We start from the raw sequence: 72089 nt of genomic DNA on the forward strand, positions 1-72089 counted from the left end.
CCTTCCATGTTTTAATAATGCCAAAGAATAACAAACTGCATATCTTCTTTCTGTCTTCTTTTTTACTGTATGAGAAATGTAACCTAAATGACTGTGCACTAATTGGAACCCAATTTCTCGCCTCATTTAAGGTTTATACTCCCACACACAACCATATGGAAAAGTAGACATAAAGGCAGAAGGTGAACATGTTTTAACCTTTTCCTAGGACTCACCAACCTTGGCCATTTAGGCATCACAAAAACTGTAGAGAAGAGTGGGCAAACAAGGATGCTGCCCTGGTCTGACCTCACTAGTAATGGGATGACTTTGATATTCCCAGAGCGTATGACACGAGGCACTCGGATTAAAAGCCTTTTATTCACCATGACCTTTCCCTTGCCGTCTTTCCTCCAAGAAATCCTCGGTGGTTCTACTGCCATCGCACTGACAGGCCATCCCCAACGAAACAAAAGGCCACGTTGTAGTGACATAAAGTCAATATGGTAGACTTGTTGATGTTTGAACACATCAGAGTGGAAACTCTCTCTTACTACTGTTTGTGTATCTAACTAATGAAGGGAGGCAGTGCATTGTAAATGCAAATTAAAATCACCATTTATTTTATGTGATTTGCATTTCATTTAATATTGAGATGTACTTAATATCATATGAAAATACTCCATCATGTTATCACTGACAAGACTCAAAGTGACACAAACCTAATTGGGGTCCAGTTACAATTTTGACACTCAAGATTGTTGATTATCACCTCTACTCCGTTTACGGGATCGCTCATCCTCAATATGTCATGTCAATGAATGCACACAGAAGTGATGGTTGTTTTAAAATCATATATTTATTGTTGCCGCAACTTCCATGATGTTCTCATGGTCGACCCATGTTAAAGATGTTTTAGAGGGATGGATGTTTATTTCTGAGAAAAATAAAAACAAAAACAAAAACAGTTTGTGCTAAAGAACTGCTGGAAAGAGCTGCTTCCTTCCTGAATTTATACATACAATGATTTAATCTAGTGCAATACTGTGGCTCAAGGCAAGACTGTGGCTCAAAGCACTTTTAGATTTCTTACAGTGATGAAGCTTCCAAGAACAGAGGTTAAACTAAAACAGGTTTGGGAAAGAAAAAAAATATCTGCATGTTTTGTTTCAAACTACATGGTGTAATACATCATTATCTCTGGATTTGTCCACAGTACATATATACAGTTAAGCCCAAAATTACTAATAACCCTGGCAGATATAAGTCAAACGTAATTATTTAATTTTAAAAACATGTTTCCACTCACTGGAAGAAAAATTAACATTTTTGTGTGGCCCAGCCAGTGCTCCTACTATATCTGACAGAGAATCTGTGGAGGGAGATTAATTGATGAAATACTAGTGGAAACATGCAAAAAGCTTGTTGGAAATTATAAGAAGGGATTGATTGATGTAGTGCATATAAAGAGTTTTCCAATAGTTATTAGTTAAATAGTTAAATAATTCTCAGCTTACCATTTCTTTTTTTTTAAATAAAATGCAGTCTTGACGAAGATTAACTCAGGAAGACTCACCCCTTCCTCTACTTCGTTCAATGAGTCCACCGTGCGTCCCCGCTCCAGCATCAAGTCTGCATTTCCTCTACGGCCAATCACCGTCCAAGGCTCCGCTTTAAGATCTTCACGCACAACTTCCTCGCTCTTCAAGCTGAGCTGCGACCCTCCCCATCTCCGCCATCTGGCTTCCTAGCTCCCCCTGATTTCCCTACCTTCTCAGGCCTCCACTCCACCACCAGTTGTATCCTAGGGGGAAGACATAATAATAATAATAATAATTGATACTTTATTGATCCCCGAGGATAATTCTATTCATAACTTGTTCATTCAAGCTCACATCATTCTCAGCGTTCGTGTCTTCCTCCGGGGTCCGAGAGCCAAAAAAATAAATATTTGTGGATAAACTTCTCTAATTGCCACCTATGTGTCTTTTCATTGTGAGTCTCACAGGATTGAAATATAGGTAAAACAAATTCAGCTTTTTTCCTCAAAACATCCTCAAAATTTATTTTTCAGCATTAAATTAGCTCTTTAATGCATTTTGTTTCCTATCAGAAACAAACTTCTTGTTTGAAAGAAAATCTAAACAACTCCTAACTGCTTTACCACAGTTTGGTGCACACTAAGGAAATTTTTAGGAAAGGAAAGAAAATATTGTGTATTTGTCCAAATTTACACAAATAATGTAGACAAAAAATAGTGAACTAGTACAAACTGAAAAATAATTTTATGATGTATGTATGGAAAAAAATACAAAATTTGATTCACTTTATCTTTTTATTTCCCAGGTAAAATAAATTTTTTCATTTAAGATCTGTCTCTGCACAAAACGTTAAAAATGTTTTTTTGGTGAAATCTACATTTAAAAAATCTGTATTCCTATAGTTAACACCCTTTACATACAGGTCCTTCTCAAAAAATTAGCATATTGTGATAAAGTTCATTATTTTCCATAATGTAATGATGGAAATTTAACATTCATATATTTTAGATTCACTGCACACTAACTGAAATATTTAAGGTCTTTTATTGTCTTAATACAGATGATTTTGGCATACAGCTCATGAAAACCCAAAATTCCTATCTCACAAAATTAGCATATTTCATCCAACCAATAAAAGAAAAGTGTTTTTAATACAAAAAACGTCAACCTTCAAATAATCATGTACAGTTATGCACTCAATACTTGGTCGGGAATCCTTTTGCAGAAATGACTGCTTCAATGCGGCGTGGCATGGAGGTAATCAACCTGTGGCACTGCTGAGGTCTTATGGAGGCCCAGGATGCTTCGATAGCGGCCTTTAGCTCATCCAGAGTGTTGGGTCTTGAGTCTCTCAACGTTCTCTTCACAATATCCCACAGATTCTCTATGGGGTTCAGGTCAGGAGAGTTGGCAGGCCAATTGAGCACAGTGATACCATGGTCAGTAAACCATTTACCAGTGGTTTTGGCACTGTGAGCAGGTGCTGAAAAATGAAATCTTCATCTCCATAAAGCTTTTCAGCAGATGGAAGCATGAAGTGCTCCAAAATCTCCTGATAGCTAGCTGCATTGACCCTGCCCTTGATGAAACACAGTGGACCAACACCAGCAGCTGACACGGCACCCCAGACCATCACTGACTGTGGGTACTTGACACTGGACTTCTGGCATTTTGGCATTTCCTTCTCCCCAGTCTTCCTCCAGACTCTCGTACCTTGATTTCCGAATGACATGCAGAATTTGCTTTCATCCGAAAAAAGTACTTTGGACCACTGAGCAACAGTCCAGTGCTGCTTCTCTGTAGCCCAGGTCTGGGGAATGCGGCACCTGTAGCCCATTTCCTGCACACGCCTGTGCACGGTGGCTCTGGATGTTTCTACTCCAGACTCAGTCCACTGCTTCCGCAGGTCCCCCAAGGTCTGGAATAGGCCCTTCTCCACAATCTTCCTCAGGGTCCGGTCACCTCTTCTTGTTGTGCAGCGTTTTCTGCCACACTTTTTCCTTCCCACAGACTTCCCACTGAGGTGCCTTGATACAGCACTCTGGGAACAGCCTATTTGTTCAGAAATTTCTTTCTGTGTCTTACCCTCTTGGTTGAGGGTGTCAATAGTGGCCTTCTGGACAGCAGTCAGGTCGGCAGTCTTACCCATGATTGGGGTTTTGAGTGATGAACCAAGCTGGGAGTTTTAAAGGCCTCAGGAATCTTTTGCAGGTGTTTAGAGTTAACTCGTTGATTCAGATGATTAGGTTCATAGCTCGTTTAGAGACCCTTTTAATAATATGCTAATTTTGTGAGATAGGAATTTTGGGTTTTCATGAGCTGTATGCCACAATCATCTGTATTAAGACAATAAAAGACCTGAAATATTTCAGTTAGTGTGCAATGAATCTAAAATATATGAATGTTAAATTTTCATCATGACATTATGGAAAATAATGAACTTTATCACAATATGCTAATTTTTTGAGAAGGACCTGTACACTCACCATTGGCATGAATGTCACATTAAATTTGGGCTTTAAGTGTTTGTTTTTTTAGGGTTTAATGATTATACAATATGTGGTTGAACAAAAGCACTCAATGATTTTTCTTGATAACTTTAATAATAAATTTAGATCATCCTTATGTAATTTTGCTCATAATGGAGTTAACCCACCACAATATTACTCTTTCATAAAATCAGGATTCTATTTAACCACATTACCTGACAAAATCTTTCATCATGTAACTTAAACACATTTCTGTTGTCCTTTTAGTCATATTACCAGCAGGATGGTCAGAGTTCAAAGCTGCAGCTTCTTTGCGAGTCTTTGCTCAATCCTTATCTCCACTGGGCAGAAAAAAAACCGATCATTTTAAAAGTTGGAGCTTGAGCCTTCAGTTAATATCCTTATTTCTGAAGCAAAGCCATAGTTGAGTTTAAAATGGGTGGAGAGGCATAGGTGTAAATTGCATGCAGAATTTGCTTTCATCCAAAAAAAGTACTTTGGACCACTGAGCAACAGTCCAGTGCTGCTTCTCTGTAGCCCAGGTCAGGCGCTTCTGCCGCTGTTTCTGGTTCAAAAGTGGCTTGACCTGGGGAATGCGGCACCTGTAGCCCATTTCCTGCACACGCCTGTGCACGGTGGCTCTGGATGTTTCTACTCCAGACTCAGTCCACTGCTTCCGCAGGTGCCCCAAGGTCTGGAATCGGCCCTTCTCCACAATCTTAACAATCTGAACCAGGCTGGGAGTTTTAAAGGCCTCAGGAATCTTTTGCAGGTGTTTAGAGTTAACTCGTTGATTCAGATGATTAGGTTCATAGCTCATTTAGAGACCCTTTTAATGATATGCTAATTTTGTGAGATAGGAATTTGGGGTTTTCATGAGCTGTATACCAAAATCATCTGTATTATGACAATAAAAGACCTGAAATATTTCAGTTAGTGTGCAATGAATCTGTTGGACCACTTGTTTGCTGAGTATTGGATTATCTGCACGTTGTTGGACGTCACTGTGCCCCTCCAATGGCATCGGCCATTTTGTGCCCAGGACAGCCCGCTCCTACATATCCCATCGAGCATTGCGACTGATATGACTGGGCGTCCCCAGTCTGACGTCACAGGATGCTATATAGGAGGCGCTCTCATGTGTTCTGAATAATATGTGCATGTAACCTTGCTTGTTGAAACTTTGATGTGTTATGTAATATCGGGATCCGCCGCGGTCCTAGAGCTGTTTGTGTTTACTATCTGAACGTGGGTGCGTTGCAAAACTGGACTGTTAAAACGACCTCATGGTAAAATTCTCCATTTTACCTTTGTCTTCAATCTCACTGTGCTAGCTTGCCGCCAAAAGTTATCAATCCTTTGTGTTCAGGAGTAAAGGGGGAAGTTTTATGATCAGAAGATCATAAAAGACACTCTAAGCTGCACTCCAACCCCCCCACCAGTCATCACCACACCCCCCTTTCATATCCTCTCCCTTCATCTGTTTTGCCATAAACTGCTGGTTGACTCAATACATACCCACTACCGTTTGTTGATTTTGCTTATTTAGATGTGTTACCCCTGTGTTTGTAGAATTTTGCATGTTGAGTAGGTGAAAATTAATAAATATTCACATAGATAAAGAGAGAGCGTTTGGTGTTTCATTGTGTGCAAAAAGTAATGTGTCAGTCAAAATAAGGTTCAAGTTCCACACGTTTCGGCAGAAACGGTCGATTAAACAGTGACATCTCCGGCAATAGTTATTAACTATTACGGAGTATTCAACGGTTGTAATTGTCAGAGGCGTTGAGCCACAATTACAACACCAGAAACATCTCTGGTCTCGATTTGTAAATGAGGATTTATGGTTAAGAAATTGATTTTGTCAGATTATGATTTGTAATTATAATTATTAATCAAGATTATTCAATCAATAATCATACTCCCAACAAATCTAAAATATATGAATGTTAAATTTTCATCATGACATTATGGAAAATAATGAACTTTATCACAATATGCTAATATTTTGAGAAGGACCTGTATATATATATATATATATTGATTTATTGTTTGTGTGGATTAGAGAAAATCCACAGTAAATTTAAAACTGTGCGCCCCAATGTAGTTAAAAATAACTTAATAGTGAATATTGAACAAAGAAAAGGTAAAATTAGAAATGTGCATTATACTGGCTTTAAACTTTATTCCTAATAGAATTCTCTCTCCCAAGCTACAAAAACATATGGTGAAGAGCTTTAGCAGGATCTAAATGCTGAATGTTATTTTGCATGAACAAACACACAAATCACTTTTACAGACACACTGAGAGACATATTTTTTCTGCCTGCAGCACACACAAACACACTTCATATCTACATGGTGCATGGATAAAATATAGAGCATAATCATAATAATTTAATTTGAGTGGACATTAACATGTATGTTGTTCTGCTAAATTCATTATGGTTGTGCTTTTGGCTGGCGGCTCTGTTTGTCATTGTCCAATTGGTCCACGCCTCCCGCAAGTAACTTTATCACTCTGTCCAGCTTTCCATCCACCGTGTCCAAGTCCTCTCTTCCTCCAACGACAAAAAAATTTACCCTTTGCACAAGCCACCCTCATTCATTCTAATTAAGCCAACTGAAACTAAATAACAGAAGCTTTGTTTACAAGGGGATAGCTGTGCTCAGCATTCTGTGCACGGAGCCACTTGCCGTTGCAGGCAGTCAGGGTTTTATCTAAAGCTACACTTACTGTTTTCACCAATTTACATTTGTGTTTTCCTTTCCACTTATTTCCATATTTGCCACTGTGGGGCTACATTGCCTTCACAGAGGAAATTTATCAATCATATTTAAGCCACTGGCTGTTTCAGCAGCCGAAAAACATTTGCATACACTCAGTTTTCCACATCCTAATGATTTAACAGCTGTGTTATACATTATTATAAAAAGTCTAGAAATAAGAAAATTAGATTGCTTTTAAAATTTTTTAAATTGCATGTTTGTGCAAAAATTGTCTTAAGCCTTATACAGAGGGTGGCACTGCTAGCAATGCTGCCTCAGTCTTTCCTGTTTGAATCTCTGATGGGCTTGGAGACAAAAGATGGACCATTTAGAACTTAGTAGTTTTTTCCTGGAAAGGGATAATATTTCACATTTAGGCTTGATAAAACTACCCCCTGGAACTATATTCTTGAATAACTTTTATTTTAATTTGTAAATCAGATCAATAAGTGGTATACTGAGAAATACTAGCTGCTAAGTGCAAGGTTTAGGCAGTTAAAGATTTGATAGTGTATGTGGTATTTTCCTTTGACTGATCATGCTATTCTTTAAATTAAATGTTCACAAAACATTTTCTGGGCCTCCCTGCTGGAATGTCAAACTTTATTGTACATTTTGAAATTAGGTTGAGCACCTTAAGCTGGTTAGAGCCTTTCCTGCTTCTTAAGCAGAAGCAGTAACAGAAGCTGCATTTGCTCAGGAATTGTTCCTCTATATTGGACCGTGGTTTCCTCCAAGGCAAGTAATATTCCACATACAGTGAATCCAACGAACTTCTTATTAACCCTAATCATAGGAAAAAGTTAGAACCATCTTCACTCTCTTTTTTGCCTTTGTGTCGGCTCTTTTCAAAGTGGTCATGTGTGGGTGTGTAAACATTAAACAAGACAAGAAACTGGATTCCAATTAGTGACGGGCATTGCTCACACAAAAGTTGCATGTGTATTTTGTTTATGTTTGCAACCACTGAATTATGGAGGTATGGTGCTATGCAGATGTTGTTAATCAACTTCTTACTTTTATAGCTAACTTCTTACAATATTGTGCTTTACTTTACAGTAAAACTTTAAATTCATTTACTAGTATTTATGTTTTTGTGGTGTTTACTTGTTTCCATTTAGTTTTTCAGGATGACAGTTATGTACTGCTCATGCCGCAGTGATATGTCTCTAAAGACGTTAACACAATTTAGATATGAAGTTGCACATGTATGTTACAACTCAGGACTTGGCCAAAGAGGCATTTTATGTTGGCTTGGATGACACATAAAGCAAACAAATGTACCACAGGTTCTGCAGTCAAATAAATCTTACCTTGTTTGAGGTAGTATTAAAAAAATAAGATGAGCTGGTCTAGTCACTTGTCATCCTGCACCAGGACTTAAGTATTAACCTGTAGGCTCTTGTTCACCTTTTCAATCTTCATCGAACAACCATTCAGATCCATTTTTCTTTATTACAAAAACAAACGGCTTCATCAAGCTACTTGTTTTAATATGTCTGTTTCTACCATGGATTTTAGCTTTTTATTTTGTCTTCTGAAGGTCTGCGAAGCCAGGGATGCACCTTGAACATGCTCAACAAAGTTGAGCAAGTTAATATCTTGGACTTCGGTGGATTTATGTGGATTTGAAAACTGCCCCAAGCTCATCTCCATCTCTCAAAGCCTTCACTGGAGATTCATGCAAATATTTTCTTCAAGTTTTACGAATATTAATTTATTTTCCCCAATATTTGATTATTGTTAACGTGCTACCACAAAAGAATCTTTGCAACTTGGCAAGGCCATACCATTTAATGAAAAACTTTCTCAGCTGCTGTTTTGAAGATGTTTATGAGACAACTCACCATAGAGTAAATTTCATGTCACAGCTGCCTTAATGAATAAATCATTGCTTTGAAGTTCAAAACATATTGTTACTTTTAACATAATTTGCACCATTTCCCTAAATATCTCCCATAGGTTTGAACAAATTTACAAATGATCAACTTTATTGTACCCCTCCTTGAACTGCCACCTTAATGTGGTGGAGGGGTTTGAGTGCTCAAATGATCCTAGAGGCTATGTTGTCTGGGCCTAAATGCCCCTGGTAGGGTCTCCCATGGCAAACAGGCTCTAGGTGATGGGTCAGACAAAGAGCGGTTCAAGAATCCCTCATGACGACGATTTGTCATGAGGACAAAAATATCAATGCGCGTGACGTCGCCCGGTACGACGGAGCCAGGGTCCCACCCTGGAGCCAGGCCTGGGGTCGGGACTCGCTGGAGAATGCCTGGTGGCTGGGTCGCTCCTCGCGGGGCCAGGCCAAGCCCGAACGAGAGACGTGAGGCCATCTCCCAGTGGGCCCACCATCTGCACGGGGAACCGTGAGGGACCGGTGCAAAGAGGATTGGGTGGCGGATGAAGGTGGAGACCTCAGCAGCCCGATCCCCGGATGCTTAGGCTGGCTCTAGGGACGTGGAATGTTACCTCACTGGGGGGGAAGGAGCCTGAGCTTGTGCTGGAGGTCGAGAGATATCGACTAGAAATAGTCGGGCTCACCTCCACGCACAACGTGGGCTCTGGAACCCATCTCCTTGAGAGGGGTTGGACTCTCTTCTACTCTGGAGTGGCCCACGGGGAGAGGCGGCGGGCTGGTGTGGGTTTGCTTGTTGTTCAACTCCCAACTCTGGGAGAGCTTTGACCAGATCCCGGGGGATGTTGGAGACATAGAGTCCGAGTGGACCATGTTCTCCGCATCTATTGTCGATGCTGCTGCCCGTAGCTGCGACCGTAAGGTCTGCGGTGCCTGTCGCGGCGGCAATCCCAGAACCCGTGGTGGACACTGGCAGTAAGGGATGCTGTTAAGCTGAAGAAGGAGTCCTATCGGCTGTGGTTGGCTTGTGGGACTCCTGAGGCGGCTGACGGGTACCGTGAGGCCAAGCGTGCTGCGGCCCGGGCTGTGACAGAGGCAAAAACTCGGGCCTGGGAGGACTTCGGTGAGGCCATGGAGAAGGACTACCAGTTGGCCTCGAAGCGATTCTGGCAAACCGTCCGGCGCCTCAGGAGGGGGAAGCAGTGCTTCGCCAACACTGTTTATAGTGGGGGCGGGAGACTGCTGACCTCGACTGAGGACATTATCGGGCGGTGGAAGGAGTACTTCGAGGATCTCCTCAATCCTGCCATCACGAATTCCGTGGTGGAAACAGAGGCTGGGGACTCGGGGCTGGACTCTTTCATCACCCAGGCTGAAGTCACCGAGGTGGTTAAAAAGCTCCGCGGTGGCAAGGCTTCGGGGCTGGATGAGATCCGCCCTGAGTACCTCAAGTCTCTGGATGTTGTTGGGCTGTCATGGTTGACACGCCTCTTCAACATTGCGTGGCGGACGGGGACAGTGCCTCTGGACTGGCAGACTGGGGTGGTGGTCCCCCTTCATAAGAAGGAGGGTGTGTTCCAACTACAGGGGGATCACACTCCTCAGCCTCCCTGGTAAGGCCTACGCCAGGGTATTGGAGAGGAGAGTCCGGCCGATTGTCGAACTTCGGCTTCAGGAGGAGTAGTGTGGTTTTCGTCCCGGCCGTGGAACACTGGACAAGCTCTATACCCTCTACAGGGTGCTTGAGGGTTCATGGGAGTTTGCCCAACCGGTTCACATGTGTTTTGTGGACCTGGAGAAGGCATTCGACTGTGTCCCTCGTTATGCCCTGTGGGGGGGTGCTCCAGGAGTATGGAAACGGGGGCCCTTTATTAGGGGCTATCCGGTCCCTGTACGAGCGGAGCAGGAGTTTGGTCCGCATTGCCGGCACTAAGTCGGACCTGTTCCCGGTGCATGTTGGACTCCGGCAGGGCTGCCCTTTTTCACCGGTCCTGTTCATAACTTTTATGGACAGGATTTCTAGACGCAACCAATGGCCGGAGGGGGTCTGGTTTGGGGACCGGAGGATTTCATCTCTTCTTTTTGCAGATGACGTGGTGCTGATGGCCCCCTCTAGCCAAGACCTACAGCATGTGCTGGGGCGGGTCGTAGCCAAGTGTGAAGTGTCTGGGATGAAGATCAGCTCCTCCAAGTCTGAGGCCATGGTTCTCGACCGGAAAAGGGTGGCTTGTCCTCTTCAGGTTGGAGGGGAGTCCCTGCCTCAAGTGGAGGAGTTTAAGTATCTCGGGGTCTTGTTCACGAGTGGGGGAAAAATGGAGCGGGAGATTGACAGACGGATCGGTGCGGCTGCCGCAGTAATGGGAGCACTGTGCCGGTCCGTTGTGGTGAAGAGAGAGCTGAGCCGAAAAGCAAAGCTCTCAATTTACCGGTCGGTCTACGTTCCTACCCTCACCTATGGCCATGAACTTTGGGTCATGACCGAAAGAACGAGATCCCGGATACAAGCGGCTGAAATGAGCTTCCTCCGTAGGGTGGCCGGGCACTCCCTTAGAGATAGGGCGTTTCCACATCGAGAGGAGCCAGTTCAGGTGGCTGGGCGTCTCTGCTGAGTCTGCTGCCCCCGCGACCCGGTCCCGGATAAGCGGAAGACGACGACGACGATGACAACAACTTTATTGTAATAATTAGCCATTCCACCAACCTGCTAGATGGCAAATGGTGGATGATGATACAATTATATTTGATAGGTAAATCGCCAAGTGAGTGAGATATGAAAAAGTAATGTCAGATTCAGGGGTTACCCAGCACTCTATGTAAAGGTGCACAAAGTCACTGCTTCGGGAAAAGGCATTGGATGAGCTACTAGAATGTACACAAATCTCAAACTGTGCACTCTTCACCCTGATGTATTTAAACAAGACCGCCAAGGTTGCTGGATTGTACAATTGACATTCTGTGCAGAACACATACCAGTGCAGCACATCTTCCTGAAAGCCAGGTAATTAGACGTCATTGCCAAATTCATCATTGCTGTAATCACTCTTATGGCAAATTGTGGTATTATGAATTAAGTGCATAAAAACATTATTTACTGACAGCTTTTGGACACCAACGACTAGGTGTTTTTATTACCAGCTTGAATATCACAATTTGCATAGGCTACAGTGGCTCTCAAAAGTGCATAATCCCCTTTCAGAATGTCGATTTTCCAAAATAATGGCTTAGATCAATCATGTAAAACCTTATCGACACAAAGGTTGACATATATCCCTTACAACTAGAATCAGAAAGCAAAAATTCTTAGAGGAATAATAATAAACCACTCTAACCTTGTTTTTGTTTTTTTAATACATGCACACACAACTGGTACTTGTTGAAAGACCTTTTGAATCGTGTGCAGTATTGAGTTTTCTTCGGTACACAACTGCTATCAATTACAGTGAATCTGATTATAGTTGAAATCATGTTCAGCTATCTTAAAGAATTTTCCTTATATTTGGTCGTTGGCTTCTTTGAGTTTTAGTCAAATTTTGGAAAGAGGTTGCAACAGATCAAAATGATTATTATGCAAAAACAGTCAGACAAAGGGTACAAAAGTAATTCCACAGCATAATGTATACACCCCATGACACAATAAAGGCAGTCTTCAATATGTACATGGGAATAGAGGGACATTGGAACAACTCGATATATTTTTCCAAAATTGAAGAAAAGATGTGACTGAAGCAATTCAAGAATGCTGGCAAGAGTTAATAGGAGCTGCAGGATTTTGGAACAAAAACTGGTTGTTTTCTACATGGGACAACAATGCCCTTGTCTTTTCCATATTTTTGGAGCAGGAAGGACATTAGAGTTAGACAGAAGCATGTTTTTAAAAAAAATCATCAAGACCTGGCTAAAAGTTCCCAAAGCTTTGAGGAAGAATTTATTGTTTTCTGACTGAACCAAACTGGAGATTTTAAAAACCAGCCAAAAAATATGGTGTTGAAACATCATGTTCGAGTGTTGTTTTTATTCAGATGGAACTAGATTTTTTTCAAGGTTAAATTTGTAAATAACTGTCAGTTAACCAAAATCTTCAGTTTGCTAGAAAGCTGAGGGATTTTCTTTTTCAGCACAACAGTGATTTCCGGCATAAAATACAAAATACCTTGCATTATTTTTGTAAAACTTTATCTCTATGGTACCTTTACAGATAGAAAAAAAGTGTTTCACAATAATTTGATATAGAAGTCTAAAGCCAATGCATAAAAAACAAGAGAAATTATCAAAAGTAGCTTTAAAATATGTTTTTAACTGGCTTTTAAAAGAGAGGAGCCAATGGGAGCCACTGAACAGCTTATGGGGCACCACCAGCAGGCCTTGATCACAGGACCTCAGGGATCTAAAAGGGACACGTGGATGGAGAGGTGCTCTGGTGCCCATCCATGAATAGCTCTCCATTCAGTAAAATAATCTTAAATTGCACAATGAAACCACTGTAGTTGCATTAAGATTGGAGTCATGTATTTATGGAAAGGTCTACCTAGAGTCCAGAACTAAATTGGATGGCAACTGGTTTAACCTGAAGAGGGATTTGGACAAGACCATTTCCTCACACTTTCATAGATTTGTAGAACTTTTGCATTATAGAGCGGCCAAAAATTGTAAAATCAAGTTGCGGGATGCTGATATTTTTTTTGTTTCTTTGTTGTTATTTTTTTACGTGTGTACTTCTAACAGTTATTTTTTTTTTCAGTTGAATATCTACAGGATAAATAAACTATGTGAAAAATCTTTTGAAATAATTTATCATGGTTTATTGATCTACATCACAAATACTTGCCATTTTAACAGGGGCAGGTTTACTTTTGCCCCTCCTTGAACCGCCACCTTAACGTGGTGGAGGGGTTTGAGTGCTCGCATGATCCTAGAGGCTACAGTGCCTTGCGAAAGTATTCGTCACCCTTGAACTTTTCAACCTCTTGCCACATTTCAGGCTTCAAACATAAAGATATAAAATTCTAATTTTTTGTGAAGAATCAACAAGTGGGACAGTCATGAAGTGGAATGAAATTTATTGGATGTGTAAAACGTTTTTAACAAATAAAAAACTGAAAAGTGGGGCGTGCAATATTATTCGGCCCCCTTGCATTGATACTTTGTAGCGCCACCCTTTGCTGCAATTACAGCTGCAAGTCGATTGGAGTATGTCTCTATCAGTTTTGCACATCGAGAGACTGAAATTCTTGCCCATTCTAACTTGCAAAACAGCTTGAGCTCAGTGAGGTTGGATGGAGAGCGTTCGTGAACAGCAGTCTTCAGCTCTTTCCACGGATTCTCAATTGGATTCAGGTCTGGACTTTGACTTGGCCATTCCAACACCTGGATACGTTTATTTGTGAACCATTCCATTGTAGATTTGGCTTTATGTTTTGGATCCTTGTCTTGTTGGAAGATAAATCTCCATCCCAGTCTCAGGTCTCTTGCAGACTCCAGCAGGTTTTCTTCCAGAATGGTCCTGTATTTGGCCCCATCCATCTTCCCATCAATTTTGACCATCTTCAGTGTCCCTGCTGACGAAAGGCAGGCCCAAACCATGATGCTGCCATCACCATGTTTGACAGTGGGGATGGTGTGTTCAGGGTGATGAGCTGTGTTGCTTTTACGCCAAACATATCGTTTTGCATTGTGGCCAAACAGTTTGATTTTAGTTTCATCTGACCAGAGCACCTTCTTCCACATGTTTGGTGTGTCTCCCAGGTGGCTTGTGGCAAACTTTAAACGAGACGTTTTATGGATATCTTTGAGAAATGGCTTTCTTCTTGTCACTCTTCCAAAAAGGCCAGATTTGTGCAGTGTATGACTGATTGGTTGTCCTATGGACAGACTCTCCCACCTCAACTGTAGATCTCTGCATTTCATCCAGAGTGATCATGGGCCTCTTGACTGCATCTCTGTTCAGTCTTCTCCTTGTTGGAGATGAAAGTTTAGAGGGACGGCCGGGTCTTGGTAGATTTGCAGAGGTCTGATACTCCTTCCATGTCAATATGATTTCTTGCACAGTGCTCCTTGGGATGTTTAAAGCTTGGGGAATCTTTTTGTATCCAAATCCGGCTTTAAACTTCTCCACAACAGTATCTCGGACCTGCCTGGTGTTTTCCTTGGTCTTCATGATGCTCTCTGCGCTTTGAACAGAACCCTGAGACTATCACAGAGCAGGTGCATTTATACGGAGACTTGATTACACACAGGTGGATTCTATTTATCATCATCAGTCATTTGGGACAACATTGGATCCTTCAGAGATCCTCACTGAACTTTTGGAGTGAGTTTGCTGCACTGAAAGTAAATGGGCCGAGTAATATTGCACGCCCCACTTTTCAGTTTTTTATTTGTTAAAAAAGTTTGACAAATCCAATAAATTTCATTCCACTTTACGATTGTGTCCCACTTGTTGTTGATTCTTCACAAAAAATTAGAATTTTATATCTTTATGTTTGAAGCCTGAAATGTGGCAAAAGGTTGAAAAGTTCAAGGAGGCTTGTTAGGGTTTTTATATCTTTTGTTTTGTTTATCACTCATGTAAGTGCTTTTCCTTCCTTACATGTTACAGGAAGGGAGATGGTCACAAGAATGAGTTATGCTTTTATGATGCTTTTATTATTTTATTAGCAGCATCTGGGGGCTATTCACCAGGTCCCCGCTTCCCACTTCCTCTGTTTGTTTATAATCAAGACACATGAACCCTAACCTTTCTGACCCCACACACACACAAACACACACACACACCCTGAATGTTTGTTGAACTGTGTGTGAACCAGCATGTATAAATAAAGAGAGAAGGGTGCCAACACTTTGTAGTCTGCACTGCAGAGCTACCCTTGCAAGTAAAATGACTGTATCGTTCTTACCTCTGAATTAACTAAATAATACCTAACATTAATTTGGTCCTTCGAGCCGGATATTATAAGAACTAAACTGATTTTATCTTTCTTTGCAGTGACTGGCGGATCTCCGGGAACAGCCTGACGTTCTTACCGTATCGTTCATACCTCTGAATTGACCTAATAATACCTAACAAGGCCGAATACTTTCGCAAGGCACTGTATGTTGTCTGGGGCTTAAATGCCCCTGGTAGGGTCTCCCATGACAAACAGGCTCTAGGTGACGGGTCAGACAAAGAGCGGTTCAAGAACCCCTCATGACGATGATTAAATCGAGGCACGTGATGTCGCCTGGTACCGCGGAGCCAGGGTCCCACCCTGGAGCCAGGCCTGGGGTCAGGACTCATCGGAGAGCACTTGGTAGCTGGGTTGCTCCTCGCGGGACCCGGCCGGGCCAAGCCCGAATGAGAGACGTGAGGCCATCCCCCAGTGGGCCCACCACTTGCAGGGGGAACCATGAGGGACCGGTGCAGACGAAGGTGGAGACTTCGGCGGCCCGATCCCCAGATGCTTAGGCTGGCTCTAGGGACGTGGAATGTCACCTCGCTGGGGGGGAAGGAGCCTGAGCTTGTGCGGGAGGTCGAGAGATATCAATTAGAAATAGTCTGGCTCTCCTCCACGCAGAGCATGGGCTCTGGAACCCATCTCCTCGAGAGGGGCTGGACTCTCTTCTACTCTGGAGTGGCCCACGGGGGGAGGCGGCAAGCTGGGGTCGGTTTGCTTGTTTCCTCCCAGCTCAGCCGTCTCGTGTTGGGGTTTATCCCGGTGGATGAGAGGGTCGCATGCCTGCGCCTTCGGGTTGGGGACAGGTCTCTGACTGTCGTTTCAGCCTACGGGCCAAGCTTTAGTGCGGAGTACTAGGCCTTCTTGGGGTCCCTGTCAGGGATGCTGGATAGTGCCCCTCCCGGGGACTCCATTATTATGCTGGGGGACTTCCAAGCGCATAGTGAGGGTCTGCTAGGAATGTCTGGCGGAGCCCTTTGCAAGGGATGTAGTCAACTCCCACCTCTGGGAGAGCTTTGACCAGATTCCTTGGGATGTTGGAGACATAGAGTTTGAGTGGGCCATGTTTTCTGCATCTATTGTCGATGCTGCTGCCCGTAGCTGCGGCCATAAGGTCTGCGGTGCCTGTTGCGGCGGCAATCCCAGAACCCAGTGGTGGACACCGGCAGTAAGGGATGCTGTCAAGCTGAAGAAGGAGTCCTATCGGTTGTGGTTGTCTTGTGGGAACCCTGAGGCGGCTGACGGGTACCATAAGGCCAAGCATTCCCGGTGCATGTTGGACTCCAGCAGGGCTGCCCTTTGTCACCGGTCATGTTCATAACTTTTATGGACAGGATTTCTAGGCGCAGCCAAGTGCTGGAGGGGGTCTGGTTTGGAGACCAGAGGATTTTGTCTCTTCTTTTTGCAGATGACGTGGTCCTGCTGGCCCCCTCTAGCCAAGACCTACAGCATGCGCTGTGGCGGTTCGCCGCCAAGTGTGAAGCGGCTTGGATGAAGATCAGCTCCTCCAAGTCCGAGGCCATGGTTCTCGACCGGAAAAGGGTGGCTTGTCCTCTTCAGGTTGGAGGGGAGTTCCTGCCTCAAGTAGAGGAGTTTAAATATCTGGGGGTCTTGTTCACAAGTGAAGGAAGAATGAACCGGGAGATCAACAGACGGATCGGTGTGGCTCCCGCAGTAACGGGAGCGCTGTGCCAGTCCGTTGTGGTGAGGAGAGAGTTGAGCCGAAAAGCGAAGCTCTCGATTTACCGGTCGCTCTACGTTCTTACCCTCACCTATGGCCATGAAGTTTGGGTCATGACCGAAAGAACGAGATCCCGGATACAAGCGGCTGAAATGAGCTTCCTCCGTAGGATGGCCGGGCACTCCCTTAGAGATAGGGTGAGGAGCTTGGCCATCTGGGAGGGGCTCGGAGTAGAGCCGCTGCTCCTCCACATCGAGAGGAGCCAGTTGAGGTGGCTCAGGCATCTATACCGGATGCCTCCTGGACGCCTTCCACGGGAGGTGTTCCAGGCACGTCCCACCAGGACAAGGCCCAGGGGACAGCCCAGGACACGCTGGAGGGACTATGGCCCGGGAACGCCTTGTGCTCCCCCCGGAGGAGCTGGAGGAGGTGTCTGGGGAGAGGGGTGTCTGGGTGTCTCTGCTGAGTTTTCTGCCCCCGCGACCCGGTCCCGGATAAGCAGAAGACGACGTGTATGAATATGACTACGAGTATGAGGTTCACTTTTGAGGGGTATAAACCAAAAAAATTAGTTTTAATATTTTGAGAGCTGCTGTAAGGAGTTAAACATAGGACTTGAAAAATTCAACCAATTACCTGCTTTACTTACCTGCAGCGCAGAGAAGCAGGTGGGGGAGCAGTAGCTATGGTGACGTCAGAGGTACCCAGGGAAACAGCTCAATCTGGTCGTGTTAATGAGAGAATTCTTCTAGCGCTCCTCTTTGGTCTATGCCATTTTTCACTGGGGGCATGCCAAACACACATAAACTACACAATTAGAGACATAATTCAAAAATCAAAGTCGTGGTCAATAAATAGGCAAAGATCATTCACAGAAGGTTTAGGCAGAATTATGACGTGGACACAGGTTTGATCAGGGACACATGCAAAGTTGGGCAAATTCTGAGAGTTCTGGGGAAGGAGTTGGACAGCCACTGGGTTCACCATCTTGGAGATCGGGAAAAGAACCAATGAAGCAAGGGGCCAAGCAGCTCTAAACACGAAGAGGAAGGTCCCTGGTTGACAACCACACCCTCTGCCCTTCCTGGTAGTACAGCATTGTGGGAAGATGGGACCACTAAAGGCTGGAACCCATACACCTTGTAGATCAGGAACAAGCTGGTGGCTCTTAAGGGGAGAGAGCTGAGAGTGTATTACACTGACGGAAGGTTTTGCAACCACTTAGAAAGATTCAGTTTGCATAACATGTAAAGTTTTTTCTTCACCTCTTGATTGACTCGTTCTGTCTGTCCATCGGACTGTGGATGAAAACTTAAGGAAAGACTCACTTGGATCTCAAGTTGATTAGAGAGCTATCTACAAAACTGCAAATTAAGGGGCTTGATCAGAAATGATATCGATGCGTTGGTGGACGAGGGGGTATATAAGTGGTCAGGAAACTGGCCAGTCCTTTATGGCTGCAACTTTGCTGTGATCCAGTTCCTGAGATCTTGATATCAGGGATGACAAAATCTAAAAAAGATGTTGTAAATCTATGAAATTCACATTTCCCAGCCTAAGCCTTTGAACCAGTTGTTTTGTAGGAGACAGAATGACAAAACAGACATGTTCTTGGTGAGTGGGAAGACCTTTAGAAGAGGTTCGGATGTTTGTTCAGATACACGAAAACAAAACAATCTGTCATGTCCCTGACAACATCTGTAATAATGGCTTGAAAATGGCAGAAGGGTTTGTCAGGCCAAAGGTAAAATTAAACACAGTCTTCCGTTCATCCCCCTCCCTGATACAGGGACAGAAACAGTGAAAGAACACTGGACTGGCACAAGGCTGTTGATAATCTGGCACAGGCAGAGGCATACAGGTGAAACAGAGAGCCAATTAGGGATAGCACAGATGAGCTGAATGAGGCTAATTAGAACAGGGAGACATGGCAGGAAAAACATGGAGGCATAAAAACAAAAATAATCTAATTTTAGCGTCTTGGTCAAAGACTAAGGGTAAAAGTATCACCACCAGGTGTCCTCCAATGGAAAATATTGCACGGCGTGCAGCCTAAAAAAAACACAATACCACATGTAAAGCTCCTGCCAAAATATTTGATTCTGGTGTGAAATAAAAACTGCTTAATTTCCTGATTAGGCATCCAACAAGCAATATTTAATAAATATAAAAAAAAACTAAATTAATCCTGCTCTCCAAGGAAAGTTCATTTTCATCTCAACTTTCCCACATACACATTTAAGCAAAGCAAAAGTTTTCTCTTTCCTCCATTTACCATAACGTTTGTAAAAGCAGTACCCAAAAAATTAATTTTTACCTATAAATCTAGCCATAATTAGTTAAAAAAAAACCTTCCTAGAAATAGGCAAATGTTTAGGAAAGCGAACAAAAAAGTTATTTTTAATTATCTAATCTTGTAATTTATTTTGAATTTGATATTTTTAAAAGGATAAAACATAGATGCTTACTTATATTGTAGACACAACTGGCAAATTCTCTTAATTAGCCAGAGCTCAAATGGATTTTGAGAATAACAGAAACAGTAATAGAAGCTTCTTTATTCAATCAAAGCCCTAACCAGTACAGACCTTTAAAGGGTATCCATTTGAGGAATGTCCTGCTGCTTTCCCAGAAGGAGGACTGAGGCTATATAACCTGTCACGATCTTCAAACAGGAACAAAGCCTGTAGCAGTAGGGCTAGTGGCTCACCATGAAATCTTTAATAAACCAAAGAGCGCAAGAAACAGTAATAATAAAAAATGCACCTCTGTCCGGTAGAGAACAGAGAGGTTAGATAACATCTCATTTTCCACTTGGGTATAAAGCTAATAAAGCATTGTTTACTCATTAATTAGATTTTGTTATTAGGGGATGTATCATATCTGGGAATAGATGAATAGTTTGACTGTGAAAGGTACTGCAAACTGAAAGGTGAATTTATTTGTTTTCTCTTCAGCATTTCTTGTGGATTCAGTTCAAAACAATGTGTGACAAAAGCATTACAAGAGTTTTGGTCAAGCTAAATAATCAGTTATGAGAATTTCTTGTAGACGTGTTGCTTTTTTATTTTTATATTAGGCATAAAAATCTACATTTTAAAAACTTAGAGAAAAACTAATAGAAAGGAGAGCAAAGGATGGTTAAGAAAACAAAAGGAAAATGTCAGGGTCTTATAGTATTACAGCATACCTTCACTAAATTTAGTTTCCCCAAGAAAGTAATGGTTAGCCCAAACACGCTAAAATCTTTATTTTAAAGCCACAGGTCTAGGATTGCTTGGCCTAACAACACAGTTATGGGGTTTAAGGAGGAGGAGGGGGAAGAAGGACATCTGACTGGGCGCTGTTGCAGTCCATTGACTGTTTTCTTCAGTGGAAAAGGTCAGGGGATACAATGTGAGGCACCTGCTGAAGGTAATCATTAATAAACCTGCTGTCCTGTTAGGAGCTACTAGCTTTGCCAGATGTGTTCAACTCTAAAAAAGCCAATCTTGCAGGAGCAGTGTAATTACAAAATCCAAAGCAGACAGTCAGCAGTGCCTAAATGTGATGTATGATATAAGAAATTCCCTTGCATTTTCTAATTGGAGTTCTGTTTCATGGTAGGTACGTGTGACTGGTGCCGATGGGGGTGTGTTTGCCTCTGAGGTCTCTCTACCGAGGAATGTGTAATTTTAAGTATCATGTTAGGTTACCAAGACAACTCTTTCTCATAAAGTGAAAGATAACCAAGGACATTCATGTTTGAAACCATGATCTGTTACAGTTAGACGTTTAGAGCGTGCTGCAGCAGTTTCTAAATACAATACTGCAGCTAACTTAAGTTGACACTCATAAAAACTGCTACTGTTTGAAGCATGTTTTTCTCATTAAGGGTGGATGTATAAAATTACAGAATGGCATGAATATATTCACCTGGTTCACCTGTCTTTGCCAGCCACACTTGATCAGCACTTACATGCAAATAAGGCTCCTGTCCTGCAGAAAAGAAAAGGTGGGAAAGCAAATTGGATCGAATGTAATTCAGTTCACAAGGCTGAGCATTAATCAATAATGCTGAGAAAAGGCTTTCAAAGCAGTGTCTACCTTGTGTAAGAGCTTTCTTCTTTTTACAACACAACCTGGGCCTGCATACTTCTGCATTTTACAACAAGTTAATCATGAATCACAGCACCTTGTTTTATCAACAGCAGCCCATCTAGTGATGTTTGACTGGGCTGCCCCACAGAAAATGACCCACCTGATGGGTCTTGTAATTGGTTGGCTTGAAAGGTCTTCCACTGACTATTTGCATCCTCATCTTTGTGCGGTGTTTTTATCAAATAAAGTGGTTGTGCTTTGTACGCACATCACTTAGAAGAAACATCCGTTGTACTTTAATCTGACTAGTGGCTGATGTGTGTATAAGAAACGTATATTTAAAATTTTGTTTTGTTGAACTCAGTTATTTTTTATTTTTTATTTCTGTTACTAATACAATATTTAAAATTCAGTTTATGTAACTAATAGCTAGATTATAATTTTTTACTCTGGTTGTATTTTTTTTTTTCGTAGTGTTTTTGATGTTCTATTTACTCTTTAAAATTTAATCAAATACATTGCACCAACCCAAGGCAAAAAAAGCACAAAAGTAATCAAGAGGGACACAGGAGTCCATGCATTTATTTGCTGAGGAGAGCTCTATGAGATTGTTTGAGTGCTGAAGAAATATTAGGTAAGCCTCAGTACCGAAAAGTGTGTGCTTGGGGTGATGTAGAGAACCACAATGAGTTTTCACAACACAGTGTGGACGAAGTTTCAGAAAAAAATGTCTGGGTTAATATGGGTGACTTGTGTAAAGTATTGCTTACTTGGACACCTGGCTTGAAAATGGATTGCTGTATGCATGAAGCACCCAAGGTTTCATCAAAAGCAATTCCCTGTCCACAGGACCTTGAAGCAGATTTTCTTTTTGAATCTTTGCCCATACTATTGCGACAAATCTATTGTCTCTCCATTCATACTCATCTCAGATGAAATCTTTAACATTTTTGGGAGTCAGCAAGTGGAAGTCTTGCAAAAATGTGCAGTGTTGTCATCAAATGACAATCCTGCACTGTTTTAAATTGTCTTAAATTAACAAATTAGCATAATGATAATTACATTGATTTTTACAGTTTTCATGAATAAAGCTGCGAAACAAAAGTAAACACAATTTCTCCCATAAACTGAAAAGACTAAGATCATAGACATTGGGCTTTTGAAAGTGTAACATATAAACAGAAAAGCAAGGGGGTATTTTGGTCACTATAAGACTGTATATAAAAAGGTATTCTCCAATTCTTTGCTTGTTTGCATTAGCGCCTCATTGCTGAGACTACTCTAAACATAGGGTGAGAGATCCAATGTTTATTCTTTGGAGGCTATGCATTTGCATGTGTGTAAGTATACACACCAAATACCTGTCAGCTATACTTAAATAATTAAGTGCTAAAAAAGATCAATCACTTAAAGAAACAAAAACAAAAACAAGAACATGGGTGGAGAAATGTGATGACCATAGAAACTGAATTTATCAGATTGTTTTACAAGACTGTCAAGTATGTTATTCAGGCTTGGCTGTTACAAGATTGTTGCAGCTTTGTAATTACAGTGGCTTGCAGGTTAAACTTTATGCCAAAGTGCTACAACATCTGGAAATCCTTATGCTACAGCACCCCAATATGATGTTTTGGGGCTTTTCTTCTTTCTGTCAAGTACAAAGTACCCTTCCAGTTTTGATCATAATCTCATGTGAAATACAGGTCCTTCTCAAAATATTAGCATATTGTGTTAAAGTTAATTATTTTCCATAATGTAATGATGAAAATTTAACATTCATATATTTTAGATTCATTGCACACTAACTGAAATATTTCAGGTCTTTTATTGTCTTAATATGGATGATTGTGGCATACAGCTCATGAAAACCCAAAATTCCTATCTCACAAAATTAGCATATTTCATCTGACCAATAAAAGAAAAGTGTTTTTAATACAAAAAACGTCAACTTTCAAATAATCATGTATAGTTATGCACTCAATACTTGGTCGGGAATCCTTTGGCAGAAATGACTGCTTCAATGCGGCGTGGCATGGAGGCAATCAGTCTGTGGCACTGCTGAGGTCTTATGGAGGCCCAGGATGCTTCGATAGCGGCCTTTAGCTCATCCAGAGTGTTGGGTCTTGAGTCTCTCAACGTTCTCTTCACAATATCCCACAGATTCTCTATGGGGTTCAGGTCAGGAGAGTTGGCAGGCCAATTGAGCACAGTGATACCATGGTCAGTAAACCATTTACCAGTGGTTTTGGCACTGTGAGCAGGTGCCAGGTCGTGCTGAAAAATGAAATCTTCATCTCCATAAAGCTTTTCAGCAGATGGAAGCATGAAGTGCTCCAAAATCTCCTGATAGCTAGCTGCATTGACCCTGCCCTTGATAAAACACAGTGGACCAACACCAGCAGCTGACACGGCACCCCAGACCATCACTGACTGTGGGTATTTGACACTGGACTTCTGGCATTTTGGCATTTCCTTCTCCCCAGTCGTCCTCCAGACTCTGGTACCTTGATTTCCGAATGACATGCATGCTTTCATCTGAAAAAAGTACTTTGGACCACTGAGCAACAGTCCAGTGCTGCTTCTCTGTAGCCCAGGTCAGGCGCTTCTCCCGCTGTTTCTGGTTCAAAAGTGGCTTGACCTGGGGAATGCGGCACCTGTAGCCCATTTCCTGCACACGCCTGTGCACGGTGGCTCTGGATGTTTCTACTCCAGACTCAGTCCACTGCTTCCGCAGGTCCCCCAATGTCTGGAATCGGCCCTTCTCCACAATCTTCCTCAGGGTCCGGTCACCTCTTCTCGATGTGCAGCGTTTTCTGCCACACTTTTTCCTTCGCACAGACTTCCCACTGAGGTGCCTTGATACAGCACTCTGAGAACAGCCTATTCGTTCAGAAATTTCTTTCCGTGTCTTACCCTCTTGCTTGAGGGTGTCAATAGTGGCCTTCTGGACAGCAGTCAGGTCGGCAGTCTTACCCATGATTGGGGTTTTGAGTGATGTACCAGGCTGGGAGTTTTAAAGGCCTCAGGAATCTTTTGCAGGTGTTTAGAGTTAACTCGTTGATTCAGATGATTAGGTTCATAGCTCGTTAGAGACCCCTTTAATGATATGCTAATTTTGTGAGATAGGAATTTTGGATTTTCATGAGCTGTATGCCAAAATCATCCGTATTAAGACAATAAAAGACCTGAAATATTTCAGTTAGTGTGCAATGAATCTAAAATATATGAATGTTAAATTTTCATCATGACATTATGGAAAATAATGAACTTTATCACAATATGATAATATTTTGAGAAGGACCTGTATTTTTAAACTACTCAACAAGGGTAAAAGGGAAGCTCAGATTTTTTAATGTGTGGTGTTGTGGAGGGATTATCAACAGTCAATATTTTACCAGCAGAGCAGACAGTGCTTGGAGTATGTTAATTTTGACAGACCAAATGAAGAATTAATTTGATGGATTTCCATTCATGGTCAAGTTCCAAAGCAGATTTTTAGTACTAGAATACCAAAATAACTGCAACCTTGAAATTATTTTTCAAAGCAGTTCATTCATCTATTTATTGTATTCCCTCAGTCCAGTTCCTTCCAGGGTATACCAAAATCTATGGTACACCCTCGAAGGACTTTTCTATCACAGGGATAACTCAAAGAGAAACAACCTAAGGTAAATTAATGTCCACCAGTTAACCTAATATGCATGTTTGGATTCTGGAAGAAGGTCAAAGTACCAGAAAAAAAACCAAACGCAAAACAAACAAACTAGAGTTCAACAGGTTTTTTATAATCGTTTCTGAAAAAATATCCGGCCACATTGTATTACCCTCTGCTGAGACAATCTTGGGATGTATGATTATTGATATTGTTCACAAAAAATGCATCAAGCGACAAAGGTATCTGAGCAATATAAAACCAAATAAGTACTTTCCTAAAACGTTCATGACAGTGCGACACCTCATATCTAAATGTGGTCTCTTAAGGTATCAGCCTACCAGTAGTGGTTTAATCACATCTGTGCAGGAGACACAGGAGGCTGCAAACTTCCAATTTAACGGTGGTAGCATAGGATTAGATTTTTGTGATCCTCACTTTCTTTCCTCTTCAGTCTTTGAAGGCTGCTGTGCTTCTATTGATAGATTTTGCTTGCATAATTTCCAGAGATTTTATCATTAAAGACAGCTTTAAAGTGCCTGTGACAAGCTTTTCCCACAAATGCAGAAATTGAAAGAAAACATCTTAATAGCAATACTACGACAGCAGCCGTTAGTCTGCACTATTTTCCTGCAGCGAAGATGTTGGGACTATTAATCTGAGAATATTATTTAATATGTAATATTAATATTTTAATATTTTATCAAATAATATTTGATATAAGGAAGACTAATGGGCTCTGTACAATATAAACAAGTTGATTAAGGGTGATTGAAAATCATGACCAAAAGAGTGATGCAACATTACCATGCAATATTTATGTTTGAGGACCAAGGATTATCTTGAAGAATCTTGATATGAAGTTAAGTTAGTCTTGGAACCAATTTAGGCAATAATCAGCAAACGTTTAGACAACCATTCACAATGCAAGATCAGATAAAATATTATTTTAATAAAATAATGTTTTAAGAATGATCTGCTGAATAAAACCAACCTTCTGGATGAGTTCTCAATGGTGTCTCATTAGCTGCCTTTATTTATTGAAATAATATTTGAAGAAATATTATTAAGGGAATATTTTGGAAAGAGCCAAATCTTTCTGGAGAAATGGGGCTTAATGGTGTTTACTTAGTTATCAAATTTAGTAAAATGATGTTAGGGACACATTATTTACTGGATTGAAAACTAACACACCCCTTTAAAATTACCGTTGATAAAAGGGTTAAAATGCCTAAGCGCGGATGGTGCGTTATGATCAATCTTCTGTTTAAAATCACCCTTTAATAAAGTGTGTCGTAACTTTAAAAACACACAAACACAGAACACAAACTGAACATGTGTGCTGCAGATATTCTGCTAGCACCAAGATAGCTGAGTTCAACACAATCAAAACCAAACTTCATAAAATGAAAAACGTTTAGATCATTTCAATCTAAATCTTTCTATATTGTTCTGCCCAAACACTTAACCTCATGAACTGTGGTGAGGAACGTTGTCCAAGGTGGAGAGGTTTGAAGAAATGTCCACAGTTTTTAAACGGTTAGCTACAGCTAACCTCCTTAGCTGTGGGGAGTGGCGGCTATTCTGTCGGCCGGTCTGTGAACAAATGGTTAGCTTCTAGCTAACCTCCGTGGCTGTGGATGAAAGACGGCCCGTTCTGTCCGCCAACCACACGGCACGTTACCGTAACCATGGTGATGCAGTCTCTGCTGTCTTCCTTCCAGACTGGGAGACCGCTCCGCTCGGCATCGTAGAGACCGCTTCTCTGTAGGGAACTTTTCTGGGACAGTTTGCTTCTGCAGGCCTCAGAGAGAAAGTAAGCAATTCTTACACCTTAATTTCCCCGTTCATGAATGAAAATACCAGATACACAGACAGTATTTCATTCGTACTAAACTTTGCATATGATCGATGATCGTATTACATTCTTGGATCCAGTTGAAGAGTTTATGTCTTTTTGCCAGCAAAGAGACATCAGCGCGCTGTTCCCCTCCTATCCCGATGATCACCGGTGGAAGAGGTCGGCTTGTTGGAGAGGGGGTGCTCTTATTCAAACAGTGGCATCATGGGAAGTCTGCTGCTACGCCCCATTCCTCAGTTGCTGGAAGTCAGTTAAATGCAATTTATTTTGAAAGTTCCAGAAAAGTGTGTACCAGAGTTTTAATGTTGAAATCCATGGCTGGGTCCCAACAAAAAGGATTAGAGCTGCCTGGATCAGAGCTGGGAAATTGATGAGGGACAGATGGGCTGGTCTCACCCAGCACAGCCAGTTGTGATTGGAGGACTTTTCAGCAAACTGCTTCAAACAAGAAACCTCTGAGGTCGCAGGAGAAATTATGTCATAAGTCGGGATATCTTAGAGACGAAGGAGAATATTGAAGCAGATGCTATAGCATCTGAAATTATTATTTTTATTATTATTAAAATAAGATAAATTACACATGCATACAATATATCTAAATACATGTTTCTCTAAATATTCTAATATAAAGATTTTAAAAAATGACACACCAGGTAAGTGTCTTCAGTTCTAGAATCATCCCTGCTGCTACTGCTCCATGCTGCTCACTTTGACTCCAGCTGTTTCACTCAGTACTGTGACCCTAGATTTACACTGCATCTGCACCGGTCCAGTCCGCTGCGAAGCCCGGAGGATCTCCAAGATCGATACGCATATCACGTAATAAAAGCCTGTGATGAATGCGGTAGCAAGTTCAAAACAACTCTTAGTGTAAGTTGACTAGTTAAATTGCTTCATTTTTTATTTTATGCATCCAGATATTTTCATGTGTTTTGTTCTACAATGGGTGAGTTCACTGAGTACAGCAAAACTATATTTGTTGCTTAATTTGGTGCATTTAATGTTTAATTTCTTGGTTAATAATACCTTAGTTAACCCAGTAACTAAGTAAAGTAATGTTAATGTTTCCTTTCTATAAATGTAATTGGATTTATCATGACAATTTGATGTTACAGGCTCTGTTTTAAGTCTTTATTGGGCTAAATAACAAAGGCTAATGCCGAAGGTAGCTACGCATTGGTAAATGGAGGAATGTTATGTCATTATGGTTTATGGTTGTTTACACCTGTGAATCAGTCACTCTACTAGACACAAGCTCTTGAGGAAATAATACCAATACACAGCAGGAATGGCAGCAGAAGGGGAGGTAACAGGATCTACACTCTTCAGACCAAAACAGAAGTAGCAGATTTAAAATGATTCTGACAACATACTTGCAGCGGTTAATTTAATAAAAAATATTACACTTTAATTTACCATTCATGTTATCAGTAAAATGCATCCAGAAACTGGTGCGAAACCTGTCATTCTAGCTTATTGATTGAAGGTAAATAATCAGCTTTATATCTCTTACTGTTCTAAATCAGAAAAAGTTTCTGCCATGTGACTATATTCATAGGATATAACCCTCTCTCAGTATGACTCTCAATTTCACTCTAATGTTATCACACATATCTTGGACAGCAGAACGTTTTCTGGACAGTGATGCTATTATATCCTCCTCTCCCTGACAATAATTGGTTTTGGTTTTATTTTAATAATCTTCCCAAAGGAGTCTTTTAATTATTGTAACTTCTTCTCTTGTTCTCCCTAACGCTGCTCGTTGGCCCTAAGAAAATTAAATGTTCTTCAGTTACTTTAAAAAGTTTTAAAGATTAGGCTGTGTGTTTGAATAAAATGTATTTAACTTAACACTCATTACAGTCATTTAATTTTATTGGTGATGTGACTCTACAGGGGTTGGACAATGAAACTGAATCACCTGCCATTTTAGTGTGGGAGGTTTCATGGCTTAATTGGACCAGCTTGGTAGCCAGTCTTCATTGATTGCACATTGCACCAGTAAGAGCAGAGTGTGAAGGTTCAATTAGCAGGGTAAGAGCCCAGTTTTGCTCAAAATATTGAAATGCACACAACAGTATGGGTGACATACCAGAGTTCAAAAGAGGACAAATTGTTGGTGCACGTCTTGCTGGCGCATCTGTGACCAAGACAGCAAGTCTTTGTGATGTATCAAGAGCCACTGTATCCAGGGTAATGTCAGCATACCACCAAGAAGGACGAACCACATCCAACAGGATTAATTGTGGACGCAAGAGGAAGCTGTCTGAAAGGGATGTTCGGGTGCTAACCCGGATTGTATCCAAAAAACATAAAACCACAGCTGCCCAAATCATGGCAGAATTAAATGTACACCTCAACTCTCCTGTTTCCACCAGAACTGTCCGTCGGGAGCTCCACAGGGTCAATATACACGGCCGGGCTGCTATAGCCAAACCTTTGGTCACTCATGCCAATGCTAAACGTCACTTTCAATGGTGCAAGGAGTGCAAATATTGGGCTGTGGACAATGTGAAACATGTATTGTTCTCTGGTGAGTCCACCTTTACTGTTTTCCCCAAATCCGAGTGGTTACGGTGTGGAGAAGCCCCAAAGAAGCGTACCACCCAGACTGTTGCATGCCCAGAGTGAAGCATGGGGGTGGATCAGTGATGGTTTGGGCTGCCATATCATGGCATTCCCTTGGCCCAATACCTTTGCTAGATGGGCGTGTCACTGCCAAGGACTACCGAACCATTCTTGAGGACCATGTGCATCCAATGGTTCAAACATTGTATCCTGAAGGCGGTGCCGTGTATCAGGATGACAATGCACCGATACACACAGCAAAACTGGTGAAAAATTGGTTTGATGAACATGAAAGTGAAGTTGAACATCTCCCATGGCCTGCACAGTCACCAGATCTAAATATTATTGAGTTACTTTGGGGTGTTTCGGAGGAGCGAGTCAGGAAACGTTTTCCTCCACCAGTATCACGTAGTGACCTGGCCACAATCCTGCAAGAAGAATGGCTTAAAATCCCTCTGGCCACTGTGCAGGACTTGTATATGTCATTCCCAAGATGAATTGACACTTTATTGGCTGCAAAAGGAGGCCCTACACCATACTAATAAATTATTGTGGTCTAAAATCAGGTGTTTCAGTTTCATTGTCCAACCCCTGTACATCCTCTACATCAAATGTATTTGTTATCCTCCGGAGGGAAGGGGACCACCTCCTGGGTCCGGGGGCTGGGTGTCCCTATGGGGTATCGGCACCGGGACCTGGGAGTATAGAGTATGTATGGGGAGTGTGAGTGAGTGTACGACGTCCATTGTTGTTTGTCTTTACATTGGGTGCGTGAGTGTGAGTGTTTTTATGTGTACCCATGTGGATGGGAATGTGTGATGGTCACTGTGTGTGCCTGTTGGCTCGGATCTCCTCTGTATCTGTCCCGGGTCCAGGGGGGCAGGTCTGTGGCTCCGCACACTTACTATTGCATATTTTTATGGAGAAGCCTTGTATACACAAGCATACTCACACTCAGACTCACAGTGTTTACATTCAGATACACAAATGCTCTATATTGGGCCGCATTTACCATTAAATACATTTTGCATTGATAAGTAGATTTTTGGTAGAAAAGCTGGTAATATGAACGTTTCTGCAGGTGTAGAAGCAAGCAGGGTGTTATCTTGTATTCTCTTCATCCTTCTTTCTTTCCTCCATTCTTTTCTCCTTCTCTCCCCTTTTCCTTTTTGCCCCACCTTTCTCTCTTTTGTGCTTATTTCTTTCCTTTTCATTTCCGTCTCTGTGTCCGTAACAATTGAAATCTGAAAGCAGTTTCTAATAAAGTTTATTTTGATAAATATCAAGCAAAGCTTTAAAGCAGTAGCTTGTTGTGATAATCTGAGAATATTATTTAATATTTAACATTAATATTTTAATATTTTATCAAATAATAGTCTGTTAAGGGTTGTCCTGTGAATACCAGCCCAGTAAGGCGATGGTATTAGGACAAAATAGAAAGGTGTGAGACGAGCTCTGACATTATTGAACAGCATAAACTCTGCACATATATGGAATGAATTCACACAATTTCTTAAAATACAAGAATTTATTAACAAAAATATGTCAACTCAAAGTCAAACATATTTCAATCAACAAACTCTTTACTATGCTAAAACAATCCAACTAAACTACCAAGCAGAATTAAAGAATAGGGATGATTAATTGGCTATGTACAATATAAACAAGTTGATTAAAGATGATTGGAAATTATGACCAAAAACAGTGATGCAACATTACCATGCAATGTTTATGTTTGAGAACCAAGGATTATCTTGAAAAATCTGGAAGTGAAGTTAAGTTAGTCTTGGAACTAACTTAGGCAATAATCAGCAAACGTTTAGACAACCCTTCACAATGCAAGATCAGATAAAATATTATTTTAATAAAATAATGTTTTAAATAATGATCTGCTGAATAAAACCAACCTTCCGGATGACCATTTCTCAACGGTGTCTAATTAGCTGCCTTTAGTTATTGAAATAATATTCGAAGAAATATTATTAAGGGAGTATTTTGGAAAGAGCCAAATCTTTCTGGAGAAATGGGGCTTAATGGTGTTTACTTAGTTATCAAATTTAGTAAATGATGTTTAGGAACTATTATTCACTAGCTTGAAAACCAACAACCTTTCTGTTGAATACTCTTTAGTAGCAAGCACGTGTTCTTACCGGTTAGCAGTTAAGCTAACAAAGAAGTGGATAGCTTAGCACCAGAATCAACACATACCTTTAAAATACCAGGGTTAATAAAAGGGTTAAAATGCATAAGCGCGGACGGCGCGTTATGATCAATATTCTGTTTAAAATCACCCTTTAAATAAAGTTTATCTTAACTTTAAAACATACAAAGAACACAAACCGGTACGTCAACTGCAGATAGCTTGCTAGCACTAAGATAGCCGAGTTTCACAAAACAAAATTTCATAGAATGAAAAACGTTTAGATCATTTCATCCTAAATCTCTCTGCCCAAAACACCTAACCTCATGAACCAGGGTGAGGAAACGTTGTCCAAGGGGCGAAGCTTGAAGAAACGTCCACAGTCAACAAGCGGTTAGCTTTCAGCTAACCTCGGGGGTTGAAGGTGCGTTTGCTCTGTGAACAAAAGGGTTAGCTCCGGAGCTGTAGCTGGGTGGCTCGTCCTGTCCGCTGCGGTCTCCGCTGTCTTCCTTCCGGGCTGGGAGACCGCATCTTTGCAGGGGCTTCTCTCGAACACCGTTTGCGTCTGCGGGTACTCGGAGCGACAGTCAAGCAATACTTGTACCTTAATTTCCCCCGTTCATGAATGAAAATACCGGATACACAGACAGTATTTCATCCGTACTTATCTTTGCATATGATCGATGATCGTATGGCTTCCTTGGATCCAGTTGAAGAGTTTATGTCTTTTTGCCAGCAAAAGACATCAGCGCGCTGGGCCTCCCCTGACCGGTCCTTTTCTAAGGCCGTGTGGAAAGAGGGCGGATGTAGCAACAGCTGTGCCTTTATTTGGTTAGTGGCATCACAGGAAGTCCACAGTTATCCCGTTTCCTGGCTGTGCCGGAAGAAGGTTAATGCACTTTATTTTGAAAGTTCCAGAAATGTTTAGAAGTTTAATGTAGTAATCCATGGCTGTGGGTCCCAACAAGCTGTAATGTTCCACTTGTGAAAGTAAATCTGTTGGGCTTTTTCTTGGGACTCATATAACAATTCTGAGTGCTACTCTGCTATCAAATGCATTTCATGTATAGGATTCGTAGTAGGCATGATTGCTGCATAAGAATATAACCTGCGAACACTGTGTATTAAAAAACATACCTAGCATGGTGTTGTGATGAAATACCCTACCTGTCTCAAATTGTCGTACCTGTTGAAGTTTGATGTTTTCAGTGATTGAGGTAATTGTTGCCAAACTCATTTTATATGTTTCTTCTTTGGTTCTCATGTTTTTAACTTTAATGATTGTTTTACAGGGAGGCAATAATTATAAAATGCTTCAGGACTTTTGTCAAATCCTTATTACACTGCAAGCTGCTATAAACCTCCATAGTGAACCTGGTTCACGTAAAAGGTTGCATCAGGCAAAAGAAAATTGGTATAAAATAGAACAATTTTAATACTGTTTATTTTAGTTTGTTTTGCTTTGTTTGAGTGCTAACAGGCCACTAAGGTTAATGATACAGATTTGTTTGGTAAAGTAGGGTGACCAGACATCCCTGATTTCTGGACAGTCCTATGGCAGTTGATCCACTGAGATAATTATCTGGACCACAGCCCAGACAGAACTCATAAAATAAGGCTCAGGGATTCTGATGTGAGGTGGGTGTGGCAGGAGAAGTGGAGAGGAGAGACACCACTGTCTGGACTGGTGAAGCTCCAATGTTTGCCTGAAGAAGTTAAAATTTTAGGCTTTATGAGGAAGGTTTTGTCTCAGCCAAGGCAATTACGAGGACTTCTGACCACAGTGAAGGGCTCGTCCTGATTGATCCAAGGCAGGCAGATTAGGGGTTGTACTGCAAAGTAATTACTTAAAACGCACACAATGTGATTTTCTGGATTTTTATTTTAGATTCTGTCACTTACAGTTGAAGAGTACCTAAGATAGAAATTATGCTTTGCAAGTGGAAAAACCTGCAAAATAGGCAGTGTATCAAATACTTGTTATCCACACATGTATGTGTGCAGTGCTTGCTACTTGAGGACACCAGTGCTCAAATTCACTCATTCATCTATTGTTTCTATAATACCACACCTCACATGGCAAACCAAACATAGAATTGCATGACAGGAAGTCGTTTTTGAAAGTGTAGCACCAGCCACTTAGAAAACTTGATGAAGTGTCACCGACCTTCAGAACACCTGGTCGTCTCACCATATCAGGATGTATCATGTCATCGCAGGTAATTTCTGACTTTAACTTTCTAATGTTAACATGATAATACTAACTTTCAACAAATATTACTCATTTCATATGACTTAGATGATTAGATCCACTCTGCCTGATTACACGTTTCCCGACCCATTTTACAGAACACGTTTCATATGGAACATGACAGAAGTCTGCTTTGGAATTGTCTCCAATCTCCCCATCAGGTTTATCTATTAGGCCTTGTCCTGTGTGTTCTTTCTGTTTAGGGAAACGCGTTCTGTTGTTGTATTTATTACATCCTTTGCTTTCATTTATGGCTAAAATATGCCAAAACAACTATAAAATTGCTCTGACATATGTGCTCAAACCAGGGTTTTTGTTGGATCCAATATTTAGTTAAACAACAAAAGCTCCCATTCAGTCAATATAAAGCAGGTGAACCAATAAAACAGTGTTAAGCTAGGACTTAGATTCATTGATATGCCTAAACACCTGTGCAGTCTGTGTAGTTTGCCAACCATTAGGCAACATTATAGAAAGCAGTGATCCATCAGCAGACCATTAGCATTTTGTTTGAACAGTTCATGGCTGTGTCTTGCTTCACTCAAAATAAAAGTGAGGGAAGGCTGGGGAAGCAGAAAGAAAAATGTGGTCAAATAGTCTGTGTTATGTACAAAGTACTCTGCGAAAAGGAAGCCCAGGAGAAACTGAAATTAGATTTCCATTTTATGACACATCTCAAAGAGGAAGAGAAGGAAAAGCGTACCTGAAGGGAAAAGGACACCTGAAAGATGCAAAGTGGGAGGTAAAAAGACGTGGAAAATTGCTGGAGGGATCAAGAGGGAGACATATGGGAAGGCTGAATGCAAAGGAGAATGGGGTTGCATGCCTCAGTGACAGAGGCAAAAGGCATCAAGGTAAAAGGAGAAGGTTGGAAAGACAGCTAAAACCTCGAGCACATTGAAGATGACTGTTAGAACAGCAGCACACCTTTAAGTAATATTAACATTAAGTAAATGTCGGTATTTTTGAACAGTGTGCATATTGTGAAAATATTGCTTGTAGGCATCTGCCAAAACTACCGAGAATTAAGTCTTTGCTTCAGAATTAGTTTGTTTTAAATGGTTTATCTTTTGACTTTTTAGTTTTCTCCTTTTTTAGCTTAGATCATATTTGTGCAAACAGTTAAAACCATATATTTTCATACGCTCTTTTAAAAGACAATTTTTTTTTCTCACTGTCGGGCATTAGTTCAGATGAAACCTGCCATAGCATTACAGAGACACAAAGACAACTACTTTTGTTTTTGCTGCTTTGGCTGACTGGTCACTAAATGACTTTCAAATCTGTCTCCACACAATATTTATTCAACTGACCATCTGGAAGTTAAACGTTAATGTGCTACCTGGTCAAATAATTATTAGCTGAATGAAAGATTATTCGGCTAATCTTAATTAATTTATTTAATAAGTAATTTGTGCTGCCCTCAGTTTTACATTTCAGCATTTGAATGTGAATTCATCCTCAAAGCATTTACATAATGTAATATAAGATTAAATAATATTACTGGGTAATTGCCGCAACATTCATGTAGTATTGGATTCATTTTATAGTACTGGAGCATATATGCAAAACATTTTATCTCTAAGATATAATGTGGATCCTGTGTAATTTCTCAACATCAAACAAATCTGTGCCAACCTGGTTTACCTGGTGATAAAATTGTGTATGCTACAGTATCAAATGTGAAAGCGAAGCTTGAACTACATTTACTGGAAGTGAATAGTCTTCAGATGACATTGAAACAGCAGGCAGATACATTCAATTGTTTATGGGGATATTAAATACCTGTCAAGTGCAAACTATATTGCTCAGTATATAATAACATAGATATTATAAGAAAGCTTTGATGGCATGGCACCAGGGTTGCCAGCTCTCACTCTTCTGGAGTGTGAATCAAGCTTTTCCTTTATTTTTCACTCTTTTACACTGCAAGATAAATCTCTCCCCAAATAAAGAAAATCTTTGGACTCAAAGTGAAGTCCCTTTTTCCAAACTGTGCTTACACAAACACAGTGGTATTGAACAGTTATCACTGAGGCCCTAATCACTCTGCTGACACTTGAAATCTGTGGTGGACCTGCTTCACTACTAGAGAGTGATTTTGTTTGTCATATGCTCTACAATGGTGCACAATTGATGTATTGTTACTCTATTTAAGAATGTTGATCCTCTCTAGAGTCGTTCTTGTCTTGCTTTAATTAGTGTATGGAGGGTTTGGCTTTCAGTTCATCACCAACCTTTCCAATGATGTTACTTATATCTGACTATTTTGGGATGATGTTGTCCATGACCATACACTAACAATAAATTTCAACCTTAATAATCGCATTATTCTCAAACACACAGGGTTATGCAGCAAGACAATGACCTGAAGGACACCAGGACACTGGGAGGTTCACCTCTGAATGACAAAAAATGGTATTTATATTGTCCCAGTCATAGTTTGGAATAAAAACCAAGTGAAATGCAGACACATGACCTCAAGCCGGCTGTTCATGCACAAAAACCTTCCAGTGTCAATAACTTAAAACAGTTATGCAATGGAGGGTGGGTCAGAGTTTTTCCACAGTATTGTAAAAGACTCACTGCTGGTAATTATGAACACTTGAACGCAATTATTTGCTGCCAAGGATGGCAAAACCATTTTATAGGAATGGGAGGCAATTACTCTTTCAGACAGGACCAGGGTGGTTTGGATAGCTTTTCATTGTTTTAAAACTGGTTCTCTGTATAAATCTTTGTTCTGATGTGTTTTTTGATTATCTGAAAGGTGTGAAAAAAAAAACCTATTAGGGGTAAATAATTTTCCATATCATGAAATTGTTCGTTCGTTCGTTCGTTCGTCGTCTTTCGCTTATCCAGGACCGGGTCGCGGGGGCAGCAGACTCAGCAGAGACGCCCAGACGTCCCTCTCTCCAGACACCTCCTCCAGCTCCTCCAGGGGGAGCCCAAGGCGTTCCCAGGCCAGCCGAGAGACATAGTCCCTCCAGCGTGTCCTGGGCCGTCCCCTGGGCCTCCTCCCAGTGGGACGTGCCTGGAACACCTCCCGAGGAAGGCGTCCAGGAGGCATCCGGTATAGATGCCCGAGCCACCTCAACTGGCTCCTCTCAATGTGGAGGAGCAGCGGCTCTACTCCAAGCTCCTCCCGGATGGCCGAGCTCCTCACCCTATCTCTAAGGGAGTGCCCGGCCACCCTACGGAGGAAGCTCATTTCAGCCGCTTGTATCCGTGATCTCGTTCTTTCGGTCATGACCCAAAGTTCATGGCCATAGGTGAGGGTAGGAACTTAGACCGACCAGTAAATTGAGGGCTTTGCTTTTCGGCTCAGCTCTCTCTTCACCACAATGGACCGGCACAGCGGCCCCATTACTGCGGCAGCTGCACCGATCCGTCTGTCGATCTCCCGCTCCATTCTTCCCTCACTCGTGAACAAGACCCCGAGATACTTAAACTCCTCCACTTGAGGCAGGAACTCCCCTCCAACCTGAAGAGGACAAGCCACCATTTTCCGGTCGAGTACCATGGCCTCGGACTTGGAGGAGCTGATCCTCATCCCAGCCGCTTCACACTCGGCTGCGAACCGCCACAGCGCATGCTGTAGGTCTTGGCTAGAGGGGGCCAGCAGGACCACGTCATCTGCAAAAAGAAGAGACGAAATCCACTGGTCCCCAAACCAGACCCCCTCCGGCCCTTGGCTGCGTCTAGAAATCCTGTCCATAAAAGTTATGAACAGGACCGGCGACAAAGGGCAGCCCTGCCGGAGTCCAACATGCACTGGGAACAGGTCCGACTTAGTGCCGGCAATGCGGACCAAACTCCTGCTCCGCTCGTACAGGGACCGGATGGCCCCTAATAAAGGGCCCCCGATTCCATACTCCTGGAGCACCCCCCACAGGGCATCACGAGGGACACAGTCGAATGCCTTCTCCAGGTCCACAAAACACATGTGAACCGGTTGGGCAAACTCCCATGAACCCTCGAGCACCCTGTAGAGGGTATAGAGCTGGTCCAGTGTTCCACGACCCGGACGAAAACCACACTGTTCCTCCTGAAGCCGAGGTTCGACTATCGGTCGGACTCTCCTCTCCAATACCCTTGCGTTGGCCTTACCAGGGAGGCTGAGGAGTGTGATCCCCCTGTAGTTGGAACACACCCTCCGGTCCCCCTTCTTATAAAGGGGGACCACCACCCCAGTCTGCCAGTCCAGAGGCACTGTCCCCGACCGCCACGCAATGTTGAAGAGGCGTGTCAACCATGACAGCCCTACAACATCCAGACACTTGAGGTACTCAGGGCGGATCTCATCCACCCCCGAAGCCTTGCCACCGCGGAGCTTTTTAACCACCTCGGTGACTTCAGCCTGGGTGATGAAAGAGTCCAACCCCGAGTCCCCAGCCTCTGTTTCCACCACGGAATGCGTGATGGCAGGATTGAGGAGATCCTCGAAGTACTCCTTCCACCGCCCGATAATGTCCTCAGTCGAGGTCAGCAGTCTCCCGCCCCCACTATAAACAGTGTTGGCAAATCACTGCTTCCCCCTCCTGAGGCGCCGGACGGTTTGCCAGAATCGCTTCATTAAATTGTATCAGTAACATCTCACTTTCGCAATATTGACTCCATCTGCAGCCATATCTCTTTCAAAGCCCCACTGAAAAGTTGGCAGCACAGGTTAAAATTGTCAAATCACTGCTGTGAAATGTTTCCCTGTGTACTGTTGGGCCCAGCCATTGGAGGGAACAAGAGCTGAGCTAAAAACAGAACTATAGAGACTAATAAAATCTTTGAATCCCAGAATGCACAGTATTAACCAGCTGAACTCAACCAGATCTCTTATTCATCAAAACAGTTCATAGTAAGAGGTTATGTCTGGGCAAAAAAAAAATGGTTCAGGACAAAACTATATACTTTTTTTATGGTGTTTTGCTTTTCTTATTGTGAATAACTGTTTGAATGAATTGGGCCGCTGAGCTTGAATGAATAATGACAGCACAAATGTGCAGAGTCATGTCTCTGTGTCAGCCTAGTGACAAACAGGCAAACTAGACTGTCTCGGGCTCTAGTAACAAAAAATAAATAAAAATAACTGCAGTCAGTTTTCTGTGTTTTGGAGTGTATAATCTTCAAACCTATGAAAAGTTCCTTTCCTTCTGGGGATAATTATAGCTATTAATTAGGTAGTGAGTAAATAAAGTTTATTTATATAGCACTTTTCACTGTTAAAAATTGAAACATGAATAAAAGACAAAGAGCAAATTAAAAGATGCAAATATTCTAATATTTAGACCTTAAGGAAAATAGAGTTTGCATAAGACTATCATAAGCTTTTTAAACGAATCCAGGCTATCAAGATAATGTAAAAAGAGAGGAAGCTCGTTCCACAGTTGAGGTGCAACAGTCTGGAAAGAGAAGTGCATTTATCTCAATGATATCCATATAACTTAGCTTGAAACAATGACGTTCGGAAACTTTATGATATTGGAAAAGTTTAAGGTCAGTTTTTAGTTACTCTATGAACATTTGTAAAAGTAAATTTAATACCATTTATGAAGTAACTTGATTATTCTGCCTGTGTAGCCATGGGGCTCTCTAACAGCACTTGAAAGCACTTATGACAGACATAAAGATAAATGCATCCCATGACTCAAGTCACCATACCCAAGGAGAGCTGTGTTGCCCCGAGCAACACAGTCTCCCATCCTTCTCCTTACTTTTTGTGAGGGATCCATGACAAACAAGCATGTCGAACAGGGTGGCTGAGACTGTTGAGTTAGACTGCTTTCATGTAACCAAGCTCAAGAAGGAAAAAAGAGGAGAGGATAAAAAATAGCAATACACAATGACAAAGCAAAAGAGAGAAAGGAAAAAGAAGAAAAGAAGGGGTGGACGGGTAAAAACAAACAAAAAAGAAATCACATTCAGCAGGGTACCACAACTCACAAAACAGTGCATTGGAATTCAATGGCTTGGTCATACTCACTTAATTTGATGCTGTACTGGCATTGGCCAGCTGAGAGTCTAAGCACAATTACAACTTGTTTTTGATCCCTGATTTTTTGATAGATGGTTGCTTAGAGATCCTATACCCTCTGAGTAAGAAACCCAGGGCAGTGTCTGGGGATGTTCTATCAATGCTGCTCACGTAATGCTCTGAAAATAGAGAGGTGACTGGTGGAGGGGGGCATGCTATTTGGATTAAATCCACTCATGTAGTGAGTGCACATAAGCAGCAGCTGCAAAAGGGAAGACATATAAAAACTGCAGACAGTACAAATGCAGTCATGCTGGGGCTTGAGAAATGAATTTTGTATTTTCTAAATAAAAGGATTAATCTTATTCAGAAAATACTTTTTACTATATTAAAGCTTTACATTATACAAATCTCTGCTGTAAACTCTCCAGATGCTACAGCAATTACTTTATTGTTTTGCATTTTTAATATATTTATCTTATTAAATAATAATAATAATGCTAATACATTTACAAACTGAATGACAGTAGTAGTAGTTGAAATGGAGTGTATTCATGTGCATCTTGCATTTACACAAACTAACGCTATGTTTAAATGACGTTTTCTGGCAAAAATGGAATAGTTTGGTTTCCACTGTTCGTTTAAACAGCAACGCCGCATGTTTTCTCTGAAAATGGCACAATTTGAGAACGGGTTCCGGAGTTTAATAGTTTTAAAATGTCCCGGTCTCCTTTGTTGTGTAGATGGGGAAAAAAATTATCTTTCTTATGGGGAAGCCTTGGCCCATGCGCAGTATGACTGAAATCAGTAGAAAATGATGAGCGACCTCACAGCATAATGGCTGCCAACCATTTTAAAACCCACAGAAAATGAAGATATCAACAATAACAATGGCAGGCGGCAGTGACTCTTTTGAATCTAATGGCAGTTTACCTACAAAGCGCTCATTTTCACTCCCATTTTGCAACTAGGAAGTACAGGTCCTTCTCAAAATATTAGCATATTGTGATAAAGTTCATTATTTTCCATAATGTCATGATGAAAATTTAACATTCATATATTTTAGATACATTGCACACTAACTGAAATATTTCAGGTCTTTTATTGTCTTAATACGGATGATTTTGGTATACAGCTCATGAAAACCCAAAATTCCTATCTCACAAAATTAGCATATCATTAAAAGGGTCTCTAAACGAGCTATGAACCTAATCATCTGAATCAACGAGTTAACTCTAAACACCTGCAAAAGATTCCTGAGGCCTTTAAAACTCCCAGCCTGGTTCATCACTCAAAACCCCAATCATGGGTACGACTGCCGACCTGACTGCTGTTCAGAAGGCCACTATTGACACCCTCAAGCAAGAGGGTAAGACACAGAAAGAAATTTCTGAACAAATAGGCTGCTCCCAGAGTGCTGTATCAAGGCACCTCAGTGGGAAGTCTGTGGGAAGGAAAAGGTGTGGCAGAAAACGCTGCACAACGAGAAAAGGTGACCGGACCCATAGGGAGATTGTGGAGAAGGGCCGATTCCAGACCTTGGGGGACCTGCGGAAGCAGTGGACTGAGTCTGGAGTAGAAACATCCAGAGCTACCGTGCACAGGCGTGTGCAGGAAATGGGCTACAGGTGCCGCATTCCCCAGATCAAGCCACTTTTGAACCAGAAACAGCGGCAGAAGCACCTGACCTGGGCTACAGAGAAGCAGCACTGGACTGTTGCTCAGTTGTCCAAAGTACTTTTTTTGGATCAAAGCAAATTCTGCATGTCATTCGGAAATCAAGGTGCCAGAGTCTGGAGGAAGACTGGGGAGAAGGAAATGCCAAAATGCCAGAAGTCCAGTGTCAAGTACCCACAGTCAGTGATGGTCTGGGGTGCCGTGTCAGCTGCTGGTGTTGGTCCACTGTGTTTTATCAAGGGCAGGGTCAATGCAGCTAGCTATCAGGAGATTTTGGAGCACTTCATGCTTCCATCTGCTGAAAAGCTTTATGGAGAAGAAGATTTCATTTTTCAGCACGACCTGGCACCTGCTCACAGTGCCAAAACCACTGGTAAATGGTTTACTGACCGTGGTATCACTGTCCTCAATTGGCCTGCCAACTCTCCTGACCTGAACCCCATAGAGAATCTGTGGGATATTGTGAAGAGAACGTTGAGAGACTCAAGACCCAACACTCTGGATGAGCTAAAGGCCGCTATCGAAGCATCCTGGGCCTCCATAAGACCTCAGCAGTGCCACAGGCTGATTGCCTCCATGCCACGCCACATTGAAGCAGTCATTTCTGCAAAAGGATTCCCGACCAAGTATTGAGTGCATAACTGTACATGATTATTTGAAGGTTGATGTTTTTTGTATTAAAAACACTTTTCTTTTATTGGTCGGATGAAATATGCTAATTTTGTGAGATAGGAATTTTGGGTTTTCATGAGCTGTATGCCAAAATCATCCGTATTAAGACAATAAAAGACCTGCAATGAATCTAAAATATATGAATGTTAAATTTTCATCATGACATTATGGAAAATAATGAACTTTATCACAATATGCTAATATTTTGAGAAGGACCTGTATATGTTCCAGCTTCCTATGCATGCTGTTTAGCTTCAAAGAACATCAGATTTAATTACAACGAAGATTGTAATTAAAATGTTGTCATGTAGATATGTTAACAGAAAGAGAAACAAAATCCCATTTTCAGTGAATCGTCGTATAAACAGGGCCTGAATTAAAATAGTTGATCACTTCTATCAGACATGATGGGTTGTGATCACTTCTAAAAAATGGTAAATGGCCTGCACTTGTATAGCGCTTTATCAAGTCCCCAGAAACCCCAAAGTGCTTTGCACTACAATCAGTCATTCATCCCATTCATACACACATTCACACATTGACAGTGGTAGCCACAGCTGCCCTGGGGACTGATAGACGTGAGGCTGCCGTGCAATCGGTGCCACCGAGCCCTCTGACGACCATGAGCAGGCAAGGCAGGTGAAGTGTCTTGCCCAAGGACACAACGACTGAGACAGACAGAGCAGGGGTGTGACCCGGCAACCCACCGGCTATAGGAACAACCCCTATCACTGCCACCACCAACGGCATTGATTTATTTTCTCAAGGTGTCTTAAAGTCAAAGTGTAGTCGTAGTTGACTTTATGATGTTCAATATTGGAGACAAAAAGCAAGACCAAAGCATTAGGGTTTCACTAAAAATGATGTTGTTCTTTATTGTTTATTCAAAATGCTGATAAGACAAAACCAGACATCCCTGCCCTCAGAGACAATTGCTAACTCCTGTAGGGAGATCTCAAGGCTGTTCTAGGCCAGATGAAAAATCCCTTTCGTGAGCTCCAGGTCAGTCTTGGGGTCTTCTCAGTGGCAGATGCCAAAAGAATCTCCAAACAATATTTGGATGCTTCCTAGTTGCAACTAGGAAGCATCTAAATGATGTGCCCTAAATGTGCCTCCTATAGGACATGAAAGCTATGCATACATGTTTTATTTGGAGCTACTGTGGAGCAAGATGCTAGTATGGGTAGTACTGGATAACAAGTAAGGGCCCCAAGTATCATTTTAAGTCTGTCTATCTACCTGTTTGCTGACTATGGGGTGTACTTGGTATGCAAAAATCTGGATGTTAAAATCTGAAGATATGTAACCCACTGTTGTTTAATTGCAGGTTACGTCCGTTACTTAAGGGTATAATGTTGATGAAATGAAACTAAGAAAATTAAGTGTTGTCAGATAAACACGTGTTATGTCTTAATGTTAACCTGCTACATACAGATTTCTTTCCAACAGAATAACACAACCTTGGACCTTGGTGTGGGAATTATGAAAATATTCAACATGTTTCTTTTATGCAATGTATCTGTTATCTGGTTTAAGTCGGGTGTATGAATTAGGGGGTGGGGAATGGGTGGTTGTTAAATAAAGAGAAACCCAAAGATTGGATAAAATAGAGCTGAAAACAGAAGAAGATGCTAAGGAGGCAACAATACAAATGATCACCTAATGACTAAAACAAATTGGATGCTAAATACTGAAGAAGGTAAATGCACAGTTGCTGATTAATTAGTAAAAGATATGTGGTGTTTAGAAATTATTTTTAAAAAGGCCTCATAAAAATTCGGACATGTAAAAGGTTCAGCAACTAAGCTGCAATGTAAAACAAGATCGCAAAATGCTGTAGAAACCCAAATAAAAGGCAGGTGATAGGATATTCAATCAAATGGTAGATTATATTTTTTCATGGATTTGTTGCTATTCATCAAAAAGCAAATCTTAATTCAGCAAACAGAAAAAAGCAAGAAACTGCAAGAAAAAAAAAACAATAACAATCTTATTATATTGTTTCCTCCAGCAGATACTGTTGGTGGAAATAATATTCATCTAATGCAATGTTGTGTCTGGATTAACCTTTGTTTTCTTCCTTCGTGTCCTCAATCCTTTGTCTTTGTAACAAGAAAATCTGCCTCTTCAAACCAATTTTTCCTGTAAAACAAGTAAATGTCTATCTTCATATTAGAACGTTAGATGTTGATATATATGAAATATTAATATCCAATCACTGTATTTTGTGGTTAGTTTGTTAAAGTATAGCAAAAGAAAAAGAAAACATCATTTCAGTTCTGCATGGTATGTGTTCGCCTCACATGATTAGCTCACACTACACAGTTCACAAGAACAACTGTTCAGTTGTGTATAATAATGTGGTCAAATTCTCCCTAAATCTGCAGTAGTTTATTGTACCAGAAATGTTTTCTGCAGGTCCTATGGGGTCATTTTGTTGAGGGTACTGGGCTGTGAAGTGATGATAGGCCTCTATGTTTCTCTTCAACACCTTCAGCATAGCCTACAATCACCAACAGCATTCATAATAAATATCTGGACAATCACGGGCTTGTCAATGACACTCTACAAAAACAAGTCAATTTGAAACCGTTTATTAAGAAACAAACTTGGTCTGCAGCACCAAAACTCAATGATAGGTAACAGAGGGGATTTTGGTTTTTTTTCATCTAGTATCAGATGTCTTCAAAACTGGAAAATACACTTGTTGTGGTAGAGGGCAAAGGTGTAAATATTTTTGTTTTGGTCCAGGGCCCAGATGATTTTTTGCTAGGTCAATGGTTCAATGATCTCTGTTAATGATCCTCAGGTAGTTCGTTTCAACAAGACAAACAAGAGAAACAGCCCTTGTTAATGATACATCCATGCTATAAATTCCTAATTAGCATCTGGCAAATCTGGTGGAGCTCTGCCTCATAGTTCTCCTTGCTGTCTACATAGTGGAGCAGCATAAGCAGAATGTATTGTTTGTCAAACCTATGCTGAAACCTTTCTGTTAAGCCACACTCAGACATGATGTATACTTTTGCAGAATTTCTCTTTCAGCCTGCATACCACCAAGCAGTCCAGTGCTAGTGTTATTTTGTTAGTTCATAACTTTCCTAAATTTGGACAGTAAAAAATCGTATTAATCTCACTTGCTATACCACCCACTTGTCTACAAGATGTGAAATGTGGTAATAGGCTCATCATCATTTCCCACTGTCTAATGTTTTTTTTGTCAATTCACAACTCTGCTCATAATAATTGACTATTTATTAAGAATTATTTTTGCTTTTTATGTTAAATATAATCACCATCCAACTTTATAAATTATTAAATCAAAAATAAACACTCTTATTTTCTTGGGAGTAGTATGTCTAATCTAGGGGGAGCTATGGCACCACCTCGCATCCCTCATTGCGGCACAACTGGTTTAATGTTATAAACTGAGACAGAAAACTGTCATTACTGAGTACAGTGCTTATCTTATAAGATTAAAACTTTTGCAAGAGTGATTCTGTTCAAAACAAGCCTGGAACATTTAAGCTTTCAAGTTAATTTAGATGAATTAATGACAGAAAAAATACTGCGTTAAAGAAAATAATAATCGCAATGTGGAATGTAAATCCATATGCAACATGAACTAGTGTTTAAAAAAGTAAATATCAGATGTCCTTGTGCAAGTGTATGCTGCACATAAAGACCTGCAAGCTACTGTACATAAAGCTCTCTCTCCCTAGTGTGCTTTGAACAATCAAAATGGCATTTGCTGAGCTTCCTGCAGGAGTCTGACAAAAACGTCATCCACATAAATGAAAGACTGTGTTTGTATTATCATTTTTGCAATACGTATTCCTAAACCTTTTCCAGACGGTCTCTCTATAATTCCTTCCTCCTCCTCCAAAGATGGGGATTGACAACTATCCAAGAACATCCAGAACCTGTTAACCTCAGCAAAGTATTGATGGCCACATTTCAAGTCCTCAGCTTCCATTTTATTTAAGTGTAAACCAATGATTTGCATTTGGTGAATATGTGTTTAATAGCTAGAACGCAGGCACCTAAACCTCTCCTGGTGGGAAAATATTGGTTAGTTTATTTCTTCCACAAAGCTACAATGGCTTGCCATAGACAATGGCTGTCAGTTTACAACCATTTACTCACAAAAATATATTTTTTAAAGAAAATCCCCAAAGACCAAGATCCTTATATATAATACAGTGTTTGGTCAGACTGTTTGGCCTTTTGAATAAAACCAATTTCTTCTAATTAAGTTATAGAAATACATTCAAAAAATATGGTGAATCTATCCATCAGCAAACAAAATTTGGCTCCAAATAAGATGTTTAAAATAGCACATTGGAAACTTTGAAATATTACACTATCACTATCACACAGAATCACTATATTTGTAGCACAATGTGCTGGAAAGAATTATATGTTAAATTTTCAGCTTAACAAAAAACATTTCCTTTAACAGAAAAAAAAAAAAACTAAACCATGTTATTATTGAGCGCTTTATTTTGGTGCTATATGATGTTCTGTAATGCCATAGTGTTGGGACCCACAGCCATGGATTTCAACATTAAACTCCGGTACGGACCTTTCTGGAACTTTCAAAATAAAGTGCATTAACCTTCTTCCGGCACAGCCAGGAAACGGGATAACTGTGGAGTTCCTGTGACGCCACTACCCAAATAAAAGCACAGCTGTTGCTACATCCACCCTCTTCCACACGGCCTTGCAGAGGGACCGGATAGGGGAGACAATGCGCGCTGATGTCTCTTTGCTGGCAAACAGACATAAACTCTTCAACTGGATCCAAGGATGTCATACGATCATCGATCATATGCAAAGTTAAGTATGAATGAAATACTGTCTGTGTATCCGGTATTTTCATTCATGAACGGGGGTAATCAAGGTACAAGCATTGCTTGACTGTCTCTGCTAGCCCTGTAGGAGCAAACGGTGTTCAAGAGAAACCCCCTGCAAAGATGCGGTCTCCCAGTCTGGAAGGAAGACAGCAGAGACTGCAGCAGACAGGACAGGCCTTTTGTTCAGAGAGCGAACGCACCTTCTGATCGTGAGAAGCTGAGGAGGTTAGCGGGAAGCTAACCCTTAGTTCACTGTGGATACCTTCTTCAAACTTTGCTCTTGGACAACGTTTCCTCACCACGGTTCATGAGGTTAAGTGTTTTGGGCAGAGACAGATTTAGAATGAAATGATCTAAACGTTTTTCATTTTATGAAGTTTTGTTTGTGTTGAACTCAGCTATCTTGGTGCTAGCAGGCTATCTGCAGCACACGTGTTCGGCTTGTGTTCTTTGTGTGTTTTTAAAGTTAAGACAAACTTTACTTGAAGGGTGATTTTAAACAGAAGATTGATCATAACGCGCCCTCCGCGCTTATGCATTTTAACCCTTTTATTAACGGTATTTTAAAGGTATGTGTTGATTCTGGTGCTAAAGCTATTAGCTTCTTTTGTTAGCTCAAATGCTAACTGGTAAGAACACGTGCTTGCTACTAAAGAGTATTTAACAGAAAGGTTGTTAGTTTTCAAGCTAGTGAATAATAGTCCCTGAACATCATTTACTAGATTAGAAAACTAAGTAAACACCATTAGGCCCCATTTCTCCAGAAAGATTTGGCTCTTTTCCAAAATACTCTCTTAATAATATTTCTTCAAATATTATTTCAATAAATAAAGGCAGCTAATTAGACACCGTTGAAAAATAGTCATCCAGAAGGATGGTTTTATTCAGCAGATCATTATTTAAAACATTATTTTATTAAAATAATATTTGATCTGATCTTGCATTGTGATTGGTTGTCTAAATGTTGCTGATTATACCCTCAGTTCGTTCCAAGACTAACTTAACTTCATTTCCAGAACCTTCAAGATAATCCTTGGTTCTCAAATATAAACATTGCATGGTAATGTTGCATCACTCTTTTGGTCATAATTTCCAATCATCTTTAATCAACTTGTTTATATTGTACATAGCCCATTAATCTTCCCTATTCTTTAATTCTGCTTGGTAGTTTAGTTGGATTGTTTCAGCAAACAATTGTTTTAGTAGAGTTTGTTGATTGAAATATGTTTGACTTTGAGTTGACTTATTTTTGTTAATAAATTCTTGTATTTTGCATACACATTCCAGTGTTTATGCTGTTCATTAATGTCAGAGCTCGTCTCACACCTTTCTATTTTGTCCTAATACCATCGCCTTACTGGGCTGGTATTCATAGGACAACCCTTAACAGACCAAAATATTATTTGATAAAATATTAAAATATTAATATTAAATATTAAATTATATTCTCAGATTCATAATCAAAACAATAGTGACGCATTGTATCCCAAACTGCACATTTTTGCTTGTCATTTTTGCTTGTATTCCATATTACTATCATTTCACTTTGGAGTCAGGATTTTTTAGGCTCTCAGTTAATTTTTTAAGAGTATTTTAATTTACTATGTATTCTGCTTCCCACATGCCTCCATCTTTTTCCCTTTCCCCCAATCTGACCTGTGACGACATGTTTAGCCGCATGCTGTCATTCAACTGGTGGCTGTCTAGGTGGTGTCCAGAAAACAACGTGGGCTACATTGATAAATCGCGAACATTTAGGGGAAAACCTGGTCTGATCCGGCGAGACGGCATCCATCCGACTTTGGATGGAGCAGCTCTTCTTTCAAGAAATCTGGCCGAATTTATTAGTTCTCCAAATCTCTGACAACCCAGGGTTCAGACCAGGAAGCAGGGTCGTAGTTTACCACTCCTCTCTGCAGCTTCTGTACTGCTATCCACCCATTACCCTATTAAGACAGTGTCTCGCCTACGGCCAAAATTGAATAGATTAAAAAACAATCTAAAATGAGGAAATCAGGTGTCGAAGCCGTCTCTGCTTCCCCGGGTCCGTTGATTTGGGCACAGGTTTCAAAAGAGTGAAATAAACACAAAGTTCAATCACCTTAAGTTTGCCTCTGCGCAGAGTGAGAGAAAGATGCCCCACCCAAACACCTGCTAGCAACAACTCTGCTACCCTCTGGTTCCAGCTCGTTTTATTAAGTCTTAAGGGTGTGTTCAACATATACATATATCATGTCACTCATGTATAGCATAACAGTTCCTTGTGTCCAAATAAGGAGTGCTTCTGGTTATTTTCTTCTAGCAAGCTAATCCTCCCCTATCTTCTTCACCCCCATCCGGTAATCCCCTGTCCTTCACCAATTTATGACCTCTATTTTCACTCCCTATGCTTTATTCCCCTCTCCTCTATCTGCACATTCCAGTTACACACATAGATAGTTTATATTCTACAATCCCCCTTTTGAACTCTCAAAAATAGTTCACAATCTAAAATTTCCTTCAACCAAGTACTTCTAAGAATAAGTAGAAATAAGTAAAACTATTACTGTACCACCTGTAAAACGAGACAATAATTAAGAAAACATGCATCCATCTTATTATGCATCCATGAATTCACACTCTGAGTCCTCATCCTGGTTATGGTCAATTTGCAACAGTGGCATCGTTATCTTTGGATCCCTCTGCTCAATTGCGGAGGTGATGAGGTGCACCATCAGAGAACAAATGCATGGCACACAACAACATCCACAGGTCACCATTATAGCTACAAATACTGCAATAGAAATCATCAAAGACATTATCAAACCCTTCCAGTGTCCAAATATGCCTGTCATCCACTCCTCCAGGGGATTATCAATTCCAGAATGTTCATGCATGGTGGCGGAGAGGGTCTTAAGTCCCTCTAAAGCCTTTGACACTGAACCATCTGGTGCAGTGTTATTGGGAATAAAAGTACAACACATATCTCCAAACATGGCACACATGCCCCCTTTTTCAGCTAACAACATATCCAATGCCATCCTATTTTGAACTGCCATGAGGGAAGTTCGGGCCAATTGTTCAGATAACATCTCGAGTTAGATTGGCCAGACGCAAAACATTATAATGAATACAATTTATGCGGTCTACGTTTTTGTTGGGCGTTACTGGGAACAAGGCAGCTATAATAGGGATGTTTTCAAATCCAGCTGATATTTGGTCTGCAAGTTTATACTCATTTGGGACTCCTCGCGGAACTCCAATTGCATCTATATAGGTGGGGGAACCCTGACTCAGGTCAAAAGTGGTTGAAGCGCTTCTTTTCATAATATGTCTTCTCCTCTTACGAGTGAGTGCCAGTGCCTTATCTTGTTGATATGTCACAGAGGTAATATTAGGACCAATTAAAATCAACGGGGCCTGCAATCTGACCATTGCACATACTCCTATGGTGTTATTTGGTATATTAGTGAGAAGTCTATATCCTCCGCAGTAGTAATATAATCTTGATCGTGCCCAAAGTCCTATCACTTTGCCAGACGTGGTGGTATTACACCAGTCCGAGGGAATTTGTCCTACATTCACCTTTGGGTGTTTGAGGTGAACTTGAAACAAGAATATGTCCCATTCAGCCTCTGAGGAGTGAATGGTCCTGTCTTGGTATTGTTAGATATTGGTGGGAAAATACTGGCTAGAGTGGTACAATTAGCAGGTGTGGCCTCCTGTGTGAGTTTCAACATACAATTGTATCCCCATGTATCTTCTGGGTACAGTCTGGGTCAGTCGTCAAGTGTGGCCGTGCTGCTGCACAGGCAACGCAGTCTGCTTTACGTTGTTCTTTTGCTGTTTGCATTATCCATTGTAGCCACAAATTGTCTTCCGCATAACCTGTGGCCATCTGTATTATTTCTAGGGGTTGTAGGGTGGAATAGTCTTCTTTTACCACCCCCTCTAGTTGGTCTTCTGGTTCTGGGACTGTAGGAGTGCTGCTGGCCTGTACCTGAGGAGTTGGTCTATTTAAATTGATTTTGATTAGTACCTGGGGGTCGGTCCCTGTTACCTCTACCCCTAGAGTGAAATACATCACCTCATCCCACTTGTGAGAGGTGCGATGCAAACCTTCTTGTAACGATTTTATGGACAAAAGTAGTGGATTGACACCCCCAGGTGTGTTATGCGTCAACGCATTTCGTACCAGGCTGATTTGTTTGGCTTTTTCTCAATTCCGTGAATTTATATGTGTCAGGGTGGGTGTCCACCTACCCGTGTACCCCACTGCGTGACCCCAGTTTCCGCAAAGCTCGTTTCCCCCATATAAACTCATGGTCCTGCCTGCAGCGCATTGGGTGGACACGTCGAGATTGGCACACAAATACACATCATACCCCCTCCAGGCAGTTGGATTCTTCCCACACTTAATGACATCACACAGGTCAAACCGAAAAGTGGTAGTTGCTCCTAACATGTAATTTAGTTCTAATCCCCCATAATGCTTAAGGCACATGTCCTTGGATTTGTTTACCTTAGACCTTTTGGACACCTTTCCGGAGTGGTTTTCAGAACATGTCTGGAATGGAAGTTCACAAAAATACCATAAGATAAACGTAACAATGAGTGCTGAGAGAAAGACTCCACCTATGATGAAACTCCTAGAGTGTCTAGTTCCCTTGCTTTGGGTACTAATTTTAGGGCTGCACGGAGGCGCAGTTGGTAGCACTGTTGCCTTGCAGCAAGAAGGTCCTGGGTTCGATTTCCGGCCTGGGGTCTTTCTGCATGGAGTTTGCATGTTCTCCCCGTGCATGTGTGGGTTCTCATCGGGTACTCCGGCTTCCTCCCACAGTCCAAAGACATGCCTGTTAGGTTAATTGGTAACTCTAAATTGCCCTTAGGTGTATGAATGAGTGTGTGTGTGGTTGTTTGTGTGTTGCCCTGCGATGGACTGGCGACCTGTGCAGGGTGTACCCCGCCTCTCGCCCATAGACTGCTGGAGATAGGCACCAGCTCCCCCGTGACCCACTATGGAATAAGCGGTAGAAAATGACTGACTGACTGACTTATGAAACTTAAAACATAAGCATATAAAGTTAAATAATAACCTGAAAAAGATACAGAAACAACAAAATGTAATATAAAATATAAAATGTTCGCCGAACGATGCCTTCTGGAGTGAGAGGGAAGCTCTACCACTCCTAGTGAGAGGGAAACTCAAGCACTTCCACCTCTTCTTCTGCTGTTCTTCCTCTGTCTTCAGCTATCAGGGCAGACTGACCCTGGGCTAATTTCTCTCACCCGGGGATTATTCTGCCCCTTCTTGGGTGGGAGAAGTGAGATTGTCTTTTCCTGTGTTTTCGCTCAGATCTTCCTGGACCTGAAAGAGGGATCGTTGAGGTGGTTCTGCTCCTGCACATTGGCTCCAGTGATACCAAGTAGCGCCTTTGCCCTTCAGCCTGACTGCATGGGTTGTCCTCTCTGTGACCTGAAATGGACCGATCCACCTTGGCTCTGACCACTTTCTTTTGATGACTTTCAGGAGGACCCACCCGGCTTCCGAGGTTGTGGTTCCGACCCTGTTCTCTGGTTCTGCTGGGATCTGTTTGGAGAAAGCTGTAACAAGACTGTGGAGAGATCTGTAATAATCACGATGAGACATAGATTGTTCACACTCAGTGAGAAACGGTAACCTTGTTTGGGGGCCTGGAAATGGCCTCCCTGTTTGCAGCTCATGTGGGGTCAAACCATGTTTCTGATTTATAGAACTCCGTACAGACATCAGAGCTAATGGTAAGGCAGTAACCCAATTCATTTTGGTCTGTGCACAGATTTTAGCCAATTTGGTTTTAAGGGTTTGATTCATTCTTTCAACCTTCCCCTGTGACTGTGGATGGTACACAGTGCCAAATGAGTGTTTCAGTCCCAGAAATTTTTCCACTTCCTTGAGTTCCTCATTTTTGAAATGTGTTCCATTGTCAGACCTTATTTTAGCTGGAAAACCGTGTCTAGGGATAAAATGATTTATCAAACACTTCACCACAGATTTGCTGTCTTCCTTTTTTGTAGGCCATGCCTCCGGCCATCCAGTAAATGCATCCACACACACCAACAGATATCTGAACCCATTTACTCTCTCAGTCATGTCTGTATAATCAATGATAACCTATTTTCCTGCTATTGGGTCTACTGGGAACTTTCCAGGTGCTGGCTTCAAGGTTGGTCTAACATTGAACTGCCTGCACATCTCACATGAATTAATCCAATGCACTGCCATTGGTTTCAAAAAAGGGTGCCACCAGTGTTCAAGATTTTTCAACATTTGCGTTGTTCCCACATGTCCTACTCTGTGTGCTTCTTCTAGGGCTACTTTGGTAAGACCTGGTGGCAAGATGGGATGTCCGTCTGGGCTTCTCCAGAGACCACTCTGATCCTCTGAGCCCCCTCGGGCCTTCCAAACTGATTTTTCCTCAGGAGAGGCCCCCTTTTGTAATTTCATTACTTCTTTCAGGGTGGGTTCTGGTGTCCACCCTGCTTCTGAACACAGCACTCCTGTGCCTGGGCTGATATCCTGCACACTGTTTAGCTGCCCGGTCAGCTGCCTGGTTCCCTTGCGCTACTCTGGTGTTACTGCTGTCATGTCCTCTGCATTTAATGACGGCTACTTCTTGAGGGAGCAACAAAGCTTCAGCCAACTTTATCATTTCCTGTTCATGTTTAATGGGTTTCTGTCCTGCAGTTCTGAATCCTGTCCTCAGCCACTGTTTGAGTTCTACATGTACTGCTCCTGTAGCGTATACAGAATCTGTGTAAATGTTAACCTTCTGTCCTGCTCCTAGTTCCAGAGCAGCTCTTACTGCCAAAACGTCTGCTCTCTGCGCTGATTGTGCGTCTGTCAGTTCCTCTGCCTGTACTGTGACAAAATCTGTCCCTGTGTCTTCCACCACCGCGTATGCTGCCTTAAGTCCTTCTGTGTCATGTCTGAAGCAGCAACGGTCTGTGTACAGGTTTCGGTCGTCTGTTAGGGATGTACTTTGTAGATCTGGTCTGATTTTTTCATTGAACTCCACTTTTTCTGCGCAGACATGTGGTGTACCGGTAATTATTCTATCTGCCATGTTTATTCCTTCATGTGTGTATGTGATGTTTGGGGCCTCCAGCACCTTACTCAGCCTCTGTTGTCTCAGTGGTGAGAGTGTGAAAGCCTGAGAGTTCACAAAGGCCACCACACCATGTGATGTCAATATGTTAAGAGGATGTCCCATCACTACGTGCGGTGTTTTTTGGATTATTTTAGCCATCCCTGCTGCGTGTCGGGTGCACTCATGATGTCTTTGTTCCATGTTGTCCAGCATTACACTTATGTACATGAGGACTCTCCTAACCCCCCCTTTTTTCTGGAACAGCACACCATTTGCTGTGTGTGCTGTGACAGAAACATCCAACTGGAAGGGCAACGTGTAATCTGGGTGTGCCAAATGTGCAGCTTGCGAGAGGCTGGTTTTTAAGTTAACGAACGCTTCTTCAGCTTTTCTGGTCCATTCAAGCGGGGCAATGAGGTTTCTCATGCCCTGTTTTTTGACAAGATCTCTAAGGGGTGCAGTGAGGTCGGTGTAGCCGGGCACAAAAGATCTGCTATACCCTGTGAGTCCTAGGAAAGACAACATGTCCTTAACCAGGAGTGGTTTTGGGTGGGACAAAACTGCAGATTGGTGAGCTGGGGACATCCCCGTGCCAGGTTGGGAAACAACTCTGCCCAGAAAGTCAACCTGGCGTCTGCAGATTTGAAGTTTGGCTTTGCTAACCTTGTAGCCTTTTTTGGCCAAATGCGACAGGACAATTGCTGTTGCCTGAAGGCATTCAGCCACAGTGGGTGTTGCGAGGAGAATGCCATCCACGTACTGAATCAGAGTGGTGTTTGGTGGTAATAGGCAATCTTGGAGAGAGTCTTTCAGAACCTGATTGAAGATTCCTGGAGAAAGCGCAAATCCCTGCGGCAAACGAGTGTATCCATACCTCTGAGATTTATAGGTAAATGCGAAAATGTCCCTGCATTCCTCAACTAAAGGAAGGCAGACAAATGCGTTGGCCAGATCAATGCAGGTAAACCAGCAATGGTCAGGGTTAAGATTTGTCAGAGCAACATAGGGATTGGGCACGGGAACGGTAGGGGTGGCCAAAGCTGCATTTATGGCCCGTAAATCATGTGCCATGCGCCATTTACCCATCCCTTTTTTCTCCACTGGCAGAATGGGTGTGTTCCATGAAGAGGAATGTGCGGACTCTAAAACACCTGAGTTCCAGAGGCCTTCCACTGTATCTTTAATGCCTAGTTCTGCTGCTGGTTCGTGAGGGTATTGGGGCTTCCATATTGGTTGGTTGGTGGTCAACTGAAAGGTAATGGGGAGCATTGAATCAGGCCTACATCTGTGGGCCCCTCTGCCCAGAGGGTGGAAGGCATTTTTTCCACAATAGCAGCTGCCAGCGGATGGTCTGATTTTTCCCTACCATGGTGTCTGTCTAACTGAACATGCTCAAGTGTGCCCACATCCGTGGAGTGGTTGAATATGCAATAAGTGTTCCCTGAGGGCGAGTAAAAAAGGTCAGGAGTTGCCAAAGGCTGCCAATCCTGTAAGTTCAGGGAGCGTTTTAACACACCTCCAAGTTCACGTGCTTCATGACCTGGGTGCAGAGCCAAAGAGACATGAGGCACGCCATCAGACCACATCCTAAACCACACTTCCTGCTCTTCTGTCAAGTGAACCTCGGCCACCACTCCTTCTGGTGCTACATAAATGTCTGTGGTGACAATGTCCCAGTGTGCACCCTCTAACTCGTCAGCAAAGCTTTCCTGGTAACATTCACAATTATTTCTATCATAAAACAAGGTGACATGCGGGGGGTCAGGAGGAGGTACATAGGGCGCCAGAGTGGAGACCCAGGATTTCTACCGATGGAAAGCCGAGAGAATGCCTCTGTGCGCGGTGGTTTCAGGTTGCAGCAAAACCCAGTATATATCAGCCATTGAGTCCTGCAGTGGCTGGAGGAGGTACTGTCCATGTGAAAAAGAAGTGTTATTGCCACAAAATAACTGGGTGCCATTGGGCAGGGGAACCTGCAGTCCATCAGTCCCGCATAAAATGGTTGCTCCCAGTTTTATTAACATGTCTCTACCCTGTAAATTTACTGATGTGTCAGTGGAGACTAGATAACTGTGATTCATTGTCTGTCCACCAATTTCAGTCTTTAAGGGCTTGGTATATGGCAGGACCTGTTTTGCCCCCGAGAACCCCATGACAGTTGTAGTCCTGGTGGAGAGTGTGTTTGGAGGAGCCTGTTTGATGGTTGAACATGTGGCCCCAGTGTCCACCAGAAAAGGAAGGCTATTTCCGGACACAGTCACAGACAGCAGGGGGTCCACAGTCCCGCTGTCTTCTGGGGTCAATGGGGACCTTCAGTGGTGCTCAGGCCAGAGACTAGGCTCGTCTCAGACTGGTAATTGGAGTTGTGGTCCGTGTGCACCGCGTGCTGGGCCACCTCTGCCTCTGTATGGACGGGCCGGAGGAGCCATGGCGAGACCATAACACCCATACCCTCTGGGTGGACCATTCTTATGGGGGCAATCTCGGGCCCAGTGTCCAGGCTCATTGCAGTAATAACACACATCAGCATTACCCAGTCTCCTCTGTGGTCCTCTCTGGAATCCCCTTGCTCTTGGCCCTCCCCGTCCCCCAAAACGACCAGCATGTCCCTGATATGGGACCGGGGCCTGATGCCACTGTCCTGCGGTTTCTCGATTTCCAGGAAATGGAGGAGCCTAAGGGGGCTGAGATACTGCACCTTCATACATAATTTTACCCTCCTTTTTCTTTTCCCCGACCTTCTGTTTAGCTTCTGCTAATTGCATTTTCAGGAGCTGAGTTTGTAACGTTTTTAATTCGCTCTCCTCATTTTGTTTTGCCTCTTTGAGTTTAGATAAATGATGCATCAGATAGCGATCCCATACTCCAGTCTCTGATCCAGGGAGATCGGGATTATCCTCCATATTAGTTTTAACCTGCAACGGTAACCCTCTTAAGACAGCATCCCGGAATCAGTCCCTTTGGGGACCAGCTCTGTCTGGATTAGTTCCTGTCTGTGTTTGCCACATGGATTTGCACTGATCTAAATATTCTCTAGGATTTGTGTTTGCGTTCCACTCAAATTTTGGAATGGTACATCCTCTGGTTACTGGATACATTGGTCTAAGAGCTATGTCTATGAGAGTGGAATAGAAAGTAAATGGGTCCCCATCTGGTGCTGTTGTTATACCTGCAACAAGCTCTATGTCCCTACAGCTCTGTGGCTTCATGCATCGTCCAGCAATGGCCCTGTAATCACCTAGAGCTAACGTGGTGCCTGCTGTCAGGGAGTCTAGTGTCTGTAACCATATAGATGTACCTTCTGTGATCGGGGGCAATTTGTCACACAAAGTGGTGAGATCTCCCAATGTGAATGGCTTGTATCTGTTTCCTCGAAATTGTTGTTGGAACAGTGGACCCATATAAGAAGGTTTGGGCTGGGTTCGGGGTCTCATGTTATAGCCATGTCCAGCAGGGGGAGGAGTAGCCTCAGGTACTGGCGGCAATGGGGTTGAGGGAGATGACATAACTTCCTCATTTTCAATTGGTAACTGATTCTGTACTGTAATAGGTGGTGCCTGCATAGCAGCGTCATAATATGTTACCGCAGTCAGTGGTTCTTCTTTTACCCATTTCCCTGACACTGACATATTAACTGAGCCCTCAGTTACATCTGGTTTCAGAGGTGTGACCAATTCCATATCGCTAGGTGAATGGGAAATATACGGGGTGGAACACTTTATTGGGCCAGAAGCTGGCTGCAATTTGTCCCGTAATACCCGGTCAGCAAATAGGTCAGTTAGTGGAGCCTGTGAAATGTATGAACCTCCAGAGGACAGCTCAGACTCAGCACTGGAATGTGAGCAGAGAGAGATGGGGCGGAGAAGGAGGGGGCAGGCGGTGATGGGCCAGGAGGAGGCTGGGCAGTTACTGGCGGGAGATCACACGCGCTCACGTGTCCCCCAGTAACTTGCAACGTGGGGTATAAGCCAGTAAGAGGAGAAGTGGGGGCCGTAGTATGTGATAAAGTGGGCTGATTTGCGAGAAGTTCATATGATGGCGACATTTCAACTGTACTGCTTTTCCTGTCTCTTTTATCAGTCATAGCATGATCACAACCTTGCCACAGCAAACCCATTTGTGACCAAAATGTTTCATCTTTTTCTGCTTTGTCTGCAAGTTCCTTCCACTTTTCTCTGCCCAACCATCTGCAGTCTCTACACTGTTTGTCAGCCAACTCTTTGTCCTGTTTTGATTTTTTCATCTTCAACCAAAACCACTTGCCAACATTCTCTCTATCTGTCTTGCTCTTTCCATCTTTTGACAATTCTTTATTTATTTTAGAATCCATCCGTTTAACCAACTTCTGTTCCTCTCTGTATTCATGTGATTTTTTAATAGCAGCTTTCATTACTAGCAGATGGTTCTCTATGCTCTTCCATGGATCATTCTGTCCCTCTCCACTATTATCAAATTCACCTTCCATTCTTATGACAACTACTATCCTTTTTTCTAAAGATATACTTAATGCGTTATCTCAGTCACTCACTTATTCAGTTCTGACCGACCTTCAAGACACCAGAACACATTCACCCCCAGGAGCCTGTTTTCAGTGGCCAGTCCCTGTTATCACCGTCAGGTTTACCAGACCGAACACTTATCCAGTCCCTGGGCCTTTCACACCGTTTTTTTTTTTTAACCCGCAATGGGAGCCGCTCGCTGCTTTGCCGTTCTTCCCCACGCACACACAACCGCTTTCATTCACTCGTGTTTTCCTAATTAGTCTGGTCTTGCTGGTGTGTGTGTCTCCAGCTCACAGCTCATTCACTTTTTAACCCTAACAACGTCTGTTGTTGGTCATTTATCCAACTCACAGCTCATTCATTTTTTAACCCTAACAACGTCTGATCTCGTTGGTTATATATATCCAACTCACAGCTCATTCATTTAACTTTTATTTCTGTCTGATCTTGTTGGTTGTACCCAACTCACAGCTCATGGCCGGTCTTACAGTTGTAATAACTTCTGTTCACGGCTCTTAAGAAAAACGTCTCGAACTCACAGGACTACCTATTCTTACGGTGTTATTTCTACCACTTATATTGTTCCTTCTGTGTTTATGCAGACGTCTGTAATCTGAGTTTTCACAGAGAAATATCTCCGTTACTCATCAGCATTCACACACAGTGTATTTGCCTGGTCTCGTTCTCAGTTATATGTAGAATTCGAGGTTTCTCAATCCCCCCAGGCCTCTAACCCAACTTAATCATACTCCCCCGTCGAGGACATATGCTGAACCGTCACGTTCGAGAAACTACTATATTTTTCCACACAACACCACCACTAAGTCTTGTAATTCTCTTAAAACAACATCCTATTCACCAGTTTAAATCCTAGTCAACATTTATGGCACTCTTTTTCTTATGTTTTGGCAGACTCAGACTTACTAAGACATTGGACACAATATTAATTTAGCCTATTGAAAATCCAAAAGCAGAGTTTGATAAAACAGGTTCTGCTTACCTTTTCTGTAGTTTTTGGCTAGCCTGTGTCCGGTGTCTGTTGGTCCTTGTCAGTGATCCCAAATTTTCACCTGTTCTTCCAAATCCCGGACGACGACCCCAAGTTGTCGAAGCCGTCTCTGCTTCCCCGGGTCCGTTGATTTGGGCACAGGTTTCAAAAGAGTGAAATAAACACAAAGTTCAATCAACTTAAGTTCGCCTCTGCGCAGAGTGAGAGAAAGATGCCCCAGCCAAACACCTGCGAGCAACAACTCTGCTACCCTCTGGTTCAAGCTCGTTTTATTAAGTCTTAAGGGTGTGTTCAACATATATACTGGTCCTTCTCAAAATATTAGCATATTGTGATAAAGTTCATTATTTTCCATAATGTCATGATGGAAATTTAACATTCATATATTTTAGAGTCATTGCACACTAACTGAAATATTTCAGGTCTTTTATTGTCTTAATATGGATGATTTTGGCATACAGCTCATGAAAACCTAAAATTCTTATCTCACAAAATTAGCATATCATTAAAAGGGTCTCTAAACGAGCTATGAACCTAATCATCTGAATCAACGAGTTAAATCTAAACACCTGCAAAAGATTCCTGAGGCCTTTAAAACCCCCAGCCTGGTTCATCACTCAAAACCCCAATCATGGGTAAGACTGCCGACCTGACTGCTGTCCAGAAGGCCACTATTGACACCCTCAAGCAAGAGGGTAAGACACAGAAATAAATTTCTGAACGAATAGGCTGTTCCCAGAGTGCTGTATCAAGGCACCTCAGTGGGAAGTCTGTGGGAAGGAAAAAGTGTGGCAGAAAACGCTGCACAATGAGAAGAGGTGACCGGACCCTGAGGAAGATTGTGGAGAAGGGCCGATTCCAGACCTTGGGGGACCTGCGGAAGCAGTGGACTGAGTCTGGAGTAGAAACATCCAGAGCCATTGTGCACAGGCGTGTGCAGGAAATGGGCTACAGGTGCCGCATTCCCCAGGTCAAGCCACTTTTGAACCAGAAACAGCGGCAGAAGCGCCTGACCTGGGCTACAGAGAAGCAGCACTGGACTGTTGCTCAGTGGTCCAAAGTACTTTTTTCGGATGAAAGTAAATTCTGCATGTCATTCAGAAATCAAGGTGCCAGAGTCTGGAGGAAGACTGGGGAGAAGGAAATGCCAAAATGCCAGAAGTCCAGTGTCAAGTACCCACAGTCAGTGATGGTCTGGGGTGCCGTGTCAGCTGCTGTTGTTGGTCCACTGTGTTTTATCAAGGGCAGGGTCAATGCAGCTAGCTATCAGGAGATTTTAGAGCACTTCATGCTTCCATCTGCTGAAAAGCTTTATGGAGATGAAGATTTCATTTTTCAGCACGACCTGGCACCTTCTCACAGTGCCAAAGCCACTGGTAAATGGTTTACTGACCATGGTATCACTGTGCTCAATTGGCCTGCCAACTCTCCTGACCTGAACCCCATAGAGAATCTGTGGGATATTGTGAAGAGAACGTTGAGAGTCTCAAGACCCAACACTCTGGATGAGCTAAAGGCCGCTATCGAAGCATCCTGGGCCTCCATAACACCTCAGCAGTGCCACAGGCTGATTGCCTCCATGCCACGCCGCATTGAAGCAGTCATTTCTGCAAAAGGATTCCCGACCAAGTATTGAGTGCATAACTGTACATGATTATTTGAAGGTTGACGTTTTTTGTATTAAAAACACTTTTCTTTTATTGGTCGGATGAAATATGCTAATTTTGTGAGATAGGAATTTTGGGTTTTCATGAGCTGTATGCCAAAATCATCCGTATTAAGACAATAAAAGACCTGAAATATTTCAGTTAGTGTGCAATGAATCTAAAATATATGAATGTTAAATTTTCATCATGACATTATGGAAAATAATGAACTTTATCACAATATGCTAATATTTTGAGAAGGACCTGTATATATATATCATGTCACTCATGTATAGCATAACAGTTCCTTGTGTCCAAATAAGGAGTGCTTCTGGTTATTTTCTTCTAGCAAGCTTATCCTCCCCTATCTTCTTCACCCCCATCCGGTAATCCCCTGTCCTTCACCAATTTATGAGCTCTATCTTCACTCCCTATGCTTTACTCCCCTCTCCTCTATCTGCACATTCCAGTTACACACATAGATAGTTTATATTCTACACAGGAAAGTCTAATAAAACTAAACACAAGTCAGACTAAAAAGAAAAATAAAACAATTAAATTTGGCTTACTGAACATAAGATCTCTCTCTTCAAAGACTTTGCTAGTTAGTGACCTGATTTGTGACAATCAGATTGATTTATTTTGCCTCACAGAAACCTGGCTGCAGCAACAAGATTATGTTACTATAAATGAGTCAACTCCTACTAATTATTAAAATTTTCACATTCCTCAAAATACTGGGCGAGGAGGAGGAGTAGCAACCATCTTTCAGTCTGATTTATTGACTAGTCCCAGACCAATCAATAGCTACAACTCTTTTGAATATTGAATCCTTAGTTTTCCTCATCCAAATTCTAAAGCGCTAAAGCCACTTCTGTTTGTTGTTTTGTACCATCCACCAGGCCCTTACTCTCAATTTTTAGATAAGTTTTCAGACCTTTTATCTGATTTAGTGTTAAATGCAGATAAGGTTAATATACTGGGGGATATTAACATTCATGTTGACACTGAAAGTGATAGCTTAAATATAGCCTTTAATGCTATCTTAGACTCAATTGGCTTTGCTCAAAACAGTAACAAACCTACCCACCTTTGTCTTCATTCTCTGGACCTTGTGCTGACATATGGCATTGAGTGTAAAGACATAACAATATTTTCTCATAACCCTGTCCTGTCTGACCATTTCTTCATAACCTTTGAGTTTAATTTAACCGAGTACTCCACACCTGAAAGAAAATTTCATTATAGTAGATCATTATCAGGTGATGCTGTAACAACTGTTGAGAATTAAAATAATTTAGTTTCATATATGTGTTTAGTTTGCATGTGGGAACATTAAACTGAGATTTAACATGTGTGAGCCTTGAGGAGAGAAATCACAGGGTCACAGCAGGAGTCATGATGGAAAAAGGGTGAAACAGAAGTTAGGAAGTTCTCAACAACTGCAAGCAGTAAATGCTGGCTGTATGGATAATAAAGCAACAACTGCAAGCAGTAAATGCTGGCTGTATGGATAATAAAGCAACAACTGAAAGCAGTAAATGCTGGCTGTATGGACAATAAAGCAATAAATGTCAACTATTGGGCATGGTATAGATAATAAACTACCCACAAGGGGGCTTGTCTGATTCACAGCGCCAGACTGCATAAGGGGGAGGCACAGTCAGTAAGCTTTGAAGTAGATGGTATAAAGATGTTCTGGCAACTGTAATGAGGCAGACATCTGGGTAAAGGCAGCCATGCTTTGCTGAAACCTGAGATCTCACCGTAAGGCCTTACGTAATTTTCTTTCTTTGTGTTATTCTGTATGTATTCATTTTGCATTGGAAATCTTTGGACTTATCTTCCAAATTAAACTTGTGTTAATCTTAATTTCCTGCTCTTCATCTGTTCTTTCTCACGACATCCGGACTGGGTGAGGTTGAAGCTGCAAGGATATCAGTGATAGCATTATTTTACCTCAACACAACCTTTGAATAATCTGTTCCACTTTTAATTTCACAGTGGAGGGCAATAATTCTGTTTCTGCCCCTTCACAAATTGATTATTTTGCTCATAGTGTTTCTTCATCATTGCGTGATGCATTAGACAATGCAGCCCCCTTGAAAAAGAAGGTAATCATTCATAGGAGGCTAGCTCCTTGGTTTAATTCAGAGCTGCATATTTTAAAGCACAATCTTAGAAAATTGGAGAGAAAATGGTGCTCTACACACCTAGAGGATTCCTACTTAATCTGGAAAAATAGCCTACTGTTGTATAAAAAGACACTTCACCAAGCTAGAACAGCTTATTTCTCATCATTAATAGAAGAGAACAAGAATAATCCTAGGTTTCTCTTTAGTACAGTTGCTAAACTTACACAGAGTCATAGCTCTGCTGAGCCATCCATTCCCTTAGCTCTCAGCAGTCATGACTTTATGGGATTCTTCCAAAATAAAATTGATTCTATTAAAAAGAAGATGATTACTTCATCCTCAGCAAGTGAGAAAACATTGGAAGTAACTGTTGAACCTGATCTGTGTTTGGACTGCTTTGATCCTGTGGAACTTCTTGAGTTATCAGAAATATTAGCTTCATCTAAACCTTCAAATTGTATGTTAGACCCAATCCCAACAAAATTATTTAAGGAAGTGTTCCCTCTGATTACCAGTCCCATTTTAGATGTGATTAATTTATCCTTAGTAAATGGATATGTACCACAAGCTTTTAAGGTAGCTGTAATTAAACCTTTGCTTAAGAAACCTTCACTTGATCGAGATGACGTAATAAATTACATACCTATATCCAATCTTCCATTCTTATCTAAAATTATTGAGAAAATAGTTGCTAATCAAATGTGTGAGCATTTACACAGCAATGACCTGTTTGAAGAGTTTCAGTCAGACTTCCGAGCTCATCATAGCACTGAAACAGCTCTGCTGAAAGTCACTAATGATATTCTTATGGCCTCAGAAAATGGACTTGTCTCTGTACTGGTTCTGTTAGATGTCAGTGCTACATTTGATACAGTCGACCATAATATTCTCTTAAAAAGGCTGGAATATGCTGTAGGGATCAGGGGAACAGTGCTAGGCTGGTTTAAATCTTATCTGTCTGACAGATTCCAGTTTGTTCATGTAAATGATAAATCATCTTTAAGCTCCAGGGTTAATTGTGGAGTATCACAGGGTTCAGTACTTGGGGCAATTCTCTTTACTATATATATGCTTCCAATAGGTCAAAATTATCAGGCAGCATAGGATACATTTTCACTGTTACGCTGATGATACTCAGCTTTACTTATCCATAAATCCTAATGAGCCCAACCAGTTAGATAGACTACAAGCATGTCTTGAAGATATAAAAACTTGGATGACTTTAAATTTTTTGCTTCTAAATTCAGACAGGACAGAAGTTGTCATCTTTGGACAGGAGTCTTTAAAAAAGAAATTGCTTAGTCAGTCACTTAACCTGGATGGTATTAAATTGACCTCCGGTAATAAAGTAAAAAACCTTGGTGTTACTTTTGACCAGGACATGTCATTTAAATCCCATATTAAACAGGTTTCTAGGATTTCCTTCTTTCACCTCTGGAACATTGCCAAAATTAGAAATATCCTATCCAGGAGTGACGCTGAAAAACTAGTCCATGCATTTGTTACTTCAAGGCTGGACTATTGTAATTCGTTACTATCAGGATGTCCACAAAATGCAGTTAAAAGCCTTCACCTGATTCAAAATGCTGCAGCAAGAGTTCTGATAAAAATTAAAAAGAGAGATCATATTTCCCCTACTTTAGCATCCCTTCATTGGCTCCCTGTTAAATCCAGAATAGAATTTAAAATTCTCCTCCTCACATACAAAGCCCTCAATGATTTAGCTCCATCATACATCAGAGATCTGATTGTTCCATACGTTCCTAACAGAGCACTTCGTTCTCAGACTGCGGGTTTACTGGTGGTTCCTAGAGTCTCTAGAAGTAGAATGGGAGGCAGATCCTTTACATGTCCTTCTCAAAATATTAGCATATTGTGATAAAGTTCATTATTTTCCATAATGTCATGATGAAAATTTAACATTCATATATTTTAGATTCATTGCACACTAACTGAAATATTTCAGGTCTTTTATTGTCTTAATACGGATGATTTTGGCATACAGCTCATGAAAACCCAAAATTCCTATCTCACAAAATTAGCATATTTCATCCGACCAATAAAAGAAAAGTGTTTTTAATACAAAAAACGTCAACCTTCAAATAATCATGTACAGTTATGCACTCAATACTTGGTCGGGAATCCTTTTGCAGAAATGACTGCTTCAATGTGGCGTGGCATGGAGGCAATCAGCCTGTGGCACTGCTGAGGTCTTATGGAGGCCCAGGATGCTTCGATAGCCGCCTTTAGCTCATCCAGAGTGTTGGGTCTTGAGTCTCTCAACGTTCTCCTCACAATATCCCACAGATTCTCTATGGGGTTCAGGTCAGGAGAGTTGGCAGGCCAATTGAGCACAGTGATACCATGGTCAGTAAACCATTTACCAGTGGTTTTGGCACTGTGAGCAGGTGCCAGGTCGTGCTGAAAAATGAAATCTTCATCTCCATAAGCTTTTCAGCAGATGGAAGCATGAAGTGCCCCAAAATCTCCTGATAGCTAGCTGCATTGACCCTGCCCTTGATAAAACACAGTGGACCAACACCAGCAGCTGACACGGCACCCCAGACCATCACTGACTGTGGGTACTTGACACTGGACTTCTGGCATTTTGGCATTTCCTTCTCCCCAGTCTTCCTCCAGACTCTGGCACCTTGATTTCCGAATGACATGCAGAATTTGCTTTCATCCGAAAAAAGTACTTTGGACCACTGAGCAACAGTCCAGTGCTGCTTCTCTGTAGCCCAGGTCAGGCGCTTCTGCCGCTGTTTCTAGTTCAAAAGTGGCTTGACCTGGGGAATGCGGCACCTGTAGCCCATTTCCTGCACACGCCTGTGCACGGTGGCTCTGGATGTTTCTACTCCAGACTCAGTCCACTGCTTCCGCAGGTCCCCCAAGGTCTGGAATCGGCCCTTCTCCACAATCTTCCTCAGGATCCGGTCACCTCTTCTCGTTGAGCAGCGTTTTCGGCCACACCTTTTCCTTCCCACAGACTTCCCACTGAGGTGCCTTGATACAGCACTCTGGGAACAGCCTATTCGTTCAGAAATGTCTTTCTGTGTCTTACCCTCTTGCTTGAGGGTGTTAATAGTGGCCTTCTGGACAGCAGTCAGGTCGGCAGTCTTACCCATGATTGGGGTTTTGAGTGATGATCCAGGCTGGGAGTTTTAAAGGCCTCAGGAATCTTTTGCAGGTGTTTAGAGTTAACTCGTTGATTCAGATGATTAGGTTTATAGCTCGTTTAGAGACCCTTTTAATGATATGCTAATTTTGTGAGATAGGAATTTTGGGTTTTCATGAGCTGTATGCCAAAATCATCCGTATTAAGACAATAAAATACCTGAAATATTTCAGTTAGTGTGCAATGAATCTAAAATATATGAATGTTAAATTTTCATCATGACATTATGGAAAATAATGAACTTTATCACAATATGCTAATATTTTGAGAAGGACCTGTAGTTATCAGGCTCCTCTCCTGTGGAACCAGCTCCCAGTTTTAGTCCGTGAGGCAGACAGCCTGTCTACTTTTAAGGCTAGGCTTAAAACTTTCCTTTTTGATGAAGCTTATAGTTGGAGTGGCTTATGTTATCCTGAGCTATCTTCGTTATGTTTTACCTCCATCTTCTTCCCTCCCTGTTGGATGGAGTAAGGGGGAGTCAGGTTTAGCCTAAACCGGCTCAGTTATGGTTGAGGTGCAAACACACCCTCCATTTCTGCTACCTGTATGACCCCCTCTCTTTTCCAAAGGTTATGGTCAATCTGAGAGAGGTATCCCAATCCTTGTGGTTTTTAGTATAACAATGGCCATCAGTGGACTCTAGATGGACAAACTGTCTACTTTTAAGGCTAGGCTTAAAACTTTCCTTTTAGATAAAGCTTACAGTTAGAGTGGCTTAGGTTATCCTGAGCTATCTCTGTAGTTATGCTGCCATAGGCTTAGGCTGCTGAAGGACATAATGGCCACTTTCACCCTCTTTGCTACATTCTCACACTACTCTCCAATTTTGCATTACTTGCTGTTATTTTAGTTCTTAGTTTTATGTTCTCTCTCTTTTCTCTTTCTAGAAGCTGCACCTGGCCTGACTCTGTGTCTTACTGTGACACCTTTCTGGAGAGGGGCATCGTCCAAGCTTCTGCTGCCAACAACTTAATGCTCACCCTATACCGATGATCCACATGGCCCTGTCTTTTAGTGTTTAACCCTTTCTCTCTCCTAGACATGGCGATTGATTAAGCTTAACTGTAACTAACTGTATGTGCTCTGTTTCAGACTCTAACCTTGAATCCTGACTCAGAGTTTATCTGTTCTTTCTTTGTGAAACGACTAAAGGAGCTACATCCATTAACATTTACTTTTCCTTCCCATAGAAAGGACTCCTGGATCAGTGCTTCTTTGTTCTCATTGTGTCTCTGCTCTGTTCTCTCAAACCCCCAGTTGGTCGTGGCAGATGGCCGTTCACACTGAGCCTGGTTCTGCTGGAGGTTTCTTCCTGTTAAAAGGAAGTTTTTCCTCTCCACTGTCGCTACACGCATGCTCAGTATGAGGGATTGCTGCAAAGTCAATGCCAGTGACTGTCAAGTCTCTACATGCTCATCCAGGAGGAGTGAATGCTACAAGTCACTGACTGGATGCAATCTGCTGGGTTTCCTTAGACAGAAAAACTTTTTATCCAATTTGAATAAATAACTGAATCTGACTGCACTGTTCAATGATTAGGATTAATTGGAATGTATGTACCTGACTTTTGTGAAGTGCCTTGAGACGGCATGTGTTGTGAATTGGCGCTATATTAATAAACTGAAACTGAATTGAATTAAAATTATCGCAACACACAGGGACCTCCCCATCAAATAAGTTATCAATAAACTGTGACACTTCAAAAAGCAGCCATATGGTGCATCTACAAGCTGATGGCCAGGGAGTGTGCTCTTCTATACTACTCAAGGACATAGTATAAACAGCATTATGTAACAACAAATATTGTTTCCCTTGAAAAATGTATTAGAAAAGGGTGATTCTTTAAAAATAAGTGAATAACATAAATAGAAACACAGTAGTGCAGTACATGAAGAAGAAGACGTGGCATTGGCCAACACAGTTCACCATTAATAGAGGTTTGCAATCACAAAAGGTCATTCCATTGTGTCCTAGCGAAGCAGGGGCTCTTTGAAGGCAGCAATTACAGCATTCACTGCTGCCAAGGCCCTGACTTATTTCTCTTCAGAGATTGTGCTGTACACAGTCCATTTTGCTTTTGTCCTATTTAACATCATTTTGTCTTCACTTGCTGTTCTGGGCTGTTGTTATGACTGCTGTGGCTCCTGGTACAAAGACCTAATTACAGTAATGGCAAGGGATAAACAGATAAACAAGCAAGCAGATGAACTGCAGGCCACAAAAAGAGTTTGATAATATGTAAACCTCCCACACTGCTTCATAAAATATATTCCAACAAGCTTGTCACAGAGGCCAGTTAAGGCTAAAACTGAGCAGATGACAGATAGCATACCATTAATGTGATGAAGCCCTATGCTACAGGTGCACTTGTAAACTAACAATTAACATAATTATACTTTTTAAAATTTTATATATATATATATATATTTTTTTTTTTCAGCTCACATGTGTATGCAGTGCAAATATATTCAAAGCATGTGCAGACGGCATAGCTCTGGGTAATATAGCAAAACCAGGTAACTAATGAGGATTTGTTTTACCACTGTTGCCTGGACTCTCTGGGAGCAGGGCTTAATCGTGACTGTTCATTGTGTCCACCGTTTAACCATGGGAGCCTGTGCTCACGATGAGGGCTTTGGTGCAAAGTGCTGATGAAAGATGGGGCACATCTAGGAATCTGTTGTCCTTGATCCTCCACAGTCTGATATTATCGATCCAAGGAAAACCATTCAGTGATGATTGTGTGGTTATTTGTGCTGCCTTTACCAGCTCTGAGGATTGTGCACTGTACTGTTCAAGGAATGTGTGCAAAATGTATGCTATTCTTTAAAAATATACTATATCTTGCTGTTCTAAAGACTATAATTCTGTAGTAGTCTAATGTAAGCAGGAATTCATTTCAAACACATGCACATTCAGGCACCCTCTCCAGATCTGTTTTTTATATCTCCATGGCAAAACAATTCCACTCTGTAAATGTATAATTCATCTGCAGCTCGCATAACCACCCCCTTAATAGCAACACTATCCTTCCCGGAAGGCACTCAAAACACTAACATTTTATAAAACAGCTGTGCACCATGACAAAGAAATCACTGGACATACATGGATTTCTAAGTAATATTAAAATCTGTCAACAATGGCCTTTCGTCGATATTTTACCAAGAAATTAGATAAGGGTACCCTGCCTTTACAGTTTGATTTGTAATTAATTTCCAGAAGTAAACATGCTCGCCAAAAACAGGTTTGAGTTTTTTCTTTAATTGTATAATTTTTTTTCTCATTCTATCACAGATTGGGATGAATGTTTTGCTTATGTGCAACCCCTCAATCAGTACCTTATTTATTTGTCATTTTTGACCTTTTGCCCTAGGTTTCTTTCATTTGTGTGTCTGTGTATGTCATAGCCTGCAATTATTAATGGTTTCTTTAGGGCTTTTCTCATTATTGGTTTTTGTTTCAGTTTAACCTTGTTGCCTTGGCTTTCATGGCTTGCATTCTGTGAGCTTCATCTGCTATGTTTTTTTTTTTTTACAGTAACGGTGTCACAAAAGACGCCTGGTCCTAGTTTGGAATGTAGCATTATATATTCATCCATCTATTGTCTTCATTGTCTAAAGTATATAAAATCCAAGTTTTTCACAAAAAAACTGAACTGAGTTTATCTTTTAGGGAGAGAGAGATTGATATTCCTTTGATAAAGTTAAACCTTTAATCAGCTAAAGATACTCTGAACATTTCTCCGCACCCAAATGTTTAAATTTCATGTTTGTTTGTTTGTTTGCTTATGCTTTGTTTCTTTATCTTATTATTCCTGGAAATGTATTAGTGGGATAACAGATAAAAATTGACTGTATTAGTGACAAGATGCAATATCATTAGCCTCATTGCAAAATTGCCTATATCAAATATGACTTAGACAATTATGCTATGAGACTCATGATTTATTAATTGAATTTCTAAGTAAGTGTAAATACAGTGATTCAAAGAATAAATATTTTTTACACTATGTTTCTCTTCTTCCTTTCTATAACGCATGTAATTACCGAACTACACAAATTACCGTATTTTCCGCACTATAAGGCGCACTTAAAAACCATTAATTTTCTCAAACAATGACAGTGCGCCTTGTAATCTGGAGCGCCTTATATATGGATCAATTGGTTATTTGGTTGATCCATACTGGTTGTACACGGCGCTCTGTCAAAATGTTTCAGTACGACTGGTAAACTACAAAGCCGCACCGCTTGCAGCATTACGGCTACTGTAGTCAGGGGTGTCGCTGAAGTAATAGTGGTAAACACCTGTACTGTGCTTACTCCAAGTCCAACACCACTTGTGTGTGTATAACGACCCCAAAATTGCACCTTTCAAGAGACACGCTTACGATGCTGAGTTCAAACTCAAGGCTGTCAGCTACGCAGTCGAAAATGGGAATAGAGCAGCAGCGAGAGAATTCAACAGTTAACGCTACTATATTGTGAATGTACTAACGTTTGATTTAGTGCATCAAACTGTTTCTTTTACGTGTTTACTGAATCAGGGAAAAGTTCCCTTTCACGTTTTAACTAACGTTTGATTTCAACTTCAACTTCATAGACTCCAATGCATTCCTAACGTGCGGTTGGCTCTATTCAATAGAATTCTATGTAGAGGAGACCTTACCATGAGAGTGAATGGAGTTATCAGAACGCTGGTTTGTAGTGTATTAATAAAGTTTGACTGACTGACTTATCTGACTGTTTTGTTGACATTCTCTTTAGCACAGCTCCATCTAGTGGATGCATAACGCAACCCCAGTCAAACGTTTGACTGCAGTAGCTTCTATTCTATGCGCCTTATAATCCGGTGCGCCCTATATATGAAAAAAGTTCTAAAATAGGCCATTCATTGAAGGTGCGCCTTATAATCCGTTGCGCCTTATAGTGTGGAAAATACGGTAACATTCAGATATATTTTTTGATTGTTTGTGAAACTGATATGTCTGTATATAAAAAGTCAGTTGTCTGAGCATCTAATGGAGATGTTCACAAGTCATCTTTTCAAGTCTGAAGTTTTTGAGGGATAAGTCCAACTCAAGTGTCAAGCCTTTGATGTCCAAGACAAGGCTCAAGTCTCTGTTCCAATTCAGAGTCAAGTTTCAAATTTCTAGCAGTTAAAAAAAAAACATTTTCTCATCAAATTAAAGCATCTAGTGCACCTCTAACACTGTATTGCTGTAGGTTACGATTCCAAACCTGTACTGTTTGTCCTTAGGCCTAAATCACCGCATGAACATTGTATAATTATCTCGCAGTCTTTAATAATTTAACATTTAATTTATCATCCAAAAATCAGTCAAAGGCTGATATTCTTTTGGAAACAGATCAAATGTAATATTTACCCTGTTAGAAATGTAAATCAGCATTTTGGCTCTAAGAAATACAATAGAAAGAGATTAAAACCAGCTAATACTGAATTTCTGAATGAATCAAACAATGTATTTTTTTGTCTTTGTAATGACAAAGTTAACACCTGTTTATCCCTGTCTTCATAGTGTCCA

At 41.6% G+C, this 72089-nt stretch overlaps 1 long non-coding RNA gene across 1 annotated transcript; it reads right to left on the minus strand.

Moving 5' to 3' along the window:
* Nucleotides 1-846: 846 nt before the first annotated feature.
* On the minus strand, nt 847-39855 carry LOC124872084. Its single transcript, XR_007039197.1, has 5 exons — nt 39773-39855; nt 21159-21221; nt 17893-18024; nt 1556-1783; nt 847-916 (listed from the first exon to the last, which is right to left on the minus strand). It is a non-coding gene; the product is annotated as an uncharacterized LOC124872084 (long non-coding RNA).
* Between the last annotated feature and the right edge of the window lie 32234 nt (nt 39856-72089).

This window comes from Girardinichthys multiradiatus, chromosome 8 (genome assembly GCF_021462225.1).
Source record: "Girardinichthys multiradiatus isolate DD_20200921_A chromosome 8, DD_fGirMul_XY1, whole genome shotgun sequence".
Classification (NCBI taxonomy): domain Eukaryota; kingdom Metazoa; phylum Chordata; class Actinopteri; order Cyprinodontiformes; family Goodeidae; genus Girardinichthys; species Girardinichthys multiradiatus.